Genomic DNA, 72,089 nt, shown 5'->3' with positions numbered 1-72,089 from the left:
TCGAAGCTTTAGGAACCCTGTGTTTACTTTTCGATGTTCTGATTGAAAATACAAAAAGGAGGAAAATATACACCATAACAACATCCATCTCCTGATCTGGAAGCTACATCTCCCCTTTGTTGTATCAACTGTTCTCTCTTGCTTAATAATTCAAACAGATTTGGATTTTCTGTTCTGGAGGAAGCTGCTGGAAATCCATCAGGCCTAAAAGCATCTGACCGGGCGATCGCACACTGAGCTGCCAAAGATAGCGCCCGTCTTTCCTTGTTTGTGTATTTATTGCTAACACGACCTTGACCTACATGCTGAACAAAACAAGAAAGGGGGGAATAATGTGAAGAAGTTGAAAAGTTCCTAAATGCTTAACAAAGCAAAGAAGAAGGAGAGGAATAATGTGGAAAGTAGTCAAAAGCTCTGTAATGCAAGGTGAGGGACAAATAAGGTGAAATTGTGTGAATAGTTTCTAGGTCCTGAAGAAAGTAAGGAAAAGGGGGAGGAATGACGTGAAAAGGGTAAATAGCTCCTAGGTGCTGAACAAAGTAAAGAAACGGGGGGAGGAATGACGTGAAAAGGGTGAAAAGCTTCTAGGTGTTGAACAAAGTAAAGATAAGGGGAGGAATGACGTGAAAAGGGTAAAAAGCTCCTAGGTTCTGATCAAACTAAAGAAAAGGGGGAGGAATGACGTGAAAAAGGCTAAAGCTCCTAGGTTCTGAACAAAGTAAAGGAGGAGGAATGACGTAAAATGGGTGAAATGCTTCTAGGTGTTGAACAAAGTAAAGAAAAGGGAGAGGAATGACGTTAAAAGGGTAAAAAGCTTCTAGGTGTTGAACAAAGTAAAGATAAGGGGGAGGAATGACGTGAAAAGGGTGAAAAGGTCCTAAGTTCTGATCAAACTAAAGAAAAGGGGGAGGAATGACGTGAAAAGGGCGAAAAGCTCCTAGGTTCTGATCAAAGTAAAGAAAAGGGGGAGGAATGACGTGAAATGGGTGAAAAGCTTCTAGGTGTTGAACAAAGTAAAGAAAAGGGAGAGGAATGACGTTAAAAGGATAAAAAGCTTCGAGGTGATGAACAAAGTAAAGAAAAGGGGGAGGAATGAAGTGAAAAGGTAAAAAGTTTCTAGGTGTTGAACAAAGTAAAGATAAGGGGGAGGAATGACGTGAAAAGGGTGAAAAGGTCCTAAGTTCTGATCAAACTAAAGAAAAGGGGGAGGAATGAAGTGAAAAAGGCTAAAGCTCCTAGGTTCTGAACAAAGTAAAGAAACGGGGAGGAATGACGTGAAAAGGGTGAAAAGCTTCTAGGTGATGAACAAAGTAAAGAAAAGGGGGAGGAATGATACAAAAATCGTTAAAGCTCCTAGGTGCCGAACAAAGTAAAGATAAGGGGGAGGAATGACGTGAAAAAGGCTAAAGCTCCTAGGTTCTGAACAAAGTAATGAAACAGGGGGAGGAATGACGTAAAAAGGGCGAAAAGCTCCTAGGTTCTGAACAAAGTAAAGGAGGAGGAATGACGTAAAATGGGTGAAATGCTTCTAGGTGTTGAACAAAGTAAAGAAAAGGGAGAGGAATGACGTTAAAAGGGTAAAAAGCTTCTAGGCGTTGAACAAAGTAAAGATAAGGGGGAGGAATGATGTGAAAAGGGCGAAAAGCTCCTAGGTTCTGATCAAAGTAAAGAAAAGGGGGAGGAATGATACAAAAATCGTTAAAGCTCCTAGGTGCTGAACAAAGTAAACATAAGGGGGAGGAATGATGTAAAAAGGGTGAAAAGCTCCCAGGTTCTTAAAATAGTAAAGGAGGAGGAATGATGTGACATGGTGGGGTTTTGGATTGAATTTCCATATTTGTTCAGCCTCTGGTAGCACAAGGACTTTCAGATTGGTAGATACCCTATGAAGTTAGCATCCATGAGTACTTCCGCAAACATGTCTTTTGTGGCGAACACGGGAGAAGGCATAAAGGTCACAGGAAAATCGCATAGATGTTTTGGAATTTTGTTGGAAATGTGAAAAATCTCACAAAAACATTTCACCAAAAAAATGTTATGTCTATGACTTGACCAAGACTCGAACCTATGACCTCCCAATCTTGGGGCGAGCGCCCAACCCCAAGGCCACCGTGCTGGTGGAAACACAGAGCGCACCGCACGATAGGGGACGCTGCACAATTTGAAGAAAATCTCTGTTAGATGCACCTTTGGAGACATAGGGTGATCAAATAGCAATATTTCTGGGCCCAGTTTTTTTTTTTTACAAAGAAAGAAAAAAAAAGAAGCGAAAGAAAAGAAAACGAGAAAAACGAACAAAAAAGGTGAAAAGACGAGAACAAGAAAACAAAGAAAAAAAAGGAAATAAAGAAAAGAAGAAAAAATGAAATTGTCATGAACCGGAACAGGATCAGGACCCAAACGCGTGACGTTCTCACACAAGCTTTTTTTTTTACCGGAAAAGGGAGTCATGCAGCGGTTTGGCGTGGAAAAACAGGAAGCCAGAGGCCGACGAGATCGATACCAATTGCCCGAAATGATAACGGACAGATGGGGTCGATACCGGACAGACCGGGACAGACAGGATGGATAATATAAAACAGGAAATCAAAAATAAACAGGACAAACTAGACAGGAACGAAACTGGAAACTGAAAATAAACAGGACAAAAAAACGGGAACAATACCGGACAGAAAATACCAACAGGAACAGGACCGGGTCAAAACCTACGTCTTGCGGGGCAGAGGTTCGTTGACGGACTGACAAACGGAGAGTGAGAACACTGAACTTTAATAGAAGGAAAGCCAATCTGTCAACGAGCCGCACCTGGCGCCATACGGGCGGGGCCAATTGGGCTCCATGGCAACTGTGACAGAAATAAGACAGGGAAAAAAAGCTAAAGAAAAACCCACCGAACAAAAAAAAAAGAAATAAAGTCAGGTTTATGTTTTGGAATACTTCTTTAGAATTGGAGTGTCCCTTTAAAAATGGACAGTGGAGCTCAATTTGGAGACTTTGTGTAAAATGCCAGTTTGAATTGGTGGTGAGTTGCCCACCAAGCTGCGAAACTGTCCCCTCGGTGAGCGCCCCTGCCCGTCACTTGCACAAACACCTGCAGGGGGCGCACAGGAGGGGGTTTGTTATGGTAGGGGGAAGTCGACCTTTCCAGTGTTCAATTGTGAAATGATAGCACAAATCTCTTCCCACTTTTGCACTGAAAACAAGCTGGAGTTTGCGCGAGAAGCCAAACCCGAAAAAGCAGACTTAAAGCAATATTTACAGAGAAATAATTGGATAGTGTACAGAAACAGAACAAGGAAGTTTGTGAGCAATTCAAAGACATCAAAACCATGCTCACACAGGCTCCACTCATTGCATGTGATGTTTACTTCATTATTTTTAATGACAAAGACGATTTAATTCTTGCTGCCTCCTGTTGAAATTACAGTTCACTGAACAAAACATGAAAGAAAGACAACAGGGGAAATCTAGGAATACTAATGAGTTCTAACGGAAGAAAACACAAAAGGAAGAGGACATGGGGAACATGCTCAGGCGTTAATAGAACAACCACGTTCCAACACCCACCAGCACAATGCAATGATAAGAAAATGCATGATACAAAAACTAGCTCTAACTGAACAAAACATTAAAGTAGGAAGACACAGCATGTGTGGGAACACCAGGAGGTTTTAATTGAACAAAACACGAAAGGCGACACTGGGAACGTACTCAAGTGTGGATAGAACAACTACATCATGTTCCAACACCAACCAGCTCCAACAGAACAAAACATGAAAGTAGGCCGACACAAAAAACCTTCGCATATGTGGACAGAAAAACAACAAGAACAAACTGAACAAAAGCATTTAAGAGAGACAATGAATGCATGATATGGTGGAACACAACCTAGTTCTAACTGAACAAAACATTAAAGTAGGAAGACACATCATATGTGGGAATACCAGCAAGTTTTAATTGAACTAAACACAAAAGGAGACACTGGGAGCGTATGCAGGCGTGGATAGAACAACTACATCAAGTTCCAACACCAACCACCTCCAACAGAACAAAACATGAAAGTAATACGACACAGGAAACCTTTGCATATGTGGACAGAACAACAACGAGAACGCGAAGACAACGAGACCAAGAAATTTAATGTGGACACACGTATAAACTGTCACTGAACAAAAACGTGTAAGAAAGACTATGCATGATATGGTGGAAAACATCCTAGCTCTAACTGAACAAAACATTAAAGTAGGAAGACACAGCATATGAGGGAATACAAGTGAGTTTTAATTGAACAAAACACGAAAGATGACACTGGGAACGTACCCAGGCGTGACTAGAACAACTACATCATGTTCCAACACCAACCAGCTCCAACAGAACAAAACATGAAAGTAAGCCGACACAGGAAACCTTTGCATATGTGGATAGATGGACAGAACAACAACGAGAGCGCGAAGACAACAAGACCAAGAAATGTAATGTGGACACATAATTGAACAAAATCATGTGAGAAAGACAATGCATGATTTGGTGGAAAACATCCTAGCTCTAACTGAACAAAACATTAAAGTAGGAGGACACAGCTTATGTGGGAATACCAGCTAGTTTTAATTGAACAAAACATGAAGGCAGACACTGGGAACGTACCCAGGCGTGACTAGAACAACTACATCATGTTCCAACACCAACCAGCTCCAACAGAACAAAACATGAAAGTAAGCCGACACAAAAAACTGGGCAGATGTGGATAGATGGACAGAACAACAACGAGAGCGCGAAGACAACAAGACCAAGAAATGTAATGTGGACACATAATTGAACAAAAACATGTGAGAAAGACAATGCATGATATGGTGGAACACAACCTAGCTCTAACTGAACAAAACATTAAAGTAGGAAGACACAGCATATGTGGGAACACCAGCTAGTTTTAATTGAACAAAACACGAAAGGAGACACTGGGAACGTACCCAGGCGTGACTAGAACAACTACATTATGTTCCAACACCAACCATTTCCAACAGAACAAAACATGAAAGTAAGCCAATACAAAAAAAACCCGTTGCTTATGTGGACAGAACAACAACAAGAGTGTCAAGGCAACAAGACTAACAAATGTAATGCAGACACATGAATCAGCTGTAACTGAACAAAAACATTTAAGAAAGACAAGGCATGATATGGTGGAACAGAACCTAGCTCTAATTGAACAAAACATGAAAGTAATACAACTCAAGAAACTTGCATATGTGGACAGAACAACGAGAGTGCGAAGACAATGAGACCAAGAAATGTAATGTGGGCACATGAATATACTGTAACTGAACAAAAACATTCAAGAAAGACAATGCATGACATGCATAGAACACAACCTAGCTCTAACTGAACAAAACATTAAAGTAGGAGGGCACAGCATATGTGGGATACCAACGAGATTTAATTGAACAAAACACAAAAGTGGACACTGGGGACATACTCAGGCCTGGATAGAACAACCACATCATATTCCAACACCAACCCAACAGAACAAAACATGAAAGTAAGACGACACAAGAAACCCCTCGCACACATAGAGAGGAATATAAATAGAGAACAAGAAAGAGAAAGAGTGAAAGAGAAAGTAAGATAGAGAATGAGAGATGGAGCAAAAGAGAGAGAGTGGGAGAGAGCAAGAGATAGAGGAAAAGTAAAAGAAAGAAAGGAAGAGAGAGAGGGGGAAAGAGAGAGAGAGAGAGAGGGAATGATAGAAAGAGAGAGAAAGATAAACAGCGTCCAATGCTCAATTCTGCCTGTTTAAAATCCCCAGTGTATGATTTTTGACCACTAGATGGCACTGTGTTGTCCAATGCCAACAAAAACCCGTGCCACGGAGCACAGCGTAGCAGCAAGACAAACACGGTGGCGACCTTAGGCAGGGATTCCACTATTAAACACAAATTTCTCAATCTGTGATATTTTAAATAAAAATGAACATTGGTAAGATAGTTCAGGTATTTTTTGTCTATTATTCAATATACATATCATTTTTTTTACTGATTTCAATTTTCATTTGTACCACTAGGAGCGCTCTAAATATTACACACTGTCCCTTTAAATAATCTATGTTCCAGCTCTTAATCAAGGTGCCAACGAAGCGAACTCATTTCTGCCTTTAGAACAGGGTTTTTGGCGTCCTCTGCTGGCGGTTTGTAAGAAGTACATTAACAAAAACGAATTTAACGGAAAACGGACGCTGCCGACCATTATTATTTTATATTTTGACGATTTGACGTTTCCTAAATATCTTAACAACATCGAAAGTGTTTTTATTTGATATTATTTGTCATAAAAGTACAAAATGTCACCCAGATGGGGTCAAAAATATAGATTAAGAAATGTAGAGTAGAATGTTCCCAAGTAGGAGAGGAATCTAATCCTTCTATATCTGGATTATGTTTTATTTTTGGTGTTGTTGTTTTTTTAATCTGGCGGGATTCATCATTTCGTTCTTCTCTCTCGCCTTTTCTCTCTCGGAAATTCTAAAAAGTCTCATTAACAAAAAAAAGGGAAAATGTTTTTAAATCACATTTAAAAAATAAATACGAAAGACTATTTAATCCCGCTTCTTCCAATTCCTTTTCGGACATGTTACGTCCACATTGTTTTTTGTTTTGGTTTTGTAATACTACAAAAATACTAAAAAATAGACTACAGTAATACTTAAAAGATTCTACAATTATAAAACTACTGTAATGATACAAAAATACTACGAAAATACTACGGATATAGGACAAAAGGCTCCTTTTGAAATACAATAAAAGTACTAGAGAAATACTAAAGAAATACTACTATGGAAATACCACATAAAAATGACTTTAGAAATAATACAAAAATAGTACAAAAATAAAACTACGGTACCATCGTACTACAAAAATACTACAGTAATACAACAAAAAAATCGACTTTCGAAATACAACAAAAGTACTGCAGAAATACTAAAAAAATACTAACATGTAAGTACTACGTAAAAATGACTTTAGAAACACTACAAAAATAGTACAAAAAAAACTACATTACTATTGTACTACAAAAATACTACAAATACACAACAAACATTCTTATATGGAAATACTACAAAATACAGCAGATATAATACAAAAATACTAAAAAAAAAAATAGACTACAGTAATACTACAAAAATACTATAATCATAATACGGCTGTAATAATACAAAAACACTACGAAAATACTATGAAATGAAATGAAAAATACAACCAAAGTACTACAGCAATACAAAAAAAATACTACTATATAAATACCGTATTTTCCGCACTATAAGACGCACCGGGTTGTAGGGCGCACCCCGAAAAGATAGTTTTTGGTCCTATTTTTGACATACATAAGACGCACCGGATTATAAGGCGCTACAACGGGAACGTCGACAAAACAGTCAGATGATTCAGTCCAACTTATTACCCCCTTAACATTCCCAAAGCTTGCAAAGAAGCAAATACGTGTCTCAGACATGTACGGAAACAGTGTCTGTACGATGTCACTCAAATGCATCGTTTAAAATATCATTCGGAAGGTTAAAGTCTTGGGATTCAAGAAATGCCAACCATTCCTTAGTATCTATTTTCTTTTTCGCTCGCAACTTTACTGTGCATAAGACAATAAACACTTGGAATTGAGTTGAATTTAAAAATAGACACTCCATTCCATCCATTATCTGCACCGCTTCACAGAAACATCGAGTTCAGTCTGAAACAAGATACAGGGAAAATATATAGCCGGAGTAGCTCACCGAAGTCGTTGTGTTCAATAATAATGTACAACCATGGTCCTCTTATATCCGTGAGTTTAGTAAATCCAGGAGAATAAAATATTTACGAATACAGAAGAGAAAAAAATGCTTTCTGTGTGCCGTCAGCCACGTGCTATACGCATTCATCTTTTTCGGCCAATTGCAGGCTTTGTTTCGCCGTTTAAGCCAATGCCAGCCTGTAAATGATAAAAAGGATCCGCCCCTTGACCTCCGAAAAACTTTAGCCAATAGTGATTGATTCAAATGATGATTGACACATCTTTTTCGGCCAATTGCAGGCTTTGTTTTGCCGTTTAAGCCAATGCCAGCCTGTAAATGATAAAAAGGATCCTCCCCTTGACCTCCGAATAACTTTAGCCAATAGTGATCGATTCAAATGATGATTGACACATTGGTTAGCCAATGAAACGTCGGTAAATAAATCCCAGCATACACCGCGGACTACACCGCGTTCGGGGGAAAATCTAGTCGGCGGCTGCTTGCCTTAGTTGCAAGACTTTGCGACTTAATATTGATCCATATATAAGGCGCACTGTATTATAAGGCGCATGGTCAGCTTTTGAAAAAAATAAAGGTTTTTAGGTGCGCCTTATAGTGCGGAAAATACAGTATTATATAAAAATCACTTTAGAAACACTACAAAAATAGTACAAAAATAAAACTACAGTAACACGACAAAAAACAACAGAACTTCAATAAAAATCCAACCAGAAATACTAAAAAAAAACTGCAGTAATACTTGAAAACTAAATAACAAATGAAGTGCTTAAAACAAGGAATCTAATATATTATTTAGCTGTAATTGTTTCAAAACCAATTGGATGAAACTCATCTATTATCACATGTGAGATGCGGCCAGGGTTGGGTAGGGTTACTTTAACTGGATTACTTTCAGTTACTTTTGGATTACTTCAATACCAAATATGCTCATAAAAGACAAAAGAAACTAAATTTGAATACAATTACTACATTTTGTGCAGGCTTGGGGAGTAACGGAACACATGGAACGGCAAAAATGATGTTGGCAAGCTATTTGGATTTCTTTTCATTTTGTTTCTGTGGCATTTGATGTTCGTTTTGCCGGAGATCAAAGAGATCAAAGCCAAGAGAGAAAGCTTACCACGTGTTGTGAGTCATCATTTGATTCATATTTACTTTCTTTTGTCTTTTATGAGCATATTTGGTATTGGAGTCATCCAAAAGTCATTGAAAGTAATCCAGTTAAAGTAACCCTACCCAACACTGAATGCGGCCCCCGACTCCAAATAGTTCCCTACCCCATGGAATGAGTTCTATATAGAAATGATCAAGTCATAGGGAGCCCCCAATTTGGTTTTGCTTAGGTCCCCAGTGTTTTACCTGTGAAAAGTGATGGGTCCCGGGGACTCGCATGCTGAAAAATCTATGGGTCCCAACAGAGATCTATGGGTCCCCAAAATTTAGTGTTAACCAGGTTGAAATTGTAAATCGGCGACAAACATATAATATAAATCTATATATTCGTTCCGTTTTAATCATCACAGTTTATTGGTAATACAAATCAGTTATCACTTCAGATTTTTCAGTTCACAATATTGTACACTATACAAAATAATCTTGCTAAAATATTTATATATTCATGCAGTTTTAATCATCGCAGTTAATTGGTAATACAAAGCAGTTATCACTTCAAATTTTTCAGTTCATATATTCTTCCTGGTTTGCTGTCCCGCCATAGTTGTAATGCCTTCTCAAGGTCCAATCCATTATCACCCTCTTTATAGCGTAACCAGGAATATAATTTAGTCCATTTGGGCAGAAAAGTCGTTTTCTTGCTAGTATTCTTTTGTTTATTTTCTTTCGTGGAATCGTTGGCTTCAAAACACGTGTTTTCCTTGCCTTCGCGGTCTTCTGAAGAATTTCTCCGCCGTTTTTTCGTGCCGGAATGATTGCCGTTGTTACCACTTTCTGTGTTATGTTTCGACTTATTACCGACACTTTTTGTTGATTTGCACCTAATACAGTACCAACTGTTTTTTCGGGGGCATACAGTCGGACCTCGCTACTTCGCACTTTGACGTTTGCGGATTCAGAGTTTCGCGGGCCTAAAAAAAAAATAATAATAGAATAAAATATTTGTTTATATTTTTTTTTCTAAGCATTTTTAAAGGGGCGTCGCTACTTCGCAGATTTTCACTTTTTGCGGGTGGTTTTGGTCCCCATTAACCGCGATAACCGAGGTCCCACTGTACTTCTCTTTCACTCGACAACCGCCACAACAATGACGTCATCTCGTTTGCCGAGATCGGCGCGAGACCAAAACAACAATGGCGGATCTGCCTGACGAAAAGTTTGGATTGCGGTAAATCTTTGTTTAAAAATAAAAAGTAATCGGGTAATAATGACAATTTGGTGTCAAAAACGTTGCGTCCCGGGAACGCACGTTGATTTGAGACTATGCGTCCCTACCAAAAATGATGCGTCTAGGACGCAGGGACGCGGGCAAACGAGAACACTGGGACGGTCCCCATGACTTGCCTTGGTCCTGCATATGATTGAAATGAATGATCTGAGAGACACCTGTTTGCAGCTCTCGAACAGAATGTGCTATTTTGTTTTTGTTGTTGTTGGGAACATAATTTATTAATATAAAGGTAAATCGAGAAGCGTCATTGTGCTCGTTGCATTGACTCGGAGAAACTGGAAACCTGCAGACACCCGAGCTCTCAAATCTGCCTTCTTCTTCACAATAAAATCAACACAAAATCAACTATACTCTTGCTCATTTTAAGGAATTCAAAAGAACTACTATTTCAAATTTGTATATAATAAACTGATGAACTCTAGGTTAACGAGTGTAAATAAGTTAAGAAAAGAAGGACTAAATCTGTATTCGATGTTTTATTTTGAAAGCGTCAAATTTTGACGGGGAATCGTTAAAACACAGGGTAACGACTTTAAACTTTAAAAATAGGCTTTAACTTCGTAAAAAAAGATAAAATTCTATATTTACATAAATATGTTGTAGGCATATAGATGTGATGTATGTTAAGAAGAAAGATTTATTTAATATTCTCATTTCAAGAGTTGAAGGCGAGGAAATGATGACGTCACAACTGCTTCGTTCTTTCTTTTCTTCTTAAACACGTATATCATCAATTTACTTGATAATTTCTATTATTTATTCACACAGAAGCAAAAAAGTGGCGTATGTAATGATTCTAAAACTTAAAATTGATTAATCTATTTTTTAGGGGTTGTGATGTCATCATCCCTCGACTCTTAAAATGCACCCCCCACCCACTACATAATGGCTTCCAACAGGTAGATTTTTCCTTTATTAACTTAAATTCTACTAATTCTAGAAACATAAAATTAAGTTTTTTTTTTATAACTTTTATGAGTGTTTAGAACATGTTGCCCAAAAAAATCAGAGCAGTAAAACAATTTAGTGATATGCCAAAACATAAAATAAATACGTCCTTAATCATGTCACCTTGAGCTGTTAAATGTTATTGCTTTTTATTGTAGGATAAATTCGCGATTTCTGTTTTTATTAACACAGAAATAAAAAACAGATAAACGTAACAACTTTATTACCTAAAACATTTTAAAGGGGCTTGTGATGTCATCATCCCTCGACGGCAACTACTAATTTTTTTTTTCCTTTTTTCTTTTCCTTTTTTCATTTGTTATCATTTTCCTTTTCTTTTTTCCTTATTATCCTTGAGTTTTACTTTTTTGTATTTTTTTTTTCTTTTTTCTCTTTTCTTTGATCCTTTTCTTTTTTCATTTCTTTTCTTAATTTCCTTGACTTTCACTTTTTATATTACTATTTATTTTTCATTTTCCTCTTTTTTAACTATCTTTTCCTTTTTCTTTTCTTCTTTTAAAAAGTAATAATGTAAATGGTCTGCATTTCTATAGTGCTTTTCAAGTCAATGAAGACCTCCCAAAACGCTTTACAATGTGCTTTACACTTACCCATTCACTCACACTCCCAATAGGGAGTCAGCCATGCAAGGTGCCTACCTGCTTATTGGGGGGCATTAGGGGTTCAATGTCTTACCCGAGGACACTTCGACATATAACACGGAGGAGCCGGGAATCGAACCTGCAACCTCTTGATCCCAAGACGAGCGCTTTACCTCCTGTGCTTATGTGTTTCGGTCACTCTGGGTCTCCGTATTTTATCACCTTCCGTGGTGGCACGATAGAATACAGCGACATCTGGTGGAAAAATAACACATACCGTCCCTTAACATTCATATCAAGGCTGGGGGCCTCAAACTATCCATCCCGGAGGCCGCAATGGCACCATTTTCCCCCCCGAACGGCGAGTTTGAGACCCTTGATCTGGAAATGTACTCACATTAATGGCCGAACATAACGCGGAATTACGCCAGCAGCTTCTATATTTATCTCCTGTGGGATTTAGACGGAATTAATGTCCTCTTTCCTTCTGGCTCATCCTATACACTATGTCTCATCTAGGCCACAAAGTGGATCATTTGGAAATTTCAATGACCTTATCATTTGTTTCCACATTTCAAAAGAAACTTTTTCATTTGTCTTTCCATTTTTTCTGAGTTTGACTTTTTTTTGTCTACTTTTTTTCATTTCCCCCCTCTTTTCTTTTTCTTTCTTTTTCTTTTTCTTTCTTTCTCTTTTCTTTTTTCTTTTCCTATTCCTCAACACCTGTAGCTGAGAGACGGGCACTGAACAAGCTGCTGTCAATCATGGACAATTCACTACATCCACTACACAGCATCATCTCCAAACGAAAGAGCAGCTTCAGCGACAGACTGCTGTCACAGTCTTGTTCCACGGACAGACTGAGGAGATCATTTTTTCCTCATGGCATGAGGCTCTTTAACTCCACCCGGGGGAGTAAAAGCCCACATTAAACCCCACATTTGCATATTACCCTATTTTTATTACAGTGAGTATTTTTTGTAGCACTATTTAAATACTCTATATCAACATGTTACATTGGGTATTTATGTATTCTATTTCTTTCATTTTATTATTTTATTTTTCAACACAAGGATACTGCTGGAAGTGTGAATTTCCTTATATATCTATCTAAGGTATCTATCTATCTATCTATCTAACTATCTATCTATCTATCTATCTATCTATCTATCTATCTATCTATCTATCTATCTATCTATCTATCTATCTATCTATCTATCTATCTATCTATCTATCTATCTATCTATCTATCTATCTATCTATCTATCTATCTATCTATCTATCTATCTATCTATCTATCTATCTATCTATCTAGACATCTATCTAGACATCTATCTAGACATCTATCTAGACATCTATCTATTTATCTAGACATCTATCTATTTATCTAGACATCTAAACATCTAGACATCTAAACATCTATCTATCTAGACATCTATCTATCTAGAAACCTATCTATTTATCTAGACATCTAGACAACTATCTATCTAGACGTCGATCTATCCATCTAGACATCTATCTATTTATCTAGACATCTAAACATCTAGACATCTATCCATGTAGACACCTATCTATCTAGACATCTATCTATCTAGAAATCTAGACATCTATCTAGACATCTAGACATCTATCTATCTATGTAGACATCGAAACATCTATCTATCTAGGCATATAGACATCTATCTATCGAGACATCAATACATCTATCTATCCATCTAGACATCTATCTATTTATCTAGACATCTAAACATCTATCTATCTATCTATCTATCTATCTATCTATCTATCTATCTATCTATCTATCTATCTATCTATCTATCTATCTATCTATCTATCTATCTATCTATCTATCTATCTATCTATCTATCTATCTGTCTGTCTATCTATCTATCTATCTATCTGTCTGTCTATCTATCTATCTATCTATCTATCTATCTATCTATCTATTTATCTATGGTATCGATCTATCTATCTATCTATGGTATCTATCTATGGTATCTATCTATCTATCTATCTATCTATCTATCTATCTATCTATCTATCTATCTATCTATCTATCTATCTATCTATCTATCTATCTATCTATCTATCTATGGTATCTATCTATGGTATCTATCTATCTATCTATCTATCTATCTATCTATCTATCTATCTATCTATCTATCTATCTATCTATCTATCTATCTATCTATCTATCTATCTATCTATCTATCTATCTATCTATCTATCTATCTATCTATCTAGACATATAGACATCTATCTATCCATCCAGACATCTATCTATTTATCTAGATATCTAAACATCTAGACATCTAAACATCTATCTATCTAGACATCTATCTATCTAGAAACCTATCTATTTATCTAGACATCTAGACAACTATCTGTCTAGACGTCGATCTATCCATCTAGACATCTATCTATTTATCTAGACATCTAAACATCTAGACATCTATCCATGTAGACATCTATCTATCTAGACATCTATCCCACTAGAAATCTAGACATCTATCTAGACATCTAGACATCTATCTATCTATGTAGACATCGAAACATCTATCTATCTAGGCATATAGACATCTATCTATCGAGACATCAATACATCTATCTATCTATCCATCTAGACATCTATCTATTTATCTAGACATCTAAACATCTATCTATCTAGAAATCTAGACATCTATCTAGACATGGTATCCATCTATCTATCTATCTATCTATCTATCTATCTATCTATCTATCTATCTATCTATCTATCTATCTATCTATCTATCTAGACATCTATCTATCTAGACATCTATCTAGACATCTATCTAGACATCTATCTAGACATCTAAACATCTATCTATCCATCCAGACATCTATCTATTTTTCTAGACATCTAAACATCTAGACATCTATCTATCTGGACATCTATCTATCTAGAAATCTAGACATTTATCTAGATATCTAGACAACTGGGGGCGGCAGTAGCTCAGGAGGTAGAGCGCTCGTCTTGGGATCAAGGGATCCCAGTTCGAATCCCGGCTCGTCTGTGTTACATGTCAAAGTGTCCTTGGGTAAGACACTGAACCCCTTATACCCCCAATTAGCAGGTTAGCGCCTTACATGGCTGCAAAGCCGCTATTGGGAAATGTGGAGCACATTGTAAAGCGCTTTGGGAAGTCATTGACTTGAAAAGCGCTATAGAAATGCAGATCATTTCATTTCATTTGATCACAACTATCTATCTAGACATTGATCTAGACATCTAAACATCTAGACATCTATCCATCTAGACATCTATCTATCTAGAAATCTAGACATCTATCTAGACATGGTATCCATCTATCTATCCATCGATCTAGACATCTATCTAGACATCTAGACATCTATCTCTATCTATCTAGACATCCATCTATCTATCTGTCTATCTATCTATCTATCTATCTATCTATTTATTGTAATGGTGGTCTGTGCAGCCATTTTGTGGTTTAGGGCATCACAAATAAAGAGCAGCACAAATATATAATGTGTAAATATGTTTGTGGTGCAGCGGTAGGCACATTTGCCTAACACGCAAAAGGTCACCGGTTCGAGACCGGGTGCGAACATATGAGAAGGATGGACGCTGCCAGGCTGTACTTGCCCAAGACACACCACAGGAAATGGTGCCCCATACGCCCCTAGTGGTGAAGGGATGCAACCAAATACAGAAAATGTTTCTACTGTCTTAAAATTCACCTATAAATGGTGTTGTTTTTTTCTAAATGTAAATTATAGAATTATAATTTGCATTGTCTCCAATTGTGATGGATAATATTGTGATAAACCGGCCTACATTGACATTTTCTAAATTGTCAAGTCAGCGCTCGTTTATCCGGCATCCTGCCGCCACTGGACCTCGCTCGCTCGTTCGTACCAGTGCCATCTAGTGGTCAAATGCTACACATTGGGGCTTTAAGTGGTTGCTATTTTTTTAAACACTAGAGCGGGGGTCAGGAACCTTTTTGACCCAAAGAGCCATAAAAGCAAAAACATGTTTTAAAAATAAATTGAGAGAGGCACATTACATATTCTCATCTCATCTCATTAGCTGCACCGCTTATCCTCAGTAGGGTCGCGGGGGTGCTGGAGCCCATCCCAGCAATCATCGGGCAGCGGGCAGGGGACACCCTGAACTGGTTGCCAGACAAAATTGAAAAAAACTGCCAAACACGCTCTCTAGACAAAAGCTCATTCTTCAGCACATTTGATTTCACTGTTGATGATTTAATCCAATGTATGAAATTAGAATAGAATAGAATATACCTTTATTGTCATTGTTACAACACGGGATATATTGTGACAGCGAAATTGGACGTGGCACTCCAGTTCCACATTTTACAGTGAGGATACAAGGAAAACAAAGAGATAAAGGAACAAAAAAGATGTTTGTACTGTCCTTGTTGTATAGGCTTTGTTTTCCTCCAGAGGGGGGGGGGGTGTATGAAGGGGGTGAGGGACAGACAGAGATGGGCGGATCCAACTAGATGTTTGATCTTATAATAATGCCGAATCCTGTGTCCCAAATCAATGTAAATATGCCGTTTACAATTTGTCTTCCACCTTCAGTTAAGAGTGTTGGGGCAATTTTTTTCCATGAAATTTGTCCTTAATAACAGTTTCAAAACAATGTGCAAGCAAAGTTCTTTTGTAAAAATGTCACAAATTACTGCAAAAGATAAGCATATCGTCATATACACTTTGGGTGTGGACTGCAATGAGCGAGAGAGAGAGAGAGAGAGAGAGAGAGAGAGAGAGAGAAGGAAGTGCCTTGCGCTGTGTGCAGGGATCCGCCCACCTGTACTTCTCACCCAATCAAAGTCGTTTGCCAGCGTTTTTATTTATCAGTTTAAATCAGGGGTGTCAAACTCATTTTAACTGGGGGGGCCACACGATAGAACAAACATTCTGTCGGGGGCCGGACTAGTAGATTAAAGAAGAAGAAAAAGAGAGAGAAAGAAATAAGAGAAAGAGGGAGGGGAAAGAAGAGAGGGCGGGACAAAGAAAGAGAGGGAGAGAGCGTGGGAAACAAAAGATAAAAAGAGAGAGGGGCAAAAGAAAAGGGAGAGGAAGAAAGAAATCCAAAGATACATAGAAAGACAGAAGGAGAGAAAAGAGAAAAGAAAGCGTGAAGGGTAGGAAGAGAGAAAGAGAAAAGAGAGAAAAGGAAGTTAGCGCAAAAGAAGTTAAAATACATAGAGAGAGAAAGAGACAGAGACAGAGTGGGAGAAAAGGGGTGGAAAAGAAATAGAGAGAGAGAGAAACAAAGGATAAAAAGTCGTGAGAGAGGGGGAAAAGAAAGAGAGGAAGAAAGAAATCCAAAGAGAAATAAAGGCACAGAAGGAGAGCAAAGAGAAAAGAAAGCGCAAAGGGTAGGAAGAGAGAAAGAGAAAAGAGAGAAAAGGAAGTTAGCGCAAAATAAGTTAAAATACACAGAGAGAGAAAGAGACAGAGACAGAGTGGGAGAAAAGGGGTGGAAAAGAAATAGAGAGAGAGAGAGAGAGAGAGAGAGAGAGAGAGAGAAACAAAAGATAAAAAGTCGTGTGAGAGGGGGAAAAGAAAGGGAGAGGAAGAAAGAAATCCAAAGAGAAATAGAACGACAGAGTGAGAGAAAAGGGGTGGAAAAGAAATAGAGAGAGAGAGAGAGAGAGAGAGAGAGAAACAAAAGATAAAAAGTTGTGAGAGAGGGGGAAAAGAAAGGGAGTGGAAGAAAGAAATCCAAAGAGAAATAGAAAGACAGAAGGAGAGAAAAGAGAAAAGAAAGTGCAAAGGGTATGAAGAGAGAAAGAGAAAAGAGAGAAAAGGAAAAAAGGAAGTTAGAGCAAAAGAGGTTAAAAAGACAGAGAGAAAGAGACAAAAAGCAACAAAGAGAAAAAGAGAGACACAAAGTGAAAAAGACAGAGACAGAGTGGGAGAAAAGGGGTGGAAAAGAAAGAGAGAGAGAGAGAGAGAGAAAGAAATACAAGTAGAGTGTCTTTGTTCGAAGCACCTTTTGCCTTTTTTCTTTCTTTTTAATACTTGAGAGAAACGAGTGCTAGCGAGGAGATTTGCTGATGTATTTACCGAAGCATGGTTGGAGATTAAGCGCAACTTTCAATCAATGGGAAGTGCGCCCGGCCCCGTGGCGCACTTAGCGCTCCATTGGCCCCTTCCCCCTCCGGCCCCCGACTCAGCCTGCTCAATAATTGACAAGCTTTACTCTCTCTATGAGCGAGCGGTCTTTTTCCACCCTCCGCTCTCAGTTTCCACCTGCTGCCTGCCGCATGTGGGGAATAAAGCTTGGCAGAAGACAGAAAGCTTCTTGTAAGTTTCATGTTCTGTACTCTGTGTCCTTCTTTCGTGTTCTGTACTGTCACGTTGAGTGTTTCGGTGGTATTTTACTCTTTACTGTATTAAAGATATGATGTCCCTACGACTTCGTGGGAGGGTATAACGGCACTCACAGCTTGTCCTTTATCGTCTTACTTTCTCTTTTTGTTCTGTTAGAGCTAGTAAGGGTTCCAGCATCCCATGTGTCGTCTCTTTCATGGTTTTTGTCCAGTTGAAGTTAGTTAGTGGTCCAATGTATCGGTTACAGCTGGTTAGTGTTCCTACATATCCTGCGTTGCACCTTCCATGTTTTGTTCAGTTAGTTTGTTTTCCAAAATATCATTCATTGTCTTTCTTTCATTTGTTTGGGTTTACTTACAGCTTGTCTGTTTTTATACATATCCTGTCTTGTCTTACTGTCATGTTTGGTCCAGTTAGTTAGTGATTCAACGGTCCTGTGTTGCCTTCTTTTATGTTTTGTTCAGTAAGTTATTGCGTCAGCTATTTTGTGTTGTCTTCTTTTCATGTTTTGTTTACATAGTTAGTGTTTCAACATAACATTGTTGTTTTCTTTCATTTCATGTCCATTTATAGTTTTGTTCAGTTAGTGTTTCAACTGTCCTGTGGTGTCTTACTTTCATGTTTGGTTCAGTTAGTTAGTGTTTCAACATAATGCGTTGTCTGTCCTTAAATTTTCTGTCTATCTACAGCTGGTTAGTGTTCCTACATATCCTGTGTTGCACCTTTCATGTTTTGTTCAGTCAGTTTGTTCGTGTTCCAACACATCATACATTGTCTTCCTTTTATTTGTTTGGGTTTACTTACAGCTTGTCTGTTTTTATACATATCCTGTGTTGTCTTACTGTTATGTTTGGTTCAGTTAGTTAGTGATTCAACTGTCCTGTGTTGTATTTCTTTTATGTTTTGTTCAGTAAGTTATTGTGTCAGATGTTCTGTGTTGTCTTCTTTTCATGTTTTGTTTACATAGTTTTTGGTTCAACATAACATTGTTGTTTTTCTTTCATGTCCACTTATAATTTTTCTGTGTTTTTTACATAGCTTGTGTTGTTGTCATGTTTGGTTCAGTTAGTGTTTCAACTGTCCTGTGGTGTCTTATTTTCATGTTTGGTTCAGTTAGTTAGTGTTTCAACATAATGCGTTGTCTTTCCTTAAATTTTCTGTCTATCTACAGCTTGTCTGTGTTTCGACATATCCTGTGTTGTCTTACTGTCATGTTTGGTTAGGTTAGTTAATGTTCCAACTGTCCTGTGTTGTCTTCCTTTCATAGTTTTGTTAAGTTGGAGTTAGGTAGTTTTGCAACATATCATATGTTGTCTTTCTTTAATGTTTTTCCCCGGTTTAAGTCAATGTTCCAACATACTCTGCTTTGTCATTTTTCATAGTTTTGTTCTGTTAAAGCAAGCTATTTGCTGTTCCAACATATTCTGTGTTGACTTTCTTTTAAGGTTTTGTTTGGTTACAACTAGTTAGTGTACTTACTTACATATTTTGTGTCATCTGTTTCCAGGTTTTTGTTTCTTTACTGCTTGTGTTCCTGCATGATATGCCTTGGTCTGATCATGTAACTCATGTTGTTCTGTATATGTGTCAAAATGTCATCATCCTTTCATGTTTTGTTCTGCTGGAGCTGGTTGGGGATGGAACATTTGGAGTTGTTCTGTTCTGTGTTATTTTTTTTTAATTAAAACTAGTTTTTATTACAACATGTTATATTTTTCTTGTTTTGTTCCGTTAAGACTTTGTATCCGCACATTCGTGTATCATCTTCTCCTTTCATGTTTTGTTCATTTAGATCTAGTTTTGTTTTGAGATAGAGGAGCTTGAATGTCTTTGAATTCTAAACATTCTGATGAACTTCCTTGTTCTGTTTTTGTCCTCTATGCAATACTGATTCATTTTCTAGAGATAAATCATTTTTCTAAAGCTTTATTTGTGTCTACATTTATGAGACCCGTTTCTTTGGCCACACCAGAATCTGACAGAACTAACTCTGAACATGAATATTATTAATAATAACATGCTTCATGGCAGGGGTGTGAAACTCATTTTAATTCGGGGGCCACACGATAGAACAAACATTCTGTCGGGGGCCGGACTAGTAGATTTAAGAGAAAGAAAAAGAGAGATAAAGAAATAAGAGAAAGAGGGAGGGAAAAGGAGAGAGGGCAGGACAAAGAAAGTGAAAGAGGGAGAGAGCGTGAGAAACAAAAAAGATAAAAAGTTGTGAGAGAGGGGGAAAAGAAAGGAAGAGGAAGAAAGATATCCAAAGAAAAATAGAAAGACAGAAGGAGAGAAAAGAGAAAAGAAAGCGAGAAGGGTGGAAAGAGAAAAGAGAGAAAAGGAAAAAATGAAGTTAGAGCAAAAGAAGTTAAAAAGACACAGAGAGAGAAAGAGACAAAGAGCAACAAAGGAAGAGAAAAAGAGAGACACAGAGAGTGAAAGAGAAAGAGAGTGGGAGAAAAGGTGTGGAAGAGAGAGAGAGATAGAGAGAGGGACAGAGAGAGATAAATAAATACAAGTACAGTGTCTTTGTTCGAGGCACCTTGGTTTGGCAACATCAAGTTGACCTATTTCAACCTGCAACTTGTTTTTCTCTTGTGCTTCTCTGAGTGTTATCTCGCGGGCCGAATTCAAATCCCTTAGCGGGCCTGATCTAGCCCGCGGGCCGCCTGTTTGACACCTGTGCTTTACGGCATGGTACTTTTTCGCCTTAACTTGAAAACGATCTGATACGAGCATAAATATTGCCCTGTTTTTGCTAGCGTGCAGATGCGGAGCCATGAAGGAGTTCCTGGCGGAGCTCCTGGTGGTCCTCCTGGCCTCGTCTTCGGTCCGTTCCCGTTCCCACGGCAACTGGTGCCAGCCGGGTTGCCAATGCATCGGCGACGTCAGGACGGCGGCTTGCTCGCGAGCTCTCTTCGCCGAGCTCCCGACCAGGATCCCGGCCGGCACCGAGCTCCTGGACCTGTCCCACAATAGCATCTCCGTCCTGCCCGAACGCTCGCTGAGCAGGAACCGGAAACTCCGCGTTTTGCTGCTGCCGCACAACAACATCAGCTGGGTGCAAGACGGCGCTTTCTCGCATCTGGAGTTCCTGCAGAAGCTGGACCTGAGCTGGAACAGGATCTCCGTCTTGGACGGGGGGTCCTGGGCGGGGCTGGCTTCCTTGCGGGAACTGCAGCTAGCCCGCAACGCGCTGAGCCACCTGGACAGCCGCAGCTTCCTACACCTGGACAGCCTGCAGAAGCTCAACCTGAGTGGAAACCTGATCGGCAGCATCCAGGTGAGATCTTTCTCCTCCATGAGCGGTCTAAGACAGTTACACCTGGACGCCAATCGGCTGACGTCTTTGAGGAGCGGCGTCTTCACCATGCTGCGATCGCTGGAGCTCCTCAACTTAGCCGGAAATTTCATCAACGATACGCAGTCGGGCGTCTTCAAACCGCTCACCAGCGTCACCCTCCTGGACCTGGCCCACAACCGCATGAGCTCAGTCTATTTTAAGGTGCTTGTACGACCGTATTTTCCTCACTATAAGGCGCACTGGATTAAAAGGCGCACCCTCACCCCCAAAAAAATAGTCTTTTGTGATGTATTTTTCATATATAAGTAGCTCAGAAATACTCAAGTAAAAGTACTGTGACTTCAGAATAGTATGACTCAAGTAGAAGTAAAAAGTAGTCATCCAAATCATTACTTAAGTATATCTCATCTCATCTCATTAGCTGCACCGCTTATCCTCAGTAGGGTCGCGGGGGTGCTGGAGCCCATCCCAGCAATCATCGGGCAGTGGGCAGGGGACACCCTGAACTGGTTGCCAGCCAATGGCAGGGCACACGGGGACAGACAACTCGCTCGCTCATTCACACCTAGGGACAATTTGGACCGGCCAATCCACCTGAAATGTATGTCTTTGGAATGTGGGAGGAAACCGGAGTGCCCGGAGGAAACCCACGCAAGCACGGGGAGAACATACAAACTCCACACAGGAAGTCTGGTAGCTAGATTTGGACCCACACAGGAGGTTCCCAAAACCACTCCGCCGCCGTGGTGCGGAGTCTATTGTGATATATTTTTCATATATAAGTAGAGGTGGATAGGGTAGCCCAGAAATACTCAAGTAAAAGTACTGTTACTTCAGAATAATATGACTCTAATAGAAGTAAAAAGTAGTCATCCAAATCATTACTTAAGTATATATATATATATGTATAATATCCAGGGTTGGGTAGGGTTACTTTAACTGGATTACTTTCAATGACTTTTGGATTACTCCAATACCAAATATGCTAATAAAAGACAAACTAAATATGAATCAAATGATGACTCACAACACGTGGTAAGCTTTCTCTCCTGGCTTTGATCTCTTTGATCTCCGGCAAAACGAGTATAAAATGCGACAGAAACAAAATGAAAATAAATCCAACATCAGTTTTGCACTGGTAGAGTGAGGTTTTCCATCTGCTGACAGATTTATCAGTCTTGATGAGACTCCCTCAGGTAATTTTCCTCACATGGTTAGTCTGTGCCTTGCCATGAGGGTTTTTATATGCTAATTCTTTATTTGCGTGTGCCTGTATGGCGAAAGGAGGGGATTCTATTGCATCACTTCCTGTTTGATCGTAGAGCTTCCTGAGCATCCAGACCTACAGCACCCACGTCCTCCTAGTGGGCAACCCCTGGAACTGCGACTGCGACCTGCAGAGAGTTTTCCGCAAGTTGAGGAACGTCCAGAGGATCTTCCTGGACGACTACCAGAATCTGACGTGCCGAGAGCCCCAAATGTTGAGGGGGTTTCGCTTGGCCCTGGTGGACGCCCAACTCTGCGTGGCCGAGACGGTCACCGTCCTGGTCATCACCGGCACCGTGGTGGTCACCGTCATGGCCGCAATGTTGATGGGTGAGAGGAAAAGGAAGAGGAAGAAGAAGAAGAAGCACTGGACGCAGCAGGGGGAACTCTCCGACGAGTCCGACCACTGATCCAGAGGTTTTTGCTCATTTTAGGTTCTTATTTAGCGCCTCCTAGTGGTAAAAACCGTCATCTATCGAGTCTAGACGATTAAATGAATCTTGATCTGCCTACGTGTGTGTTGAGTGTGTGTGGATGTGTTCGTATGTGGCTCATAGGCTCTGAAATCTTTGAACCGATTTTCGTGAAAATGTACACACTAGTACTTTGGGTTTCTGGGAGTGTCTTTAGCTAGGTTTCGTGTCAATAAATACCAACAAAATCGATAAACATCTGCTTTTGTGTACAAGCTGTTCTGGATTTTCATGCGGTCATACTGCTCTTTGGCACTCCTTGCCGCTTTTTCAACAAATCACGGCCCCAACAACCTCGCTCAAGTAGAATTGTCCGGTTGAACCCAACACTTGTAACAAAAACCTGCATGCAAAAAGACACCGAGAATTGTGTTTGGTTTTACTTGCAAGCAGTGTTCCCTCTAAGCGCAGTGCTCGCTCATTCTCAGCGCACAAGAAAATCTAGCCAGCGCACAAAAATGAGGGCTCAAAATGACTCATTAAGAAGCGAATTAAGTCAAAGTTACAGTGCATGAAGGTAAAAATATACGGGTTCCCCTGACGTTGTGTCCTAAATGCCATATTTTGAAGTCGAGTCGAAGTAGAACCAAGTTGAGTAGTCAGTTGAGTTTTTCGAGAACCGGCTTCTTCGGCTCGGCTCACTAAAAGGAACCGGCTCCTTCGGGTCCTAAACGGCTCTTCGGGTTGTTTTTGCTTCTTTAATCCCAACATGACCAAATATGATGTAAAATTATGCACAAAATGACTTAAAGGAAGGGGGGAATAGAACAAAAAAGAAAAAAATACCAACATGAAAAAGTAGTGAAAAGCTGAGAAAAAAAAGAAACAAAAGGAAGAGAAAAAAGAAGGAAAAATTTAGAAAAAAAGCCAGAAAAGAAAAGAAAGAAATGTAGGAAAAAAGTAAATAGAGAACAAAAAGAAAAAAGTAACAGCTCGGAAAAAATAAACACAATGAGATTTTTTTTAAAGGAATTTTTAAAAAGTAGAAAAAAAACACAGAAAAAAGAGTAAAAAGTTTGTGTTGCATTCAAATCATTTCCTATGATATCAAGTGAATCTTGTTGCCAACATTGTACTTCCACTCAAAAATGGGATTAAGTACAGTTCTGTGTCTTACAACCGACTCAATAAGCCCCCAAAAATGTTAGTTTTATGCGACAAAATATATCAGGAAATAAAAAGAAATGGATATCTTGTGAAAAAATTGTAAGAACAAACGACGTTTTAGTCAATTCATTCAAAAGAGAAAAATTATTTTTGCATTGCCGAAAACTCAGCAAAATGTAACTTGATGTCAAGTTTTGGACATGTTTGATAATGATTAAGTTGCCACACTTGGGATTGCCGTTGCTCACTGTTGTTTCAAAGGTTGCTCACCGACTTTGTGTCAACATTCAGACCCGTGGAAAATTACAGGGAACATTGCTTTCAAGGGAAGTGAACGGAAAACCACAACCGTTACAATCCTTCAACTCACTCCGAAGCAGTCTTCCCTCTGCTTGCCTTTTATTTAGAAAAGGAACGCCCTCGTTACAACGTGGTTTCAATGGCTAAACGGAAGCGTTTGAAGGTTAAATGTTCCAGTTGAAACCACTTCTCGCACAAATATTTGTTATTTGAAATGTGACTGAGTAACTCTCTTCACGCTATCTTCAGGAAAGAACCTTGGCCTGCGGTCAAATCTGTAACTGATTCATACCGTTAGTTCTTGCCAGGGTGCGGTGGAAAACTTTTGCCGTGAGAATCATCCTATTTTGTAAGCACAATATTTCAAGCAAACATATACCATATTTCCGCACTATAAGGCGCACCGGGTTATAGGGCGCACCCCGAAAAAATTGTTTTTGGTCCTATATTTGACATACATAAGACGCACCGGATTATAAGGCGCTACAATGGGAACTTCGAGAAAACAGTCAGATGGTTCAGTCCAACTTATTACCCCCTTAACATTCCCAAAGCTTGCAAAGAAGCAAATACGTGTCGTAGACACGTGCGGATGCGGTGTCTGTACGATGTCACTCAAATGCATCGTTCCATCATTCGGAAGGTTCAAGTCTTGGGATTCAAGAAATAACAACCATTCCTTAGTTTCTATTTTCTTTTTCGCTCGCAACTTTACTGTGCATATGACAATAAACACTTGGAATTGAGTTGAATTTAAAAATAGACACTCCATTCCATCCATTATCTGCACCGCTTATCACAGAAACATCGAGTTCAGTCTGAAACAAGATACAGGGAAAATAAATAGCCGGAGTAGCTCACCGAAGTTGTTGTGTTCAATAATAATGTGCAGCCATGGTCCTCTTATATCCGTGAGTTTAGTAAATCCAGGAGAATAAAATATTTACAAAGACAGAATCGTAAAAAATGCTTTCTGTATGCCGTCAACCACGTGCTAGACGCATTCATCTTTTTCGGCCAATTACAGGCTTTGTTTTACCGCTTCAGCCTACGCCAGCCTGTAAATGATAAAAAGAATCAGCCCCTTGACCTCCGAATAACTTAAGCCAATAGTGATCGATTCAAATGATGATTGACACATTGGTTAGCCAATGAAACGCCGGTAAATAAATCCCAGCATACACCGCGGACTACTTGGCGTTCGGGGGAAATTCTAGTCGGCGGCTGCTTGCCTTAGTTGCAAGACTTTGCGACTTAATATTGATCCATATATAAGGCGCACTGTATTATAATAATAATAATAATAATAATAATAATTTCCTTTTATTGTCATTCTGTGTAACAATGTACACAGAACGAAATGTCGATTGCACCTGACCCGTTGTAGCGAGCCGATGCAGCTGCAGCCAACAGAGGGCGCCGCAAGGCGCATGGTCAGCTTTTGAAAAAAATTAAGACTTTTAGGTGCGCCTTATAGTGCGGAAAATACGGTAATAATTATTATTAAAAAAGAAACCACCTGTAGCATAGTGTGGGTGTCAACGTGGGGCTGCTGCTAGGACACGTTTACTTCCGGGTTGTTTACTTTTTGTGCAGTTTTTTTTTTTTATTCCAAACGGTCAGGTTTATTTATTTTACTTATTTATTTTTGGGTGTGAGTATTTTGGATATTGTAAATTTGATGTTGATTGAATGAAGTGCTTTAATTTTATTTACTTGAGTTGTATTAAAGTATATAAAAACACATCTACTTCCTGGTTGTGTTGCCTTCAGGATGAATCAAGTAGCATAGACAGTACTGGGTTGGGTAGGGTTACTTGAACTGGATTACTTTCAATGACTTTTGGATTACTCCAATACCAAATATGCTAATAAAAGACAAAGGAAACTAAACATGAATAAAATGATGACTCACAACACGTGGTAAGCTTTCTCTCCTGGCTTTGATCTCTTTGATCTCCGGCAAAACGAACATAAAATGCAACAGAAACAAAATGAAAATAAATCCAAACAGCTTGCCAACATCATTTTTTCCCCAAGCCTGCACAAAATTGAGTCATTTGATTCATATTTAGTTTATTTTGTCTTTTATTAGCATATTTGGTATTGGAGTAATCCAAAAGTCATTGAAAGTAATCCAGTTAAAGTAACCCTACCCAACGCTGCATATAACACACATAGATTATCGTAAAGTTGAATAACTTATGTACAAGCCCTTTGAGACTCTTTGTGATTAAGGGCGTCACAAATAAACATGACTTGCCACAACGAAGGCATATGTTTATCAACTTTGATGGTGTTTATTGGGGGAGCCTGGACACAACCTAGCTAAAAACACTCCCAGAGGCCTAGAGTACAACTGTGTAGATTTTCACAAAAATTGATTGAGCCGTTTTGGAGACTATAAGCCACATACGAACACACACAAATCTGGATTTATAAATAAGTTATGGTTATTATTGGGGGAGCCTGGACACAACCTAGCTAAAAACACCCCCAGAGGCCTAAACTATAACTGTGACGATTTTCACAAAAATCGATTCAGCCGTTTTGGAGACTATAAGCCACATACGAACACACACAAATCTGGATTTATAAATAAGTAATGGTTATTATTGGAGGAGCCTGGACACAACCTAGCTAAAAACACTCCCAGAGGCCTAAAGTATAACTATGTCGATTTTCACAAAAATCGATTGAGCCGTTTTGGAGACTATAAGCCACATACGAACACACACAAATCTGGATTTATTAATAAGTTAATAAGTTATGGTTATTATTGGGGGAGCCTGGACAAAACCTAGCTAAAAACACTCCCAGAAACCGAAAGTACAACTGTGATGATTTTCACAAAAATCAATTGAGCCGTCTTGGAGACTATAAGCCACATACGAACACACACAAATCTGGATTTATAAATAAATTAAGATAGATGAGATTAGATAAACATGCATTTTTTAAAATATTCCTCGGTCGATGAATTTGCATTTGATAATAATAACACGTGAAAAGTCGACGGTTCAAGGGATGGCGCCACCTGGCTGTACTTGCACAAATGACACCACAGGAAATGGTGCCCCTACTACCCCAGTGGGAACTTACATCATTGTCGGCCATCTTGCTTCTACATGTACTCCCAAAACTCAAAAAGGATGGACATTAAAAAAATTGACTTTTTGGTCTCTTTGAGTCTCTGTAGTTTGTCATTTGTGTGCTTTGTAGCACTCGTTTTTGGTTGCACTACATTTAGTGCTGAAAAAGATACACATTGTCCTTTAACACTAAAATTATTTTGACTTTGTTAATACAGAATACGTTAAAGGCTCAAAACAAACGTATGTCACCGGAAATGGTTTTCGTGCTGCTGCACCAAACATATTCTCCCTTTCTTTGAGACTTTATACATTTTAGACACTTTTAATGTCATGTTTTTTCTCGTTTGATTACAGTAATTATCCACACGGACTTGTAAGCATTTTCTGTCACTCAAATGAAAATGATTTACATTTTTTTTGCAGTGTGGTATGCGGTTTAAAAATATGACGTCCAAAATGGTTTCGGGGTGACGTCATTCCAACTGGGTAAACAATAAACACCGCTGTAGTCCCAGCTATACTGCCCCCTACAGGTAACACGATTGAATGCAGTTTTCATTGTTCAGTTTTGGAACATTTTAACGAACGCGTTGTCATAAAGATGTGTTGTTGAGTCGGCTTTGTTGTTGATTATTTGAATTTTACAACCTTAATGAATAAAATAAAAGAAATCAGAGGACTTTGAGCCAATTTTTTTTATATAATTGTGTGAGCGGGCGAGGCGGGTATTGTTCATTTATTCATCATTATGGGAGGAGCCCTTTTGTTGACCCGGGCCAAGTAAGCTTGACGGATTTGACCCGTGCAAATACCGGATGTAGAAAAATAAAATAGATTTTAAAATCTGTTGCTATTTAATACAACTGACTGATGTATAAAATTGTATGATTATAAATTTATCTTGTAAGGTAAATTGAAGCTATTCTTGATTATTTCAATTAAAGTCACACTACCAGCAATATCAAGTATTTTTTTACTTTTGTTTTGAAAGCTTATTACGGAAGTGTATGCTATCATTTTCGGCACCGTCCATTTCGATGTCTGCGCAGGACAGGTGGGAACTCCGGTTCGACGAGCTAACCGGAATAAGACAAACCACCAACAGAAACTCGGCTTACGTTCATAATTTCGAGCGATAAACGATCAGATTTGAAAGAATTCGGCTGGTGAAATGTCCGAACGGAGAACGAAAACAAAGTGCGAGGAAATACTTTGATGGGATCGCTGACATAAGCAGGTAAGTGTTTGACATCATTTTTCCTTCCCCTTTAATTATTTTAACCGACAGAAATAATACTTTACTTTCACATATCGTAAATTACTATTTAATAATACATTATCGAAAATTTAAATATTCTAAAATTGCTCTTAATGTATTTTTTAAACGGTAATATATGACGTCCACTCTTGTTAGAAGTTTTGTGGGGTAATAAAAAACATTCCCTTTAATAGTTTACCCGACAGAAAATTGGCACAATATAATTACATGTTTACAAATCGCAAATGTAAATATATCGGTTCATTTCGAATTATATTTGAATAAATCTCAGTTTTATCTTTTACAAACTGTTTTAAATGGCGGGTACTTGTGTTAGAAGGGTTTTTAAAATAATACTTTTAAATATCTATCGGACGAAGGTCACGTGATGATATTTTACGTTTACGTATTATACATAGATAAACAAATGTAAGAATTACAATTTCATCATTACATTTTCACAAATAAATTTTTAAATCTGTGTTAATGTGTCTCCCAAACGGTTTACATGATATTCACTCTTGTTAGTATTTAAAAAAAAATAAAAAAAACGTCCCATTTAAATTTGACAAAGCTCACACGATATTATTTATGTTTTCATATTGTAAATAACAATTTATCAGTCAATTTACTAATATATATTCAGGGTTGGGAAGGGTTACTTTAGCCGGATTACTTTCAATGACTTTTGGATTACTCCAATAGCAAATATGCTAATAAAAGTCAAAAGAAACTAAATATGAATCAAATGATGACTCACAACACGTGGTAAGCTTTCTCTCCTGGCTTTGATCTCTTTGATCTCCGGCAAAACTAACACACTGTTACTCCCTAAGCCTGCACAAAATTTAGTCATTTGATTCATATTTAGTTTCTTTTGTCTTTTATTAGCATATTTGGTATTGGAGTAATCCAAAAGTCAATGAAAGTAATCAGTTAAAGTAACCCTACCCAACTGTGTATACATTTCTGACCCCTGTGCTAATCTTAGCGACTCACACCAGCTCTGACCAACTCCAGCTATCGTCTCTTTTCAGTCACTGTGGGCTTATCCAGCCGACTCGGTGTTATGTCGTCTCCACTGGGGATAAATACGTCCGGTCGTCTGCTGAAATTCAGATAATCTCGAAGTAGGCTCAGGAATATCCCTCATTTTTTGCCATTGTCATATTTTTGCTTTTGTCTTTTTCACTTTTGGTTTCCGAGATAACTTCTTTATTGAATTTTCAACCGAGATTTCCATAAATAGTCCAGACTCGTGTATAACGCTCACACCTCAATTTTTATTTGAGATCGGTATCAAACCTTGGTTGACTTTTTCTCAGCTCAAACTTTGCGGTCGGATGCAATGGGATTCGTGCCCGGGTTGCGGCGGTGAGAGCACCGAATTCTAATCACTGTAGTATAGGCTACCTAAGAAAAGGCAGTGGATTTCATGTCATTTTCAAGTTGTTTTTAGTCATGATACTAGAGACAAATGTTAACTTTGTTGTTTTTAACATGTAAAAGTGACAATTCAAATTCTAAGCATTGTAATTGAACAAAAGATAATGTGATAATGAGATAAAACCCAAAGCCTTTTCATATGTAATCCATATGCAGGGTTGGGTAGGGTTACTTTAACTGGATTACTTTCAATGACTTTTGGATGACTCCAATACCAAATATGCTAATAAAAGACAAAAGAAACTAAATATGAATCAAATGACTCAATTTTGTGCAGGCTTGGGGAGTAACGGAACACATGGAACGGCAAAAATGATGTTGGCAAGCCGTTTGGATTTATTTTCATTTTGTTTCTGTTAGTTTTGCCAGAGATCAAAGCCAGGAGAGAAAGCTTACCACGTGTTGTGAGTCATCATTTTATTCATATTTAGTTTCTTTTGTCTTTTATTAGCATATTTGGTATTGGAGTAATTCCAAAGTAATTAAAGGTAATCAAGTTAAAGTAACCCTACCCAACCCTGTCCATATGTGAGACCTGTTGTAAAAGTTTGGCGCTCTCACTGCCGCAACCTCTGTTTGAATCCTGTTAACCAAAAACACGCACCCAGATATTGTTTTTGTTTTTTTTTCAGGCAAAAAAAAAAAATGTTGCCTCAAATGCTCCATTGTTCAGCGGGGTAAATGTGAAGGTGGGCCGTACCTGGCCCTTGGGCCGTAGGTTGAGGACCATTGGTTTGAAATGAAGCAAAATAATAGTGGCTTGTAGTCCGGAATTTACAGTACCTAACTAGGAGTGTGGTGCAATTCTCTACCAATACAGATGCGTTAGTTTCTGTTTAGGATGAAAAGTGACCTAAAACATGCCATCAGTTACATTCAACCCGTTTAACCCTTGAGGCATGCAGGTACATATCGTGTATTTTCGTCTTGGGATCAAGAGGTCGCAGGCAATGTTCCCCCTAATCTTCCTTACGGGTCTGAGCGTTCAGACAAAGTCTGTGAGCAACGCTTTAAACAACAGTGAGCGACGGCAATCCCAAGTGTGGCAACTAAATCATTATCAAACATGTCCAAAACTTGACATCAAGTTACATTTTGCTGAGTTTCCGGCAATGCAAAAAAACATTTCACTTTTGAATGAATTGACTCATGTATTATTGCAAAGGTTGTACGGCCTACAAACGTCATTTTTTTTTTTACAACAATTCTTTCACAAGATTTTCATTTTTTTTTCCTGGTATCCTTTGACGCAAAATACTAACATTTTGGGGGGCTTATTTAGTCGGTGGCAAGATACAGAACTGTATTTAATCACATACATTTAGTGGAAGTACAATGTTGGCAACAAGATTGACTTGGTATAATTGGAAATTATTTTAATGCAACACAAACTTCTTTTTTCCCAGTTTTTTTTTCAATTCCCTTAAAAAAATCTTATTGTGTTTATTTTTTCCGGGCTCTTACCTTTTTCTTTTTGTTCTCTATTTACTTTTTTCCCACATTTCTTTCTTTTCTTTTTTTCTGGCTTTTTTTCTGAAATTTTCCTTCTTTTTTCTCAGCTTTTCATTTTTTTTCTTTTTTGTTCTATTTCCCCTTTCCTTTAAGTCATTTTGTGCCCGATTTCACGTAATATTTGGTCGTGTAGGGATGAAAGAAGCAACAAGAACCTGAAGAGCCGTTTAGGACCCGAAAGAGCCGGTTCCTTTGAGTGAGCCGAGCCAAAGAAGCCGGTTCTCGACAAACTCTACTAACTTTACTCAACTTCGTTCTACTTCGTCTCGACTTCAAAATAACGCATTTAGGGCACAACGTCGGGGGAACCCGTGTATTTTGACCTTCATGCACTGTAACTTTGACTTAATTCGCTTCTTAATAAGCAATTTCGAGCCCTGTTTTTTGTGCGCTGGTTAGATTTTATTGTGCGCTGAGATTGCGCACGCGCGCAGCTTAGAGGGAACATTGGTCGCAGGTTCGAATCCCGGCTCCTCCGTGTTATATGTCGAAGTGTCCTTGGGCAAGACACTGAATCCCTAATGCCCCCAATAAGCAGGTAGGCGCCTTGCACGGCTGACTCCCTATTGGTGTGTGAGTGTGTGTGTGTAAATGGGTAAGTGTGAAGCACATTGTAAAGCGCTTTGGGAGGTCTTCATTGACTTGAAAAGTGCTATAGAAATGCAGACCATTTACCATTGGAAAGTCAACACTTGGGAGCTCAAATTTCGCAGGCCAGGTTGAGGTCAGACCGGATAGGTACGATACCACCAAATATTTTGAGTTGTTGGAAGTCAAAAAAACATTCGTAAACGACTGTTGACTGTTGAGTTATGCTCAATACAGAACTAGTAGGATATAATAGGCCGGGTGGAGCTAGGCGGACGCGCTCGATGTTACCTCAAATGACTGGGGATAATTATTGTTGTCTTAAGGTAATCTGGAATGACAAATGGTCTAGGAAACTAAACTAAAACAAACACCTGTATTATAATGACTTCATGATGACTAAAGAAACACAGGCAAAATGGGATAACAACATGTAGTCTAGATTTGCAAAGCTTCCCATAGCCTAGCGGTTAAAACCTTGTGCAGATACCTGTCTAACAACACAAATGTTCCTACTTTTATACACAATGAAGTTATATACTATTTTATACACTGTTTATGTTACGTAAAGTCAAATATACTTGTTCTAAAATCTGACTTCAGTGTTTGAGGGCAAACTCTGAGAGAAGGGTGTCGTAAACCGCCTCTGTTTTGGAATGTGTCTTTGGTTTCAGTCTGTGCAGATAACAATGACTTATCACCTCGCCTGGGGTGTTGGGAGTATGTGCCTGGCACTGTCCTATCACCCCTCCTCCTATTCTTCAAATCATGGTTGGGAAATTTGCATCGACACGGCGCGGACCAATCAGCCAGAGGCTTGGTCATGGGGCGTGAACATTTCATCGGCATGGATGATAAGATGTGGAGACCCAAGAACCTCGTCGCTCTCTTTCTCCACACGATCGTAATTGGCAAGGACGAAAGAACCGATTTGTTCAGCTCTTTTATTCGGCTAAATAAATTGATATGTGGACTACACTCGTCGTTCGACTAATTGAATTTCTCCAACTTCTGCACATGCTCCAACTGTAAGGAATTACACATGACACGTGAAGTGTCTTCAGAGTCAGATTTTAGTTTAGTAAATGTTAAAACCTTACAAAAGGTAAACGAATGTGCGCCATCCCATGGGCTAAACTAAAACAAAAACATCCATTTTGGCTCCTACAACAACCGAGTTATCGCACTTTATGTTCACGTCCAAATAATGTACACTGACGTGCATTGCGTCACAAAAGGAAATGCATGCCACAAGAGGTTCTAATTTCAAGTTCGTAAACGTTTGACCATTTCCGCAGCTATGCCAGCAGCCGACGACAAAGTGGCCATCCTGACGGACGAGGAGGAGGACCCTCAGGACGTTTCCGTGCCCGAGGGGGCTTTCAACCAATTGTCGCTGCAGCAGAGCGGCCCCCCGGAGCACCCGGGCCCCCTCTCCGTCGACTCCCCGTCAGAGCTTCCAGCGAGCTCTCCTCCCGCCCCGACGTTAAACTGCTGCCAGAGGACATGTCACCGCATCAACACTCACCTCCTGGTCTCCAAGATCTTCTACTTCTTCTTCTACGCCGCCTACGGCTCGCTGCACCCCCTGCTGGCCGTCTACTACAAGCAGCTGGGCATGTCGGCCAGTCGCAGCGGCCTCCTGGTGGGCATCCGCTACTTCATCGAGTTCTGCAGCGCCCCCTTCTGGGGCGTGGTGGCCGACCGCTTCAAGAAGGGCAAAGCGCTGCTGCTCTTTTCCGTTTTCTGCTGGCTGGTCTTCAACTGCGGCATCGGCTTTGTCAAGCCGGCCGACATGAGGTGTGTGGTGGCGGGGGTCGAGGACCCCACCGAGCCCCCGACCACCGCGGCGCCCCCGCCAGGAAACTTCACACCGGGGGGCAACTCCAGCGAACGCGCCCGCCGAAGTCTGGTGGACCTGGAATGGCTCGCTAGCTTTGTGGTCTCCAAAATCAGGCATGAAATTCTTTCAGTTTTCGAAAAATGTGCCGTTTTAAAGTCAAAATTTGTGACCTGCGTGACTTGTGTAGATCCCAGGAGAAAATGGGGGAGTTTACAGTCTCATCTCATCTCATTAGCTGCACCGCTTATCCTCAGTAGGGTCGCGGGGGTGCTGGAGCACATCCCAGCAATCATCGGGCAGTGGGCAGGGGACACCCTGAACTGGTTGCCAGCCAATCGCAGGGCACACGGGGACAGACAACTCACTCGTGATATTTCACAATGATTGAATCAGGCGTTTGAGACGGTGTTTGAATTTAAATCAGTGTAGTCCGTGCGAGCTAGGGTGGTCTATATGAACAAGGGGAATTTCTAAATTGAATACAGTGGAACCTCGGTTCTCGACCATAACCCGTTCCAGAACCCTGTTCGAAAACCGATATGTTCGATCACCGAAAATCGGTTTTCCCATTAAAAGTAATGTAAAATCGTTTTAATCCGTTCCAACACCCTGAATGTTTACCATGAACGTAAACATGAAGCTAACCCAGGCTAATCGTACGTTCGCGTTAGCGTAATCTTCCGTACGAAAGATTACGCTAACACGAACGTGTAAAAATAAAAAAAAGGATTATGAATAGGATTTCTTACCTTTGTGGTGGACGGTGGGGAGAGAAAAATCATGCAAAGTTTTTCAACCTTTTCCAAAACTTGCGGCAGTTGCTCGCTTATAGCGCTAACTTCCTTAGCCGCATCACTCGATTTCACAGCCTCCTTATTCTTTACTATCGTACCGATCGTAGATTTAGCCATGCTGTATTCACTAGCAAGATCGGAAATTCGTACACCTCTTTCATATTTAGCTATTATGTCTTTCTTATAGGCAATAGTTGGACGAACAACTTGTTTTTTTTTCACCTGTCCCGCTTGCACCGACCTTCTTCGGAGGCATAATTAGGGGCTAAAACACCCGTACGCCGCTCAGCATCGCACCCTAGCGTACCGGCGTTCGAACTCCGATTTTTTTGACCGAACATCGTCGCGAGAATTTCTCGAAATTTTTGGTCGAACACCGATTTGTCCGAACTGAGAGGCGTTCGAAAACCGAGGTTCCACCGTATTTCGACAAGCAAAGGCCTGAATATGGTGTGAAATAGAGAAGTTCCAAAACAGGAAGACCTCCTTGACTGTCTTCCTTTAATGATTCTGATAAGTGAAATGACCGACTCAGCACTTCCCTTAAAGAGGGCAGCTGCTTTCCTATCATTGGCTAAGTGTTATGCCAGACCCCCATCGCTTTCCTCATTGCATTTGCAGTCGCCATGCTTTCCACTCCGATGCTTAGTTTGGTCCTAATAACATCTGTCACGGAGATTAGCGATAACATGATACTCAAACACAGTTCACCACATAAATGTGGCATGCATGTTTTCTTTGAATGTTTTCTGACTTATCTGAGTCTTTTGAACCCAAATTTCAAATACACGTTGAAAAAAATCCTCCAATTGCTTTTATTACCTAGTCAAATTGGCCTCGGGGCACTTCTTAAATATGTCTGATCCATCTCAAACTTGGCTATTTACAGGGCGTTCCAAAACAGGTTCAATGGGAGCACCATTGGTCGCACGACACATTAAGTTCAAAGTTAAATTCTTGCCAATTGCATCGTCATTGGTTTCAACAGCTCATCAGTGTCACTTGGAATAGGGGCACATAGACAAATCCTTTAAAAATCCCCCACAAAAAGAAATTGCTTGGTGTGAGATCTGAAGACCTGGGTGGCCATGACATAAGATCAACTGTTCAAAATGCAAAGTTTATTTCTCAATTATTTTTTTTTGTGTGTGAAATTCTATGTTTTTGTGAAATCGTTTCACATTTGCAACTAAATGCCCCACAAGTGTCCTGCATGTGCAGTAAGGGACGCGTGATGTCACCCGTAATGTGCTCTGTGTTTGCGGAAGCACTCATGGATGTTAATGGTGGAGCATATGTAACAATTAAAAAGTCATTGTGCTATCATAGGCAGCACATGAACAACTTTATAGTTTTAAGAAGAAGATTAAGGAAAAAGAGGGATTTCGACTATCCCATTTTTGGGGCTGTGGCAGTAACGGCTGTCCTAATCAGAGTTGTCCTCCCAAATATGAAGTAAATCCAAAAGCTCCAAGTTTTGTGCAGCCACGGTTGTTGATTTCTCGGCTGTTGTAGGACATTCAAGTTCCCATCTGCCTCTTCTGATCGACTCCACTGGAAAGCAGTTACAATTTGTTCAATCACATCTTCTGAAATTCTTTTAGCTGGGCATAAGCACCTATCCAATAAGAATGTGTGCATGGAATTCCTCTTTGGTGGCTCCTTTCCAAATGTTCTGCAAAATGCACATTGAACAACAGTCCATGGTCCATCCATTCATCCATTATTTGCACCGCTTATCCTCAGTAGGGTCGCGGGGATGCTGGAGCACGTCCCAGCTATCTTCAGGCAGTGGGCAGGGGACACCCTGAACTGGTTGCCAGCCAATCGCAGGGCACACAGGGACAGACAATTGGCTCGCTTATTCCCACCTAGGGACAATTTGGACCGGCCAATTAACCTGACATGCATGTTTTTGGGAAGAAACCGGAGTGCCTGGAAGAAACCCACGCAAGCACGGGGAGAACATGCAAACTCCACACATCAGGTTCGATCTCATGACCTCAGAACTGTGCCGCACACGCGCTAACCACTGCCCCGTTGTGCTGCCTGTCCATGACCCTGTTTTTGTAAATTCAAGCATCCAAACGGCCTTTTCTGGTTGAGCGAAGCCATTAATGGGTCTGAAAAGAAAGCCTTGCAAAAAATGTAAATACCTTTTGCTACCATTCATAGTTAAGGAGATATGGGAACTTGCCCAAGACTTTTGAAGACCCTGTATAAGGACCACCCTACTGTACAGTATCCTGGAACATGATTCCACCACACCCTTCTTTAACCCATTTTTATGCCCGCAGAAGCCTTCGAAGCCTGAATGACACCGCCCCTGACATCAACACCACCACCACCGTGGGGCCTCCTGCCACCACCCAAAGTCCCAAGGAGCACAGCCTCATTTACGACAGCGCCCAAGTGGAGAACATCTTCCTCATCATCCTCCTGCTCATCATCGTGGGCGAGTTTTTCAGCGCCCCGGCCGTCACCATCGTGGACACGGTCACCTTGCAGTACCTGGGCAAGGCCCGAGACCGCTACGGGCTGCAGAGGATGTGGGGGTCTCTGGGCTGGGGTCTGGCCATGCTGCTGGTGGGCATCTGGATCGACCACACCCACGTCAGCGTGGCGGTGGAGGGTCTCGGCTGCGTCCTGCCCGACTTCCGCCTCCGCAACTACCAGATCGCCTTCATCGTTTTCGGCGTGCTGATGGGCGGCGCTTTTGTCGTCGCCACTCAGTTCTACTTCCAGAAATCCGGGCCGTATCGGCGGGAGGAGGACGCGGCGGAAGAAGCCAACGGGTCTCGGACTTTGTCCGACTCGGGTCAGGACGCCGCCGCGGATCAGGAGTTCCACTACGGCGACCTTATGAAGCTTCTGTGCAGCGTGCGCTACAGCTCGGTGCTCTTCGTGGCCTGGTTCATGGGCTTCGGCTACGGATTCGTTTTCAGCTTCTTGTACTGGCACCTGGAGGATTTGGACGGCTCCTACACCCTCTTCGGGGTCTGCTCGGTCCTCAGTCACGTCTCGGAGCTGGCCGCTTACTTCACCAGTCACAAGTTCATCGAGCTGGTGGGGCACATCAGGTCAGTTCTTACGCCCAAAAAACGTGTGATGATAGACGAGGGACCCCAGTATTTTCTCCTAAATATGTATAACTTCATTTTAGGGGCGTGACGGTTTTCAAAAACATCGTTATCTCCAAAAAAATTCCAATATCGATTCTGTTCCAGCAGTCCCTGGCCAGGATATGTTTCCAAACTCATTTTAACTCGGGGGCCACACGATGGAACAAACATTCTCTCGGGGGCCGGACGAGTAGATTAGAGCGAAAGAAAAAGAGAGAGAGAGAGAAATAAGAAAGAGGGAGAGAAAAAGAGAGAGGGTGGGACAAAAAGAGAGAGAGCGAGAGAAAAAGAGAGAGAGAGAGAGAGAATATGAGAAACCAATCCAAAGAGAGGAGAGAGAGAAGGAAAGCAAGAGAGAAGGAGAAAGCAAGATAGAGAGAGAGAGAAAAGAAAACAAGGAAGGTAGAGCAAAAGAAGGTAAAAAGACACTGAGAAAGAGACGAAGGGAAACAAAGAAAGATATAAAGAGACCGAGAAAGTGAAAGAGAGAGAGCGAGAATGTGAGAAACACATCCATACAACAAACAACAAATCCAAAGAGAGAAAGAAAGAGAAAAGAGAAGCAAGAGAGAAGGAGGAAGCGAGAGAGAGAGAGAGAGAAAGAGAGAGAGAGAAAAGAAAACAAGGAAGGTAGAGCAAAAGAAGGTAAAAAGACACTGAGAAAGAGACGAAGGGAAACAAAGAAAGATATAAAGAGACCGAGAAAGTGAAAGAGAGAGAGCGAGAATGTGAGAAACACATCCATACAACAAACAACAAATCCAAAGAGAGAGAGAAAGAAAGAAAGAAAGAGAAAAGGGAAGCAAGAGAGAAGGAGAAAGCGAGAGAGAGAGAGAGAGAAAAGAAAACAAGGAAGGTAGAGCAAAAGAAGGTAAAAAGACACTGAGAAAGAGACAAAGGGAAACAAAGTAAGATATAAAGAGACAGAGAAAGTGAAAGAGAGAGATAGAATTTGAGAAATACATCCATACAACAAACAACAAATCCAAAGAGAGAAAGAGAGAAGGGAAGCAAGAGGGAAGGAGAAAGCAAGAGAGAGAGAGAGAGAAAAGAAAACAAGGAAGGGAGAGCAAAATAAGGTAAAAAGACACTGAGAAAGAGACAAAGCGAAACAAAGTAAGATACAGAGACAGAGAACGTGAAAGAGAGAGAGAGAGGATGTGAGAAACACATCCATACAACAAACAACAAATCCAAAGAGAGAAGGAGAGAAAGAGAGAACGGAAGCAAGAGAGAAGGAGAAAGCAAGCAAGAGAGAGAGAGAGAAAGAGAGAGAGAGAGAGAAGAAAACAAGGAAGGTAGAGCAAAAGAAGGTAAAAAGACACTGAGAAAGAGATAGAGAAACAAAGAAAGAAAAAAAGAGACAGAGACAGTGAAAGAGGGAGGGATAGAGACTGGGAGAAAAAGGGAGGAAGAGAGAGAAAGAGAGAAATACAAGTACAGCGTTTGTGAGAGCCACCTGGCTTTGGCAACATCAAGTGGACATATTTCAACCTGCATCGAATAACTTCGTGCTTCCGGACGCTCCCGAGCGTTATGAGGTCGTGCATTTGCATATCACTTTCCAAAGTAGACGCACAGAACACAAGAAAAATGGAGAAGCGGTTAGGAATCGAGCCAAAACCTCTGGCCCAGAAGAAGATTCAAAAGAAGCTAACAAAATTGATGACGCTACAAAACGTAAACGTACATTAGAAAGAATCGTGGAAAGAGGAGTTCACGTGGCTTGTAGCATACGACGCAACGCAAACATTGCATGAATGAAGACGATTAAATACAGCTACATACTGATGGCAGATGGAAAACAGCCATGTCAAGTACCGTATTTTCCGCACTATAAGGCGCACCTAAAAAGTCTTAATATTTTTCAAAAGCTGACAATGCGCCTTATAATACAGTGCGCCTTATTTATGGAACAAAATTAATTCGCAGTCTTGCAACTAACTTGCAGCCGCCGACTAGATTTTCCCCCGAACGCCAAGTAGTCCGCGGTGTATGCTGGGATTTATTTACCGGCGTTTCATTGGCTAACCAATGTGTCAATCATCATTTGAATCGATCACTATTGGCTAAAGTTATTCGGAGCCACGGATAGGCTAGAGGGCCGAAACAAACCCTGCAATTGGCCGAAAAAGATGTGTCAATCATCCGCTAAATCGATCGCTATTGGCTGAAGTTATTCGGAGCCTCGGATTGGCTAGATGGCCAAAACAAACCCTGCAATCGGCCGAGTTTAGCAATGGCGTAGCAAGCTTAGCAAGCTTGCTAAAGTACGCCATAAAGAAACATGTTTCATTAGTCTGTATTTGTACATATTTTACTCTCCTGGATTTACTTCACACACGGTTGTAAGAAGACCACGATTGCGTATCATTATTGAACGTGAGAACTTAGGTGAGCTATGTGGCTTTATATTTTCCCGGTATCTTGTTTTAGAACGATCTTGATGTTGCTGTGATGAGTTGAGTGAATTCAACTCAATTCCAAGTGTTTATTGTCATATGCACAGCAAAGTTGCGAGCGAAAAAGAAAATAGAAACTAAGGAATGGTTGGCATTTCTTGAATCCCAAGACTTTAACCTTCCGAATGATATTTGGAACGATGCATTTGAGTGACATCGTACGGACACCGCATCCGCACGTGTCTACGACACGTATTTGCTTCTTTGCAAGCTTTGGGAATGTTATCAGTTGGACTGAACCATCTGACTGTTTTGTCCACGTTCCCATTGTAGCGCCTTATAATCCGGTGCGCCTTATCTATGGAAGATATAGGACCAAAAACTATTTTTTGGGGGTGCGCCCTATAACCCGGTGCGCCCTATAGTGCGGAAAATACGGTAGATTTATAATAAACTTAATTTTAAAGAGTTGTTCTGTTATATATTCTGATGATCAATCCTTAATGGGTTTTTTTACGATGAGTCGTCCTATTGTCTTTCAAGTTGTGAAAAATGGGGCTGGCAACTTTTCAGAGTTGTCTGCCCGGGTGTCAGGTAAATATTTGTCATAAATTTCAATACATGTTTGGACTTCAACAGCACGTTAACCTAGTCTAGATCACCTTTTGTCCTGCGCCACGTTCAGTGACCTATCCCTGCACGTGTTCTTTCCGGCTAACGTGTGTTTGTGTTCTCAGCAAACACAAAGCGGCGATGCATTTGTGGCCTAAGGGCGTGCGGCCTCTCCATCGCTCTTCTCAGGTAGGACACGTCAGCCAGATGTCTAAATCCGACCTGTTTGGGCCCTCAGGGTGCTCTACATCGGCCTGGGTTGCAACACGGCGCGTTACCTTTACATTTCCTACCTGAAGAATGCCTGGACCGTGCTGCCCATGGAGGTTCTCCAAGGTGAGGAAATGATCGGCTTTAAAAATGTGGCTTGCCCAACTGCCGTAAATTCCGGACTATAGAGCGCACCTGATTATAAGCCGCACCCACCACATTTTAAGAGGATACCCGCTTTTGTACTTACACAAGCCGCACCTGTACATAAGCCGCATGCGCCCACATTATAACATGTAACACAATCACAAAATTAGCCCAAACCCGACTTTGAGTCCCGCGATAGTAACTGAATATAAAGTACACAGTCCAAAATCCACTGCCGGCAAAATGAACGGAAAATGATACCGGTACTTAAGGTTTGATGCAGACCTGCAGAGTCCGGGTCCCATTGAAAATAATCCAAGGGAAAAAAATGTATATTTCCAAAGGTAAGGGTGGGAAAAATATATATCTACTATTGTCCGCTGCGTTCACAAACACGTCTCACCTTTACTCCACTTCCCGTCAGCCCCCGTTGTTTTCGCCCCTTCTTTTTGATTCGCCCGTGAAATACATATCAAAATAAATCTCTAAAATAAATACATTACAAAAATATACAGTTGCAAATACATATTATACATGGTTACACATATTTACAAAGAAAGACGGTACACTGAGAGAGTTTTCAAAGCTTTAATAATAATATTATAACTTTCATCCCAAACCGTGCCTGTGAAGGGTAGCAAAACGCTACTAGGAACACGCTCGCAACACAGTAAACGTGTCTGTAAAAAAAAATATACAATACTTGTAGAAACCACGGTACGCCGTCCTCATCTTCCTCTTTATAACTGTTGCATCAAAGTCGTCTTCCCCAGTATGGGAAAGAGGCTTTGTTTACAGACGTCGTCCCACGCTCCCTTATTCAAAAACACGCTAGCAACACACTCACAAAGTAAAGTTTACGTGCAGTAGTTTTGTTTCTTTCTTTATCGGACTGCTCGATTACTTTTAGCTTGAAAGCTGCGTCATGTGCCTTTCTTTTTGCAATTTGCATGGTGAGGATATTTCTACGCTAATTTAATTTGTCCACAAGCCAAGAAGTTGCAGTCTTCCTCGGCGCATATATTCCACCGGTCTAAATCTTACCTTTTGTACTCAAGCGTCGCTGGCGGCTGTTAGAAAAATTACATAAATTGGCCGCATCACTGAATAAGCCGCAGGGTTGAACGTTTGGGGAAAAAGTAGCGGCTTATAGTCCGGAATTTACGGTACTTTTCTTGATTTGATTCATCCCGAGAAAAAAAACGGAATCCCATTTCCATCCATTGAAAATGATTAGGGATGCTCGATAACTGTTTTTTCCTACCGATAAAATCCTTCTTCTTTTTTTTAAAATCGCATGCTTATTTGGAAAAAAAAATCAAAACATACAAAACCAATTACTGTGTTATATGGACTATATGGCCTCATTTCCAAATCAGTCGTTGGTGTATTTCTTACACTATATAATTAACAAGTAAGAGCTAGGATTACATAAGAAAAAAACGTCAGAAAATTAAAAATATATACATTTCATAGAACATAAATTAGTATGAAATTAGGTTTCACGTTTAAAATGAAAAAAAAAAAAAAAAAAATTCTCTGGTGCCTCACTTATATTACAAAAAGGTAGAGAGGAGACACAACCAAGCTGTGCTTCTACTTAGTAAAGAAAATCTAAATACATTCTAATGCGGAACAGAAAGACTTTGGATCTTTCTACCGAGTGGTGTCGGCTGATTGAAAATTATAGCATGGCTAAAAGCATTATCTCGTCTCTCCGGTGCCTCGTGCATATTACGAAAAAGAGAAGAGGCGCGGTCAAGTTTTGCTACTCTGTACTACTATTTAAAAAACAAACTATTGAAATGAGGAATGCTTGGAATCTTTCAGCTACACGTCCTGAGCCATGCAATTGATTCTGGCTGAAATCTTTGATGTCTCGCACACTTTATATAGAGGTAGAGAGGAGACACGACCAAGTTGTGCCACTACTCGTAGAAAACAATCGAAATATATTCCAACGAGGAAGAAAAATGCTGAGAATGTTTGCAACAAGTAGTGTCAGCTGATTGAGTACTATAGCGTGGCTAAAAGTGACTCATTATCATGTCAATCCGGTAACTCTTGCACATGGTGAAGAGGTATTGAGAAGGCACGACCAAGTTGTGCTACTTTGTACTACTTTTGAAAATCAAAATATAACTAGTAAACTAAGTGCTTAGAATCTTATGGCTACACATCTAGAGCCATATGACTGATTCTGGCCCAGCTCTCTGGTGCCTCGTGCACATTATGAAGAAGTAGAGGGAAGACACGACCAAGTTGTGCCACTCCGTACTACTTTTGATATCAAAATATTATAACGAGGAACACAAATGCTTGAACTCTTATGTCACCACATCCTGAGCCATGCGACTGATTTTGGCCGAAATTCTCTGGTGCCTTGCGCTCATTATGAAGAAGTAGAGAGGACACACGACCAAACGATGCTACTACTCCTATGAAAACTCAAAATGTATTCTAATGAGGAACATAAATGTTAAGAATGTTTGTGACAAGTAGTGTCTGCTGATCGAATACTATAGCGTGGGTAAAAGTGACTCATTATAATGTGTATCCGGTAACCCGTGCACATTATGAAGAGGTAGAGAGGAGACATGACCAAGTTGTGCCACTCCGTACTACCTTCCAATATCAAATATCAAAATATTATAATGAGGAACACAAGTGCTTGAACTTGTTTGTCAACACATTTTTGGCCATGGGACTGATATTGGTCGAAATTCTCTGGTGCCTTGCGCTCATTATTAAGAAGTAGAGAGGACACAGGACTAAACGGTGCTAATACTTCTATAGAAACTCAATGTATTCTAATGAGGAACAGAAACGCATAGAATATTTGTAACAAATAGTGTCAGCTGATTGAGTACTATAGCATGAGTAAAAGAGACTCATTATCATGTCTATCCGGTAACTCGTGCACATTACCAAGAGGTATAGAGAAGACACGACCAAGTTGTGCTAGTCTGTACTACTTTTGAAAATCAAAATATAACGAGGATCCTAAGTACTTGGAATCTTATGGCTACACATTTTGAGCCATGCAACTGATTCTGGTCGAGCTTTCTGGTTCTCCGTGCTCATTATGAAGAGGTATAGAGAAGACAGGACCAAGTTGTGCCACTCTGTACTACTTTCCAATATCAAAATATTATAATAAGGAACCCAAGTGCTTGAACAAGTTTGTCAACATATTTTTAGCCATGTGACTCTGGTGCCTTGTGCTCATTATGAAGATATAGAGAGGACACACGACCAAACGGTGCTACTACTTCTATAGAAACTCAAAGTGTATTCTAATGAGGAACAGAAATGCTGGTTGAATACTATTGTGTGGCTAAAATTGACTCATTATCAGGCTTTTTTTTTTAATCCATCAGGCCGATAACTCCGATATTTAATTTCGTCGTTATCAGTTCTGTTTAATTATCGCGGATCCCTAAAAAACACAGTTGCCGTTTTCTCGTTTGCCGACAAAGACGAAGCTTCCGGAATATTCTACTGTTGTTTTCAGGTGTGACCCACGCGTCCGTTTGGGCGGCTTGCATTTCCTTCTTGAGCGCCGCCGTCCCGCCGCCGTTGAGGACCTCCGCTCAGGGGATCCTGCAGGGTCTCCATCTGGGACTGGGACGCGGCTGCGGGGCCATGGTGGGAGGGCTCCTGGTCGGAACTTTCGGTAAGAGCTCAGCATTGGCCTCGAGGATATGGAGTTTTCTGGACTACTAGTTTCTTTTTTGTTGTACTCGCTTGTTCTAAAACATTTGTTGTAGTAGAAACAGGGATCAGAGGCGTGTTCAGGAGAGTGGGTGATTGCTGTCGCGAGCTATCGCGAGCTTCTGAACGGCCAATTACTATTGAGTGCACGCGTGCGCTAGCAATCGCGGGAGAAAGGACGCTTACTCTAATTTCCAACATGGCGTCGACAGTGGAGAAGATAGAGGATCTCACCCTGACGAGTGCTGTTGGCGATGTAATATATGGTCTTGGTAATGTTTGTGAACAATGCAAGACAGCACTGCGTTTAGGATAACCTTAACTGTGTCAATATGCGAACTGTCGCTCATATCAGCCAACTCGCTCAAAGCAAGCTGTAGAACGAAATCCATTGTACTGTCGTCGGCCATTTTGGATTAGTAAGGCAAACAGTGAGCGATTACAACTTGTTCAGCAGTGCGCAGCAAGCAACTAACAAGAGACTACATGTCTGACCACTCTCCTGAACACGCCTCTGAATTTTCCGCGGATCTGCGGATTTCCGCTTTTTTTGAACCCCAAAGGCATTCCAACTTTATTGCTCTGGCGCACCCTGGCGGCCGTTAGAAAAATTGGCCGCCCTGGTTTATTCCTGGACCCTGGCTATTTCAGCTGAAAATAAAAATCTCCATTCTGATCCCTGTAGAAAGAAGAGGGGTCAGGAACCTTTTCGGTGTGGAGTGCCACTTTCAAATGTCATTGTAAATCAGTGTGCCACACCAAGATGACTCACACAACATTTCTTTTATATCCAACAGAGCTGTAATAAAACACCAGTCCAGATTTACAACATGGATAGACATTGAAATCGTATCCTTGATCAATTTATCTTCCATTATTCTTGTTCATCAATTAACTAAAAAATGAATGTGGAAAGGCTTAACGGGAGATCGACAGACGGGTCGGTGCAGCGTCTGCCGTCATTCGGACCCTGTACCGGTCTGTCGTGGTGAAGAGGGAGCTGAGCCGAAAGGCAAAGCTCTCGATCTACCGGTCGATCTACGTTCCTACCCTCACCTATGGTCATGAACTTTGGGTCATGACCGAAAGAACTCGATCCTGGATACAAGTGGCCGAAATGCAGGGTGGCTGAGTTCTCCCTTAGAGATAAGGTGAGAAGCTCAGTCATCCGCGAGGGACTCGGTGTAGAGCCACTGCTCCTCCGCGTTGAGAGGAGCCAGTTGAGGTGGCTCGGGTATCTAATAAGGATGCCTCCTGGACGCCTCCCTCGGGAGGTGTTCCGGGCATGTCCCACCGGCAGGAGGCCCCGGGGGCGGCCCAGGACACGTTGGAGAGACCATGTCTCTCGGCTGGCTTGGGAACGCCTCGGGGTCCCGTCGGATGAGCTGGAGGAGGTGGCTGGGGATAGGGACGCCTGGGCTTCCCTTTTAACGCTGCTGCCCCCGTGACCCGACCTCGGATAAGCGGAAGACAATGGATGGATGGATGGATGGAAAGGCTTGTAGACATCCATTACTTTAACTTCTTAGTACAAGAATCAACCAGAATTAACCATTCTTCATCAACTATAAATTACAATCAAAAAAACAAGTAATATGGAGAGCTACCATACCATTCATCAATGATATCTTATTGGAGAATATATCAAAATTTGAAATAACAGCAGCAAAGCAGAAGATGCATGGACACACACACACACACACGTTTCTTTAAATTATTCGCCATCAGTAAATGGTTTCCTGTGCTTTGCTATGCAGTGAGCAATGTGATAGCTTGCTTCAGTGGTGGCGTTTTTAGCAGTGACAAAGGTCTTCATGGTCTGTGTTTGTTTGCCGTACCTGGACACAGCGCGTTTTAATGTCTCTGCCATATCAGACTCATCCTTGAATACATGTTCATGTTTCGTTTTGTAATGACGTGTAACACTTGATGTGCGAGGTACAACGCTCTCGAGGCATAATGCACAAACAGTGCGGTCATTTTTTTTTTTGCACAAAGCCCCAGTCATCTGTCCACGCTGGCTGGAAAGAACGAGATTTTCTCGCTGGAGGAGCTGTCATGATTCGATCATTTATCGGCCCCGGTGTTTCTGTGGCTGCGTTACGGATCTTTCCTCCTCTGCGAGGCGTGGCGCAGACACGCCCCGACACACGAAGCAGAGGGGGAGGGGCGCTACCGTAAAGCCTCTAGATAACACTGCGCGCCACTGAAAATGTCTTAATTTCAGATAAATGCGCTTTAAAAAAAAAGAAATCATTGTTATTTTGCCGTGCGCTCGTTTGCCACTGGTTAACCTGTGTCATAGGTTGCCGACCCCTGTAGTAGAAGTATATTTTCATACTCTCAGAGGTTTTTACATTGCATCATTTACACTATTTGGCCTTTGACGTCATTTTCAAAATATTGTGTAAGTTATATAAGTTGTCTTGTTGATATTGTTATATGGTGTTTGTGTTTTCGTTACATTGCTGCTTTTTTGCTTTCACGGTGTTTCGATTATTTAATGATCCTGACATTTCCAAGCTAAAGTGTCGGTATTAGATCGATCAATACTACCATGTGCAGTGACTTGCGAAAACTATTCGGCCCTTTTGAACTTTGTGAGCTTTTGCCACATTTCAGACTTCAAACATCAAGATATAAAACTGTCATTTCTTGTGAAGCATCAACAATAAGTGGGATACAATCACTTTATTGGATATTTTTAAACTTTTTGAACAAGTAAAAAAATGAAAAAGTGGGGGTGCAAAATGATTCAGCCCCTTTACTTTCAGTTCAGCAAACCAGAAGTTCAGTGAGGATTTCTGAGTGATTCAATGTTGATCTAAATGACTAACGATGATTAGGGGAATCCACCTGTGTGTAATCAAGTATTAACGCACCTGCACTGTGATAGTCTCAGAAGTCTAAAGCGCAGAGAGCATCATGAAGAACGGGGAACACACCAGGCAGGTCCGAGATACTGTTGTGGTGAAGTTTAAAGCTGGATTTGGAAACAAAAATATTTCCCAAGCTTTAAACACCCCAAGGAGCACTGTGGAAGTAATTGGGGCGGCAGTAGCTCAGGAGGTAGAGCGCTCGTCTTTGGATCAAGGGATCCCAGTTCGAATCCCGGCTCGTCCGTGTTACATGTCGAAGTGTCCTTGGGTAAGACACTGAACCCCTAATACCCCCAATAAGCAGGTTAGCACCTTACATGGCTGCAATACAAGGCCGCTATTGGGAAATGTAGAGCACATTGTAAAGCGCTTTGGGAAGTCATTGACTTGAAAAGCGCTATATAAAATGAGGATCATTTCATTTCATAATATTGAAGTGGAAGGAGTATTAGACCACTGCAAATATACGAAGATCGGGCCTCCCCCCCGAACTCCTTGGGATTTTTAAAGCTTGGGAAATCTAAATCCAGCTTTAAACTTCTCCACAACAGTATCTCGGACCTGCCTGGTGTGTTCCTCGTTCTTCATGATGCTCTTTGGGCTTTAAACAGACCTCTGAGACGATCACAGTGCAGTTGCATTTATACAGAGACTTGATTACACACAGGTGGATTCCATTTATCACCGTTAGTCATTTAGATCAACATTGAATCATTCAGAGATCCTCACTGAACTTCTGGACAGAGTTTGATGCACCGAAAGTAAAGGTGCTGAATCATTTTGCACACCCACTTTTTTATTTTTTATTTGTTAAAGTTTAAAATATCCAATAAAGTGCATTCCACTTCATGTCCCACGTATTGTTGATGCTTCACAAGAAATTACAGTTTTATATCTTTGTGTTTGAGGTCCGAAATGTGGCAAAAGTTCAAGGGGGCCAAATAGTTTCGCAAGCAGCTGTATTTACTTGGATCGGATCATTACCAAAATTCCTAATGTCGGCCATCCCTAGTTTCTTGATGTGCCTTAAAGTCCAAAAAAGACGGTAATTTAAATTGTTTTGTTTTTTTTAAATCGGATTTTATTTACAAGGTATTATTAACAATGGGAAAAGAAAATGGCTGTTTTGTATTTATGCAGGAGCCGCAGCATCATTCCGGGGCATCGGCATGGCGTCCCTCATCATCCTCCTCATCTTCGTCCTCATCCAGTGTCTGTCAGGGAAAAAAGAAGGGAATGGTTAGTGAAGCGCTGCGAGTCTCTAACTAGTAATTCCGAGGTTACAAAAAACGGATTCAGGCCTTGATTGAAGGAATTTGGCTCTTTCTGACATTCCTGCAAAAGAATGTGTCCAAGGCGTACTCCAAAATGTCCTCGATACGAGAGGTATACAGTAATCCCTTACTGTATCGCGGTTTACTTGTCATTGTGTTCTGCGTTGTGATTGGCTGACCAGTTGCCCCACCCCTTTTCTGCTTGTAAACTGCAATTCAGCGAGGGAGTACTGCAGGGGTGTCCAAACTTTTCAGAAAACGGGCCAGATTTGGGGAGCTCAAAATGTGTGAGGGACAAGTTTTCAGCTTGGCATTCTTGGAACAGTCTCTAATAAATTCACCCCCCGTGAAAAGTGTGCAGTGCTTGGCGATTAGCGTCGCGACCTCGTAGCTCGCCTTTGTAGCATTTTCATTTGACTCAAAGCTGTGTCGTTAAAACAGCTTCAATTGCTTCACCTTTTCACAGTGTTTGTTTCTAATTAGTGTTTACTAGCCAGCTTGTTTTGTCTGGCATTGCCTCTTGATATCAAACCTTACTGTGTGGAATTTGCATGTTCTCCCCGTGCTTGCGTGGGTTTCCTCCAGGCACTCCGGTGTCCTCCCACATTCCAAAAAACATGCATTTCAGGTTTATTGGCCGGGGTAAATTGTCCCTAGGTGTGAATGAGCGAATGAGTTGTCTGTCTCTGTTTGCCCTGGGATTGGCTGGCAACCAGTTCAGGGTGTCCCCTGCCCAGTGCCCAAAGATAGCTTGGATGAGCTCCAGCACCCCCGCGACCCTACTGAGGATAAGTCGTGCAAATAATGGATGGATGGATGTCTCTTGATATTATATTCTTTGAAAACAGCCACAGTCTCTTTGCAAATAAGGCAGACTTATTTCAGATTTTGGTGAAAAACTATTCCAATTTCCGCTTGTCCTGGAAACTGCGGCCCTCACAGTCAACTTTTCTTCTTTTATCTACAGTCGCCATGTCGGAAATGCAGCGGGCTAAAATTTTCACCGAAATTCAGGGCAAGAAGGCCATAGAACTACTGCCACATCTGGTGAAATTATGATTTCTTTATTCTATACTGTGCTCAACACTACTGGCCGGCCAGTAGAAATTTTACCAGGGGCCATAAATGGCCCTCATGCTGGACTTTGAACATGGCTTCATTTCTGTAAATTGAGGTATTCCAAGGTCCTCTCAGAAAACCAGATTCTGGCCTAAAGGAATTTGTCTTGAAGTAATGCATTTTATGTCCAACACATTCTCCAAAATGAGAGATCTATATGAGAGGGAAAAAATGTCTTTTTTCTTTTCCCAGAGGACAAAATGTTGGCAGAGAACATTCCAGTTCCCTCAAGCCCGGTTCCCATCGCCACCATCGACTTGGTGGAGAACCAAAGCCCCCGAGGGAACGTCCCCCTCAACCCTCCGGTGGCCCCCATCAAGAAGACCAAGTACCAAGAAGATCAAGAGGACATCGCCCGGCCGGCCTGGGTGCTCTCCGGCGCCCCCTGGGTCACCATCGCCTTTGCCATCGCGCAAATCAAAGAAATGGTCTACGCCAGCAAAAACGGGCAGCCGCCGAGAGAGACGCAGGTGAGAACTTTTTCAGTTTAAGGTTCTTCGCCATGCCTGAGGTGTGAATTTCTGTTGACTTCCTGTGCGATGGTGTCAATCTTCTCACATCTGGCTTCCTCTTCTTTCTGCCGGTCTTCGTTTTTGCTGAAGAGAGGTGAGAGTCTTCTTGACGTGGGTTTGCATGTTTGTGGTGTGTGAAAAGTCTTAAGATCACTCCGGGTTTACCTCCTGCACATCAGGACCAACACTCACATACACTCAGTGTTCTGGTTTGCCCGCGTCCCTGCGTCCTAGACGCATCATTTTTGCTGGGGACGCAACTTTTTTGACACAAATTGTCATTATTACCCGATTACTTTTTTTTAACAAAGATTTACCGCACTCCAAACTTTTCGTCAGGCAGATCCGCCATTGTCGTTTTGGTCTCGCGGTTCGAGTTTTTGCCGATCTCGGCACACGAGATCTCGTTACAAGATTATGTCATTGTTGTGGTGCTTGTCGTCGACATGCCTCCGAAAAACAGTTAGTATTAGGCGCAAATCAACACATAATTGGTCATTTCTTCAGCGTCAGTAATAAGTCAAAACATAATGCAGAGAGTGATAACAACGGCATTAATTCCGGCACGAAAAAACGGCGGAGAAATTCTTTGGAAGATCGCGGAGGCAAGGAAAACACGCGTGTTGAAGCCAACGATTCGACGAAAGAAAATAAACAAAAAGAAACTCAGAGCAAGAAAAGGACTTTTCTGCCAAAATGGACTCCATTATATTCCTGGTTACGCTATGAGGAGGATGATAATGGATTGAAGGCATTACAACTGTGGCGGGACAGCAAACCACGAAGAATATATGAAGTGAAAAATTTGAAGTGATAACTGCTTTGTATTACCAATTAACTGTGATGATTAAAACTGCGTGAATATATAAATATTTCAGCAAAATTATTTTGTATAGTGTACAATATTGTGAACTGAAAAATCTGAAGTGATAACTGATTTGTATTACCAAACAACTGTGATGATTAAAACTGAATGAATATATAGATTTATATTATATATTTGTCGCCGATTTACAATTTCAATATAACACAAAATTTTGGGGACCCATAGATCTCTGATGGGACCCATAGATTTTTGAGCATGCGAGTCCCCGGGACTCATCACTTTTCACAGGTCAAATGAACACTGTACACTGATTCAGTCATGCGAATGCTAAAGTATTTCCAGGGTTGGATAGGGTTACTTTAACTGGATTACTTTCAATGACTTTTGGATGACTCCAATACCAAATATGCTAATACAAGACAAAAGAAACTAAGTAGGAATAAAATGATGACTAACAACATGTGGTAAGCTTCTCTGCTGGCTTTGATCTCTATAAGAGGAATTAGCATTTTAGCACAATATGCAATGTCCGGCAAAACTGGATTACTTTCAATGACTTTTGGATGACTCCAATAACAAATATGCTCATAAAAGACAAAAGAAACTAAATATGAATCAAATGATGACTCACAAGACGTGGTAAGCTTTCTCTCCTGGCTTTGATCTCTTTGATCTCCGGCAAAACGAACATCAAATGCCACAGAAACAAAATGAAAATCAATCCAAACAGCTTGCCAACATCATTTTTGCCTTTCTATGTGTTCCGTTACTCCCCAAGCCTGCACAAAATTGAGTCATTTTATTCACATTTAGTTTCTTTTGTCTTTTATTAGCATATTTGGTATTGGAGTAATCCAAAAGTCATTGAAAGTAATCCAGTTAAAGTAACCCTACCCAACCCTGCGTATACTTGAGTGTTGAATTGGTTTTGTTGTGTTTGAGAGTTTTCTACAGTTTTCCTAAGTGTGAGTTTTTTCCACAGTTGTCCTGTGTATGGTGTTTCTGTAGTCCTGTTCATGAGAGTTGTCCCATACAGTGGCTTGCGAAACTATTTGCCCCCCCTTGCACTTTGGGACCTTTTTCCCCCATTTCAAACTTCAAATATAAAGATATTAAACTGTAATTTCTTATGAAGCATCAACATTAAGTGGGACACAATCATGAAGTGGAACAAACTTTATTGGATATTTTAAACTTTTTGAACAAATAAAAAAGTAGGTGTACAAAATGATTCAGCCCCATTGAGTTAATACTTTGTAGCGCCACCTTTTGCTGCAATGACAGCTGCAAGTCGCTCGGGGTATGTCTCTATCAGTTTTAAACATGGAGAAACTGATATTTTGGCCCATTCCTCCTTGCAAAACAGCTCGAGCTCATTGAGGTTGGATGGAAAGCGTTTGTGAACAGCAGTTTTCAGTTCTTTCCACAGATTCTCAATTGGATTGAGGTCTGGACTTTGACTTGCCCGTTCTAACACCTTGATATGTTTTTGGGTGAACCATTCCATTGTGGCTTTTGCTTTATGTTTTGGATCCGTCCCAGTCTCAAGTCTTTTGCCGACTTCGTCAGGTTTTCTTCCAGAATGGTCCTGTATTTTGCTCCATTCAACTTCCCATGAATTTTAACCATCTTCCCTGTCCCTGCTGAAGAAAAGCATGATGCTACCACCACCATGTTTGACTGTAGGGATGGTGTGTTGAGGGTGATGAGCTGTGCTGCTTTTACGCCAAACATGAGGTCTGGCATTGTTGCCAAAAAGTTTGATTTTGGTCTCATCTGACCAGAGCACCTTCCTCCACATGTTTGGTGTGTCTCCCAGGTGGCTTGTGGCAAACTTTAAACATCACTTTTCATGGATATCTTTTAAGAAACAGCTTCCTTCTTGCCACTCTTCCATAAAGGCCAGAATTGTGCAGTATACCACTGATTGCTTTCCTATGGACAGATTCTCCCACCTCAGCTGTAGACCTCTGCAGTTCATCCAGTCTGATCATAGGCCTCTTGGCTGCATCTCTGATATGTTTTCTCCATGTATGAGCTGAAAGTTTAGGGGCACGGCCCGATCTTGGTCGATTTGCAGTGGTCTGATACTCCTTCCGTTTCAATATTATTGCTTGCACAGTGCTCCTTGGGATGTTTAAAGCTTGGGAATTTTTTTTTTTGTTTCCAAATTCAGCTTTAAGCTTCTCCACAACCGTATCTCGGTCCTGCCTGGTGTGTTCCTCGTTCAAATCCAGCTTTAAACTTCTCCACAACAGTATCTCGGTCCTGCCTGGTGTGTTCCTCGTTCTTCATGATGCTCTGTTGAAAAGTTGAAAATATCCAAAAAAGTGTGTTCCACTTCATGATTGTGTCCCACTTATTGTTGATGCTTCACAAGAAATGACAGTTTTATATCTTGATGTTTGAAGTCTGAAATGTGGCAAAAGGTCACAAAATTCAAGGGGGCCAAATAGTTTCATAAGCCACTGTAAGTATGAGTGTGTTAGTGTGTAGAGTGTTTTTAGAGTGTTTCTCTAGTTGTTATATGTATGTGTGTCCATGTAGTTTGCCTACGTATGAGAATGTCTTTGTAATTTTCTTAAGCATGAGAGTGTTTCTGGAGTTGTCCTACACATTATATTGTTTCTGTAGTTGTCCTATGCATGAAAATGTTTCAGTACTTGAACTATTAGATTTTTCTCTGGAGTTTTCATAAGTATGAGAGTGTTTTTGTAGTTTTACTAAGTATAAGAGTGTTTCTCTAGTTGTCATATACGTATGAGCATTTATGTAGTGCTGGGGACGATACTTAAAAAAAAAGAAACTAATTATAGTATTTTTTTAGTTATTTCAAAAAGTAACTGAGTTAGTAACTGAATTACTCTATAATAAAGGTAACAAGTGTAAGGTTTTAACATTTATTAGCCTGAAATCTGACTCCGAAGACACTTCACGTGTCTTGTCTCTAAACCCTTACAGTTGGAGCATGTCCAGAAGCCGGAGAAATTATTGAGCCGAGCGACGAGTATAGTCCACATATTAATTGATTTAGCCGAATCAAAGAGTTGAACAAATCGGGTCTTTCTGCCGTGCCAAAATTACAATCGTGTGTAGAAGACCCGGGAGCTCCAGGGTTTTCCCATGTTATAACAGATGGCGATGAAATGTTCACGCCCCATGACCAAGCCTCTGCCGATTGGTCCGCGCCATCGTGGATGCAAATTTCCCAACCATGATTTGAAGAATGGGAGGAGGGGTGATATGTCATCGTCCTACAGACAGGACGGTGCCAGGCACATATCCAACACCCCAGGCGAGGTGAAAAGTCATTGTTATCTGCACAGAATGGAACAAAAGGCACATACCAAAGCAAAGCGCGGTTTACCACACCCTTCTGCCGGAGTTCGCACTCGAACTCTGAAGTCAGATTTAGGACAAGTATATTTGGCTTATTTAAGATTGAGCAGTGTATAAAATGGTATATAACTTCACATGTTACCAGGGAAAGTAACTATTTCCGTTACCTAAATAAGTTCTTATATGTTAGAGAATTTGAAATATTTTGAGCAAATACGAAAACACCTCGTTTACTTATAGGGACGGGAATTCCGACTGTTTTTAGATAACTGGCCTTTTCGGCTCATTAAAAAGAGCCGGTGTGGTGCCTAAATCCGATTCCCTTGGAAAATCGGACTCACCTTTGCGATAACTATGCTTCTCAGCGCTGTGCTTACGACAGAATGTGTTTATGAATGAATGTTGATTGGCATGATCAAAACCAAAGCGCCATCGTATTTTATATAATAGGTTTATGAAGACATGCAAACGTCCTATTATTTTGAAGTAAGAGTACTTTTCCTCGTGTAAATTTTTTTGCCACTTTACCACTTGTGCGTCATGAAGTTATATGCTATTTTATGCACTGTTTCATTTTACGTAAAGTCAAATATACTTGTTCCAAAATCGGACTTCAGTGTTTGAGGGCAAACTCCGAGAGAAGGGTGTCGTGAACCGCGCTTTGCCTGGGAATGGGCCTTTTCTTCCATTCTGTGCAGATAACAATGACTCATCACCTCGCCTGGAGTGGTGAAGTATGTGCCTGGTACCATTCTCTCGGGAGGGTGATGACCTATCACCCCTCCTCTCATTCTTCAAATCATGGTTGGGAATGTTGCATCGATGACCACAGACCAATCAGCCAGAGGCTTGGTTATGGGGCGTGAACATTTCATCGCAATGAATTATAGAAGAGAATATTTTTTTTAGAATATAATATACCTTTATTGTCATTGTTACAAAATGGGTTAACATATTGTGACAACGAAATTGGGCATGACACTCCAGTTTCACACATTCACAGCGAGGTAAAAAAGCCAAGAAGATAAAGGAACAGAGAAGATAAGGTTATAAAACAAGGAGAATATGGTTATAGTTATAATTTTTTATAACAGAGGAAGACCCTGAAACCTTGTCGTCTACTGCACACAATTGTAATATTGGCACGGCAACAAAGACCCGATTTGTTCAACTCTTTGATTCGGCTAAATAAATTGATATGTGGACTTGACTCGTCGTTCGGCTGATTAAATTTCTCCGACTTTTGAACATGCTCCAACTGTAAGGGATTAGACAAGACACGTGAAGTGTCTTCGGATTTAGATTTCCGTGTAGTAATTGTTAAAACCTTACAGTCACAAATCCTGGTTTACTTCCATCACAACGGTGCATGCAAGCACTCTGTGCGCGCTGTCTTGGTGGTTGATATCGGCCCAGACCAGTGCTCCCTCTAAGCTGCGCGCGTGCACAATTGCGCACTGCTCGCACATTCTCAGCGCGCAAGAAAATCTAGCCAGCGCACAAAAATCAGGGCTCACAATTACTAATTAAGAAGCGACTTAAGTCAAAGTTACAGTGCATGAAGGTCAAAATACACGGGTTCCCCTGGCGTTGTGTCCTAAATGCGGTATTTTGAAGTCGAGTCGAAGTGGAACGAAGTTGAGTAAAGTTAGTAGAGATAGTCGAGAACCGGCTCCTTCAGCTCGGCTCACTAAAAGGAACCGGCTCTTTCGGGTCCTAAACGGCTCTTCGGGTTGTTTTTGCTTCTTTCATCCCAACATGACCAAATATTATGTAAAATGATGCACAAAATGACTTAAAGGAAGGGGGGAATAGAACAAAAAAGAAAAAAATACCAAAATGAAAAAGGAGTGAAAAGCTGAGAAAAAAAGAAACAAAAGGAAGAGAAAAAAAGAAGGAAAGGTTTAGAAAAAAGCCAGAAAAAAAAGAAATGTAGGAAAAAAGTCAATAGAGAACAAAAAGAAAAAAGTAACAGCTCAGAAAACACAATGAGATTTTTTTTAAAGGAATTTTTAAAAAAGTAGAAAAAAAACACGGAAAAAAGAAGAAAAAGTTTGTGTTGCATTCCAATAATTTCCAATGATATCAAGTGAATCTTGTTGCCAACATTGTACTTCCACTCAAAAATGTGATTAAGGACAGTTCTGTATCTTACAACCGACTGAATAAGCCCCCAAAAATGTTAATATTATGCGACAAAATATATCAGGAAATAAAAAGAAACGGATATCTTGTGAAAGAATTGTAAGAAGAAACGACGTTTGTAGGCAATCGTACATGAGTCAATTCATTCAAAAGAGAAAAATCATTTTGCATTGCGGGAAACTCAGCAAAATGTCAAGTTTTAGCCATGTTTGATAATGGATTAGTTGCCACACTTGGGATTATTGTTGCTCACAGTTGTTTCAAGCGTTGCTCACCGACTTTGTGTGAACGCTCAGACCCGTAAGGAAAATTACTGGGAACATTGGCCCGGACTAAAGCGAATCGTTTTCGGTCTTCGCAGGTTCCTAACGCCGGAACGGGGGCCTCGACCGCCACCGCCGGTGCAGGCGAGGGGGCCGGCCACACTGCGCCCGCCAACTCTAACAAAGAGTAGGAGACCCAAAAAAAACCCGAACTTTGCACCGATGACAAAGTGCCTCTTTCCTGCGATGGAGATTGATTTCAACTTTATTTAATTGAGGTTTTTTTGAAGGGCTGCTGGTATGAAGAAACAACCTATTGCATCAACTGTTTTGCTTGGTAAAAGTCCATTTTCATCTGCCTCGTCTTCCACATTCCCTGCATCAGTATTTAAATCCACCCTGAAATCGTTTGAAAAATAAAAAGCCAAAGAACTACACACATTTTTATTGATTCCGGCAACCTTTTTTAGGCATCGAGCTACGTTTTTTTTATTCTGAGAAGCGACAAGCGATACTACTTTGATATGTATTTTGAGATCCCCGGGTTTTTCGCACTTCATGGGGACCGGATCCACCGGCGAATTACCGACTGAGAGTATATCACTGTGATAAAATAACAACCATAGATCTACAAATGATCAGGGTTGGGTAGGGTTACTTGAACTGGATTACTTTCAATGACTTTTGGATGACTCCAATACCAAATATGCTAATAAAAGACAAAATCAACTAAATATGAATAAAATGATGATTCACAACACATGGTAAGCTTTCTCTCCTGGCTTTGATCTCTGATCTCTGGCAAAACTAACATAAAATGCAGGGTTGGGTAGGGTTACTTTAACTGGATTACTTTCAATGACTTTTGGATGACTCCAATACCAAATATGCTAATAAAAGACAAAATAAACTAAATATGAATCAAATGATGACTCACAACACGTGGTAAGCTTTCTCTCCTGGCTTTGATCTCTTTGATCTCTGGCAAAACTAACATAAAATGCAGGGTTGGGTAGGGTTACTTTAACTGGATTACTTTCAATGACTTTTGGATGACTCCAATACCAAATATGCTAATAAAAGACAAAATAAACTAAATATGAATCAAATGATGACTCACAACACGTGGTAAGCTTTCTCTCCTGGCTTACTATTTTTGTAATTTTTCTGTGATAGTATGATTGTATTACTGTAGTATTTTTGTAGTATATCCATCATAATTTTTCTGTAGTATGTGTAGTTTTTTTGTAGTATTTCTGTTGTATTTTTGTAGTATTTATGTCATAATATTTGAATAATAGTATTTGTGGACTGGAGTACTCCTCTAGTAGTTTTTTGTAGTATTTCTGTAGAAGTGTTTTTGAGTTTTTTTTTAATTCAGAAGTATTTTCATAGTAGTACTTGTATCGTGTTTCTTTACTATTTTTGTAATATTTCTGTAATAGTATTTTTGTATTACTGTAGTATTTTTGTAGTATCTCCATAATACATTTGTGTAGTATATGTAGTATTTCTGTAATATTTCTCGTAATATTTCTGTTGTATTTTTGTAGTATTTAAGTCATAATATTCATACAGTAGTATTTTTGTACTGTAGTGCTCCTCTAGTAATATTTTATTGTATTTCAGTAGAAGTATTTCCATATAATTTTGAAGTATTTTCATTGTAGTACTTTCATATAATTTAGTATTTTCGAAGTATTTCCTTACAATTCTGAACTATTGTCATAGCAGTACTTGTATCGTGTTTCTTTACTATTTTTGTAATATTTCTGTTATAGTATTTTTGTATTACTGTAGTATTTTTGTAGTATCTCCATAATACATTTGTGTAGTATATGTAGTATTTTTGCAATATTTCTGTTTTGTAGTATTTATATCACAATGGTTATATAGTCGTATTTGTGTACTGTAGCACTCCTCTAGTAGTTGTTTGTATTTCTGTAGAAGTATTTTTGATATGAATATGAATCAAATGATGACTCACAACACGTGGTAAGCTTTCTCTCCTGGCTTTGATCTCTTTCTTTTCTCTTTGGATTTCTTTCTTCCGCTCCTTTTCTTTTCCCCCTCTCTCACGACTTTTTATCTTTTGTTTCTCTTGCTCCCTCCCTTTCTTGCTTTGTCCCGCCCTCTCTTCTTTTCCCACCCTCTTTCTCTTATTTCTTGATCTCTCTTTTTCTTTCTCTTTAATCTACTAGTCCAGCCCCCGACAGAATGTTTGTTCTATCGTGTGGCCCCCGAGTTCAAATGAGTTTGACACCCCTGTGCTAGAAGTAGGCCAGACCAGCAGCACCGCTCTTGCCTTCGCACCGACGCAGCCCCAGTCACTTCTGGAACCCGATAATAATCCACGGAGCACCTGCTGGTGAGCACCATTTGGGACTTTTCTTAGTGTTGAATTTCTTTTCAATGTGAGTAGCCGCTGAACGCTAGCGGTGGATATGCTTCCCAGTTTGTTTACAGAGGCAGCGCTCACATGCTGTTTGACTGACAGCATCCACCAGCCTATCACAGTCGCGCACACAGACAGTCACACATAACCAACACAGAGCCCCCTCCCTAATCTGTCTCTGCTGTCTAACAGAACACAATGCACAATACAATGATATCAATGACAGACAAAATCCATTCAATTCAAAATCCTCAAAGAAGCGAACCAGCCGTATTTGCTACATGGGGATCCGTGGACCCCACCTTGGGAACCACTGCACTAAAACATCTGCCAAGGACATTGAGTTTTTTTACAACTAAAAATTGACTCATTTAAAAAAAAAAGACTTTGAGAAAAAATGATCTTGTTTTTAAAGCCATTGATCACTACAGCGGGTTAAATACTGTAAGTATTTAGTCAACCACCGAGTGTGCAAGTTCTCCTATTTAAAAAAAATGAAGAGGCCTTTCGTCACGGTTGCCATGGCGCCCAATTGGCCCCACCCGTGTGGCGCCAGTTGCGGCTTGTTGACCGATTGGCTTTCCTTCTATTTAAGCTCAGTGCTCTCACTCACCTTTTGTCAGTCTGTCAACGAACCTCTGCCCCGCAAGACGTGGGTTTTGACTTGGTCCTATTTCCTGTTGGTAATTCCTGTCCGGTATTGTTCCTGTTTATTTTTGTCCTGCTTAATATCGGTTTCCAGTTTCGTTCCCGTGTATTTTTATCTTGTTTATTATTTTCTCCAGTTTTCGTTTCCTTCTAGTTAGTCCTGTTTATTTCGATATCCTGTTTCATTATCAAACCTGTCTGTCCCGTCCTGTCCGGTATCGACCCCCATCTGTGCGACATCCACTTGGGCAATTGGTATCGATCTCGTCGGCCTCTGGCTTCCTATCATTTCACGGCAGACTACGGCCTAACGTGCATGACTCCCCAATTCCCGTAAAATAAAAGGCTTGTGTGAGAAACGTTACGCGTTTGGGTCCCGATCCTGTTCTGGTTCATGACAACAGCGACAGGTAATGGCCAAGCAAATACACACTGTCCCTTTAAGACATGGATGGGCATTTTCTTTTTCATTTATGAACAAATCTACATACAGACATCTACGTGACATATTTCTTTTTAAATACGTTACCTCCTACTGGTTTTCAAACACTCGTGATTAAAGGTTGTGTCATATTTCACCACTAGATGGCACAGTATTGTCTAATCCAGACTTCATTGCAGCTGCCAAATGAGCACAGTATAGATAGATAGATAGATAGATACTTTGTTCATCCCCGTAGGGAAATTCCCATTTCCAGCAGCATCCCTGAGCTGAGAACAATCGAGAACAATCGAAAATAACACGGGAGCTGCTGGAGTGGCTGCCATTCGTGACGGCGCCGGAAGAAAAGATTCAATTTGAATCATGTACAAACAAACAAACAATTGAATCATGTACAAACAAACAAACAAACAAAATATTCATGTTTCAATAAGTGGAGTGTTAATAAAATGGGGGGAAAATAATTTCTGATACTGATATAACCAGGTAAACTAATTTTAAGTTACCTGTCCAAATGAATGTTGTGCCATCTCACCTTTCCCACTCTCTCTCCTCACACCTTACTGATATACTGCAGATATACTACAAAATTCCTGCAAAAATACTGCAGAAATACGACAAAATCCTGCATATATATGCAAATAAATACTGCTGAAATACTACAAAAAGACTACTGAAATATTTTTTAAAAAGTACGACAGAAATCTTACAAAAAAGTGCAGATATACCATAAAATCTATAGTACTACTATGAAACTACCATTATGAAAATGCTACAGAAATACTGCAAACATACTACCAAAAAATACTGCGGAAATACAACCAAAAAATTCTACAGAAATACTACAAAAACATACTACAGAAATACTACAAAAACTACTACATAAATACTACAATACTGCAGCTGTATTAAAAAATACTACAGATATACTGCAAATATACTTCAAAAGTCCTACAAAAATACAGCAGAAATACTACCAACTACAGAAATACGACAAAATCCTGCAAATATATATATATATATATATATATATATATACCACAAAATGCTGCAGAAATTCTAGAGAAATACTACAAAACATATTCAAGAAATACTACAAAAGCTACCACATAAATACTACAATACTGCAGGTGTACTAAAAAATACAACAGATATACTGCAGATATACTACAAAATCCCCCCCAAAATACTGCAGAAATACTACAAACTACAGAAATACCAAAAAATCCTGCATATATATATATACTACAAAATACTGCAGAAATACTACAAAAAGCCTACTGAAATACTTAAACAAATACGACAGAAATCGTACAAAAAAATTGCAGATACCTGTATACCATAAAATCTATAGTACCACTATGAAACTACCATTGTGAAAACAGAAATACTGGCGTAGAAATGCTATATAAATACTTTTAGAGTAATACTACAAAGTACTACGTAAAAGTAGTAGCGTGAATTCTAAGGGCCAATTCAATCAACGGGACGCCATTAATTAGATGACGTCACTGCTAGCACGCTAATACGCTAACACGCTAATAAGCTAGCACGCTAATAGGCTAATTTGACTTACGTGTCCTCTTTAGCGACTTGCAGTGGGGGCGCGGGACGCCTAGACTGTCCCAGGGAGTCCAAGGGGAAGTGTCGGCCGGGGGAGGACGTGAAACCCGCCGCGTCGATGTATAGCAGCAAGATGCCAGACAAACATGGTGGCGACTACTAGGTAGGGATTCCACTTTGTAAAAGAAATACCAGTTTCTCCACCTAAAAATATTTATCAAAAACAAATATTTCTGATTATTTTTTAAATCAATGTTGTTTTTTACTGACATTTTTTGAACCACTAGGAGGTAATACTACAAAACTAAATATCAGATTTAGTGCTTTAAACAGGGAACTTCTATATTATATTGCTTTAAAGTGTTTTTGTAGTGTTTCTGGAGTCAGATTTCTGTGATATTTTTATAGTATTACTGTAGTATTTTTTAATTATTTCCATAGTGCAATTTTTGTAGTATTTTTGTAATATTTCTCGTAATATGTTGTATTTTGGTGGTATTTATGTCATAATATTTATATAGTAGTATTTTTGTACTGTAGTGCTCCTCTAGTAGTTTTTTTAATATTTCTGTAGAAGTATTTTTGAAGTATTTCCATATGATTTTGAAGTATGTTCATAGTCGTACTTGTATAGTGTTTCTTTAGTATGTTTGTAATATTTCTGTAATATTATTATTGTATTACTGTAGTATTTTTGTAGTATCTCCATAATACATTTGTGTAGTATTTTTGTCATATTTCTCATAATATGTCTGTTGTATTTTTGTAGTATTTGCGTCATAATATTTATATAGTAGTATTTTTTTACTGTAGTACTCCTCTAGTAGTTTTTTTGTAGTATTTCTGTAGAAGTAATTTTGAAGTATTTCCATATGATTTTGAAGTATTTTTATAGACGTACTCGTATAGTGTTTCTTTAGTATTTTTGTAGTATTTCTGTCATGGTATTTTTGTATTATTGTAGTATTTTTGTCATAGTATTTTAGTATTATTGTATTTTTTTAGTATTTTCGTAGTATTGCCATAATACATTTGTGTAGTATTTTTGTAATATTTCTTGTAATATGTCTGTTGTATTTTGTAATATTTATGTCATAATATTTATATAGTAGAATTTTTGTACTGTATTACTCCTCTAGTAGTTTTTTATAGTATTTCTGTGGAAGTATTTCCATGGTAGTATTTCCATATAATTTTGAAGTATTTTCATAATAGTACTTTCATAGTATTTCTTAAGTATTTTTGTAATTTTTCTGTATTAGTATTTTTGTAGTATATCCATAATATATTTGCTGTAGTATGTGTAGATTTTGTAGTATTAGTGTAGTTGTATTTTTGTAACATTTCTATTGTATTTTGTAGTATTTCTGCTATAATTTTGTTGTATTTTTGTTTTATAGTACTACTCAAGTAGTTTTTTGTAGTATGCCCCTTGAAGTATTTTTGAAGTATTTTCATGATTGTATTTCTAAATAATTTAGAAGTTTTTTCATCATAGTACTTTTGTGGTATTTCTTTAGTTTTTTTTTTTTAATATATTTCTTTAGTAGTATTTTTTTAATATAATCTTCCTGTTGTAGTAGTAGTAGTAGTAGTAGTGGTAGTATACAATTTTTATAGTATTTTTTTTTAAATGAAATTAAGATATTAGGCCTGTTATTTTGAGCACAAAATTAAATGTTTAGTTTTACAGTACTTTTGTAGTACTTTGCAGTACTTCTGTAGTAGCGTTTTGGTTATAGACGAACAAAGGTACGCTCAAGGCAAGGTTGGCACCCAAAAACATCTTTTTAGTAGTAGTACTTATTTTGGGGGTATATATAAATATATGTCATAATATTTGTACGTCATAATGTATATGCTTCAAACTTGCAGTTCCGTAGTCCACCGCTAAGGGGCGGTGGCGTACTGCTTAAAGTGGTGAAGGCCATTTTAAGCTAGGATATACAATATAATCGTAATAAACTTCCCAAAAATTTGACTAGAGGCGGAGACAACAGAAAAAAAAGTCCCACGTGGTTTTCTTAGTGTCTCTTGTGTGTTCCCTTTCACTCCCACCGCCCCAAAATTCAAACTATTGCTTCAGCGTTCCATTTTACGAAGTATCATTTCTGAAATAAAGTTGTCTAAAATCTAAAGCAAGATCAAAGAAAAAAGGGGAAACTTTTCGGGGGTAGTAGCAAGATGGCCAAAAGTGATGTCAACTTCTTCCAGGTGAGCTTCATCTTGGAGAAAATTTAAGGCTGCAATCATGACTTTAGCCAGAAGATGGCAGCAGAGTAACACATAATTGACGTGCATTTTTAGATCCGCTCGACCACTGTACTGTTACTGTAGTATTTTTTGCCTTGTAGTATTACTCTAGTAGTATTTTTGTAGTGTTTCTCTAGTGTTTCTAATACGACTGTAGATTTTTGTAGTATTTCTTTAGTTTTTTTAATGTTACTGTAGATTCTTGTAGTACTTTTGTTTTGATATTTCTGTCGCAGTATTTTTGTCTTGTATTATTACTATAGTAGTATTTTGTAGTATTTCTTTAGTTTTTTTTAATGTCACTGTAGATTCTTGTAGTACTTTTGTTTTGATATTTCTGTCGTAGTATTTTTGTCTTGTTTTATTACTATAGTAATATTTTTGTAGTATTTCTTTTGAAAAAAATCCGTGTTAGTATTTCTGTATTATGGTATTACTCTGGTGGTATTTTCGTAGTATTTCTGTTGAATTATTTTAAGTATTTCCATAATAGTATTTTTGTATTGTGGTATTACTGTGGTGGTATTTTTGTAGTTTTTCTGTTGAATTGTTTTAAGTATTTCCATAATAATATTTTTGTAGTATTTCTTAATTTTTTTGATGTATCTGTAGATTCTTGAACTAATTATGTTGTGAGATTTCTGTAGTAGTATTTTTGTCGTATAGTATTACTCTAGTAGTATATTTGTAGAGTTTTTAATCTGACTAGATTTTTGTAGTATTTCTGTCGTAATATTTCTGTTGGAGTATTTGTCTTATAGTATTACACTAGTATACTACTGTAGTATTTCCTTAGTTTTTTTAATGTTACTGTAGATTCTTGTAGTACTTTTGTTTTGATATTTCTATCGTAGTATTTTTGTCTTATTTTATTACTATAGTAGTATTTTTGTAGTATTTCTGTCGAAATAAATCCGTGTTAGTATTTTTGTATAATGGTATTACTCAGGTGGCATTTTTGTAGTATCTCTGTTAAATTGTTTTTAGGTATTTCCATAATAGTATTTCTTTACTTTTTTTCATGTTACTGTAAATTCTTGTGTAATATTTTTGTTGTAGTATTTATAGTATTACTCTAGTAGAATTTTCTAAGTATTTCTTTAAAGATTTTGATATGACTAGATTTTTATAGTATTTCTGTTGTAGTATTTTTTGTCTTGTAGTATTACTCTAGTAGTATTTTTGTAGTGTTTCTTTAGTGTTTCTAATATGACTGTAGCTTTTTGTAGTATTTCTTTAGTTTTTTAATGTTACTGTAGATTCTTGTAGTACTTTTGTTTAGATGTTTCTGTAGTAGTATTTTTGGCTTGTATTATTACTATAGTAGTATTTTTGTAGTATTTCTGTCGAAATAAATCCGTGTTAGTATTTTTGTTTTATGGTATTACTCTGGTGGCATTTTTGTAGTATTTCTGTTAAATTGTTTTTAGGTATTTCCATATTAGTATTACTTTACTTTTTTTCCTGTTACTGCAGATTCTTGTGTAATATTTCTGTTGTAGTATTTATAGTATTACTCTAGTAGTATTTTTGAAGTATTCCTTTAGAGATTTGGATATGACTAGATTTTTGTAGTATTTCTGTTGTAGTATTTTTGTCTTGTAGTATTACTCTAGTAGTATTTTTGTAGTGTTTCTTTAGTGTTTCTAATATGACTGTAGCTTTTTGTAGTATTTCTTTAGTTTTTTAATGTTACTGTAGATTCTTGTAGTACTTTTGTTTAGATGTTTCTGTAGTAGTATTTTTGTCTTGTATTATTACTATAGTAGTATTTTTGTAGTATTTCTGTCGAAATAAATCCGTGTTAGTATTTTTGTTTTATGGTATTACTCTGGCGGCATTTTTGTAGTATTTCTGTTAAATTGTTTTTAGGTATTTCCATATAAGTATTACTTTACTCTTTTTCCTGTTACTGCAGATTCTTGTGTAATATTTCTGTTGTAGTATTTATAGTTTTACTCTAGTAGTATTTTTGAAGTATTTCTTTAGAGATTTGGATATGACTAGATTTTTGTAGTATTTCTGTTGTAGTATTTTTGTCTTGCAGTATCACTCTAGTAGTATTTTTGTTGTGTTTCTAATATGACTGTAGATTCTTGTAGTACTTTTGTTTTGATATTTCTATCATAGTACTTTTGTCTTGTATTATTACTATAGTAGTATTTTTGTAGTATTTCTGTCGAAACAAATCTGTTGTAGTGTATTTGTATAATGATATTACTCTGGTTGTATTTTGAAGCGTTTCTGTTAAATTATTTGTAGGTATTTCCGTTATAGTATTTCGTTTTTTTAAATATTACTGTAGATTATTGTAGTATTTATGTTTTGATATTCCTGTCGTAGTATTTTTGTCTTATAGTCTTACTACGGTAGTATTTTTGTAGCATTTCCATCGAATATATCTGTTTTTGTATTTTTCTATTATGGTGTTACTGTTGTGGTATTTTTGTAGTATTTCTGTTGAATTATTTTAAGTATTTCCATAATAGTATTTTTGTAGTATTTCTTTAGTTTTTTTTAAAGTTAATGTAGATTTTTGTAGTATTTGTGTTTTAATATATCTGTAGTAGTATTTTTGTCTTACAGTTTTTTTTGTAGTATTTCTGTCATAATATTACTGTTGTAGTATTTTTGTATTATGGTGTTACTGTGGTGGTATTTCTGTTAATTTATTTTTAAGTATTTCTATAATAGTATTTTTGTAGTATTTCTCTAGTTTTTTTTAATGTTTCTGTAGATTCTTGTACTAATCATGTTGTAAAATTTCTGGTGTAGTATTTGTGTCTTATAGTATTACTTTAGTAGTATTTTTGTAGTATTTCTTTAGTGTTTTTATATGACTCTAGATTTTTGTGGTATTTCTGTAGTTGTTTTAATGTTTCTGTAGATTCTTGTACTAATTATGTTGTAAAATTTCTGGAGTATTTTTGTCGTATATTTTTTCCATAGTAGTATTTTTGTAGTATTTCTTTAGAATTTTTAATATGACTAAATTCTTGTAGTATTTCTGTCATAATATTTCTACTGTAGTATTTTTGTATTATGGTGTTACTGTATGTTTTTTTTTCTAGTATTTCTGTTGAATCATTTTTAAGTATTTCCATAATAGTATTTTTGTAGTATTTCTCTTGTTTTTTTAATGTTACTGTAGATTCTTGTACTAATTATGTTGTAAATTTTATTAAGTATTTTCATAATAGTATGTTTGTAGTATTTCTTTAGTTTTTTTTAATGTTACAGTAGACTTTTTGTAGTGTTTATGTTGTAATATTTCTGTTGTAGTTTTTTTGTCTTAGTATTACTATAGTAGTATTTTTATTACTTCTGTTGTAATAGTACTGTTGTAGTACTTTTGTATTATGGTGTTACTGTAGTGGTATTTCTGTTAAATTATTTCCATAATAGTATTTTGGGAGTATTTATTTAGTGTTTTCAATATGACTGTAGTTTTTTGTAGTATTTCTGTCATTATATTTTTGTCGTAGTTTTTTTACTGGAGTAGTATTTTTGTAGTATTTCTATAGTCTTTTTTATTTTCTGAATCAAAGCAAAATGATAAATGAAGTCCCTGTTTTTAAACACTTGATATTTTGTTTTACTGTAAGCTTGTTTTATTTTGTAGTATTTGTCTAGTAGTATTTTGTTGTAGACACACAAAAGGATCAAGTTGGCACCAAAAACATGTTTTCAATGAGGAGTACTATTATATTTATTGTCATTATTTTCATTTGGTGGGTTGAATGAAAAGTCTTGAGGGGCCGCACGTGGGCCGCGGGTCGTAGTTTGCCCACCTCCGATTCTGGGTGCGTTATTCACCCTTTTGCACTTTTTGGGGAGTCGGGGCGCAATTTGGCACAATGGCGCGTTTGTCTGTCACGCAACCTCCACCCGTACACGCAACGCCCACGCGACATCCTCGCCTGGAATGCTCGTGCACGCCTCACGTGCACGCTCGCCGCCCACGCCGGCACACGCGTGTGCACTCGCACGCGAGATGCTCATGCACCCGAGGACGGTTTCTTAAAGGGGACCTTCCCCTTAAATTTCCGCATAATGTTTAAAACAGGGGTGTCAAACTCATTTGAACTCGGGGGCCACACGATAGAACAAACATTCTCTCGGGGGCCGGACGAGTAGATTCAAGAGAAAGAAAAAGAGAGACAAAGAAATAAGAGAAAGAGGGAGGGAAAAGGAGAGAGGGCGGGACAAAGAAAGAGAAAAGAGAGAGAGGGAGAGAGCATGAGAAACAAAAGAGATAAAAAGGTGTGAGAGAGGGGGAAAAGAAAGGGAGAGGAAGAAAGAAATCCAAAGAGAAATAGAAAGACAGAAGGAGAGAAAAGTAAGCGCAAAGGGCAGGAAGAGAGAAAGAGAAAAGAGAGAAAAGGAAAAAAAGGAGTTAGAGCAAAAGAAATTAAAAAAGACACACAGAGGGAAAGAGACAAAGAGCAACAAAGGAAGAGAAAAAGAAAGACACAGAGAGTGAAAGAGACAGAGACAGAGTGGGAGAAAAGAAGTGGAAAAGAGAGAGGGAGACAGAGAGAGAAATGAATACAAGTACAGTGTCTTTGTGCGAGGCACATTTCGTTGGCAACATCAAGTGGACATATTTCAACCTGCAGCTTGTTTTTCTCTTGCGCTTCTCTGAGTGTTGTCTCGCTGGCCGGATTCAATCCCTTCACAGAACTGATCTGGCCCGCGGGTCGCCTGTTTGACACCTGTGGTTTAATAGAACAACACTGAAGAAATATCGCTTGGACACGATGTGTAAAGCCTTATATAGCAGTTACTAGCCATTAGTAGATAAAACCCTGGTCACAGAAGTGAGTGCACCCTCAAGTAAAAGTTCCTAAAGTGTAAATGTATAGTGTGGCCACTGCGATTTTGCAGAACCCCTTTAAGCCTCACAAATTGCCCCTGGGATGCTCCTCCACTTCTCCATGACTAAGCTGATCTTGTGCTTCTCCACCTCCCGCTCGAAGATGCCCCCCAGATGTTCTATTGGGTTTAGATCTGGAGACCTGCTTGGCCAGTCCACCCCCTTTAGCCCCTTTCGAAACGCCTCGGTCATCTTAGAGGTGCATTTGGGGTCATTCTCAGGCTGGGACCCAGTTTCTGGAGGGAGGGGATCATTCTCTGCTCCAGTACTCTACAGTACATACTTGAGTTTGTGTTTCCCTTAATGAAATGCAACTCCACAACTCCAGTTTTACTCACGCAAATCCAAACCTCGACATTCCCAACACCATGCTTGACATTAGGCATGCTTGTACTCCACCACACAAGCTTCCCACTATCGGAGCCAAATCTATTTATATTTTTGTCATCAGACCAGAGGAGATCATTCCGGTAAACCATGGTCTTTGCTTACATACTTATTTTCAGAGAGAGGGAGAGAGAGACAGAGAGACCGAGAGAGAGAAACCATAGATATATAGAGAAAAAGAGGCACAGAAAAAGAGACCATTGACAGAGAGAGAAAGAAACACACACAGAGAGAGAGAGAGAGAGAGAGAGAGAGAGAGAGAGAGAGAGAGAGAGAGAGAGACACAGAGACACAGAGACACAGAGAGAGGCCATAGTTAGATAGGGAGAGAGAGACTGAGAATAGAAACTATAGATCGAGAGAAAGAGAGAGAGACAGAGAGAAACCATTGATCGCGCGAGAGAGAGCGAGAGAGAGAGAGAGAAAGAGACAGAGAGCGAGAGAGAGAGAAAAAGACACAAAGAGCGAGAGAGAGAGAGAAAAAGAGACAGAGAGAGAGAGAGAGAGAGAGAGAAAAAGAGACAGAGAGACACAGACACAGAGACACAGAGAGAGGCCATAGTTAGATAGGGAGAGAGAGACTGAGAATAGAAACTATAGATCGAGAGAAAGAGAGAGAGACAGAGAGAAACCATTGATCGCGCGAGAGAGAGCGAGAGAGAGAGAGAGAAAGAGACAGAGAGCGAGAGAGAGAGAAAAAGACACAGAGAGCGAGAGAGAGAGAGAAAAAGAGACAGAGAGAGAGAGAGAGAGAGAGAGAGAGAAAAAGAGACAGAGAGAGGCCATAGTTAGATAGGGAGAGAGAGACTGAGAATAGAGACTATAGATCGAGAGAATGAGAAAGAGAGAGAGACAGAGAGAAACCATTGATCGTGAGAGAGAGAGAGAGAGAGAGAGACAACTACAACTACAGTGTCTGTGAGAGGCACCTGACTTTGGCAACATCAAGTGGTTATATTTCAACCTACAGCTCGTTTTTCTCTTGCACTTCTCCGTGCTGCAGCCCCCGGGCCGCCTGTTGAACACACCTGCCTTAGCTAGATAGCTGATCATTGAGGTTTTTTTCTCCGATTCTGTCCCCCAAACACAAAACATGGCATTTGAACCCCCAACTAGCAGAAACGAAAGCTCCCATCTTTGACTGCGATGTCACGCTACGAAAGGATCCAGGATTTCCCCTACTATACAACCTTTTCCCTTTCACTTAGTGTGAATAATACAGTGTTCATTTGACCTGTGAAAAGTGATGGGTCCCGGGGACTCGCATGCTGAAAAATCTATGGGTCCCAACAGAGATCTATGGGTCCCCAAAATTTTGTGTTATCGAGGTTGACATTGTAAATCGGTGACTAATATAGAATAAAAATCTATATATTCATTCAGTTTTAATCATCACAGTTGTTTGGTAATACAAATCAGTTATCACTTCAGATTTTTCAGTTCATATATTCTTCGTGGTTTGCTGTCCCGCCACAGTTGTAATGCCTTCTCAAGGTCCAATTGCAGCAACGGAATTTGCATAGCTAATTTGTGGTTTTCATTGTCGTGGTGCCGATCCAATGTGCTCTTGTGAAAGTTCGTATTGCGAAATGATTTATGCGATCCAGTTTTTTTGTCACGCTGGGTACACGCATCACAGAACATGTAGCCTCCATTATCATCCTCCTCATAGCGTCACCAGGAATATAATGGAGTCCATTTGGGCAGAAAAGTCCTTTTCTTGCTAGGATTCTTTTGTTTATTTTCTTTCGTGGGATCGTTCGATTCAACACGCGTGTTTTCCTTGCCTTCGCGGTCTTCTGAAGAATTTCTCTGACGTTTTTTTGTGCCGGAATGATTGCTGTTGTTACCACTTTCTGTGTTATG

At 39.5% G+C, this 72,089-nt stretch overlaps 2 protein-coding genes and 1 long non-coding RNA gene across 3 annotated transcripts; all 3 read left to right on the top strand.

Annotated features, from left to right (window-relative positions):
• The first annotated feature begins 18,027 nt into the window (after positions 1-18,027).
• Positions 18,028-23,683, top strand: LOC148368581 (uncharacterized). The gene is made up of 3 exons (XM_088329752.1): positions 18,028-18,082; positions 20,872-21,614; positions 22,736-23,683. The coding sequence occupies exons 1-3, from the start codon at positions 18,043-18,045 to the stop codon at positions 23,087-23,089; spliced, it is 1,137 nt and encodes a 378-aa protein (XP_088185878.1). The 5' UTR covers positions 18,028-18,042; the 3' UTR covers positions 23,090-23,683.
• Positions 23,684-28,692: 5,009 nt separating this feature from the next.
• On the top strand, positions 28,693-51,041 carry LOC148368580 (major facilitator superfamily domain-containing protein 6-A-like; the record flags this gene model as incomplete). The annotated part of the gene is made up of 7 exons (XM_088329710.1): positions 28,693-28,891; positions 33,757-34,414; positions 37,393-38,175; positions 41,470-41,567; positions 45,103-45,264; positions 49,322-49,420; positions 50,767-51,041. Coding segments are annotated over exons 2-7 (2,073 nt in total), but the record flags the coding sequence as incomplete, so codon positions are not given.
• Positions 51,042-58,094, top strand: LOC148368579 (uncharacterized). The gene is made up of 2 exons (XR_015849942.1): positions 51,042-51,180; positions 57,758-58,094. It is a non-coding gene; the product is annotated as an uncharacterized LOC148368579 (long non-coding RNA).
• The last annotated feature ends 13,995 nt before the right edge of the window (positions 58,095-72,089 follow it).

This window comes from Urocampus carinirostris, chromosome 3, assembly GCF_059441175.1.
Source record: "Urocampus carinirostris isolate Australia breed hairy pipefish chromosome 3, RoL_Ucar_1.0, whole genome shotgun sequence".
In the NCBI taxonomy this organism is placed as follows: Eukaryota; Metazoa; Chordata; class Actinopteri; order Syngnathiformes; family Syngnathidae; genus Urocampus; species Urocampus carinirostris.
This window is presented reverse-complemented; position numbering and strand designations above follow the sequence as displayed.

Bases quoted from the DNA above. Each gene is read 5' to 3' on its own strand.
- LOC148368581 (XM_088329752.1), top strand. From the start codon at position 18,043: ATGTGGGGAATAAAGCTTGGCAGAAGACAGAAAGCTTCTT. The intron at 18,083-20,871 runs GTAAGTTTCATG...TGTTTTTGCTAG, and splicing joins CAGAAGACAGAAAGCTTCTT to CGTGCAGATGCGGAGCCATG. The intron at 21,615-22,735 runs GTGCTTGTACGA...GTTTGATCGTAG, and splicing joins TGAGCTCAGTCTATTTTAAG to AGCTTCCTGAGCATCCAGAC.